This window comes from Leptodactylus fuscus, chromosome 5 (assembly GCF_031893055.1).
Source record: "Leptodactylus fuscus isolate aLepFus1 chromosome 5, aLepFus1.hap2, whole genome shotgun sequence".
In the NCBI taxonomy this organism is placed as follows: domain Eukaryota; kingdom Metazoa; phylum Chordata; class Amphibia; order Anura; family Leptodactylidae; genus Leptodactylus; species Leptodactylus fuscus.
This window is the reverse complement of record NC_134269.1, coordinates 1,599,470-1,671,558: the sequence shown is the minus strand read 5'-3', so window position 1 is coordinate 1,671,558 and position 72,089 is coordinate 1,599,470. Positions and strand designations below refer to the sequence as shown.

Here is a 72,089-nt window from a genome sequence, read left to right as displayed (position 1 = left end):
GACAGCTGCTTCACCGAAGCCAGGCCACAGTCAGTAGGGCCCAAAATGTTACTTCTTGTACCCAGCCTAGAAAAACTACCCCATCAAGGCCACGGTCTTTGTTGGTGTGGAATTTTTTTAATGTCTGTGCTGCAGACAAATATAGTGCTGTTTGCACAATCTGCAACTCAAAACTGAGTAAGGGCTCTGAAAAGAGCAACCTCACAACCACTGCCATGCGCCGTCATTTGGAAGGCAAGCACTGGGCTCAGTGGCAGAGTGAAAATGCTGTACTATCGTCCTCCGGCGTTGCCGCCACTGCCCCTACCACTCTTGCCAGTGTTGGCACTGCAGTCCACACCAGCAGCCAGGAAACCTCCACATCTTCTTCCACCACTTTGGGGACTTCTCCCTCATCCTCCCCTTTTCCTGCCTCAGCTCCTTCTCCTGCCTTACCTCCTTCTCCTGCCTTACCTCCTTCTCCTGTACCATCCTGCGCATCAAAACAACCCACAATCTCCAAGACTTTGGAGCGCAGGCAAAAATACAGCGCTACCCGCCCCCATGCACAAGCCTTAAATGCGCACATCTCCAAACTGCTGGCCCAGGAGATGTTGCCGTTCCGGCTTGTTGAAAGTCAGGCCTTCCCTGACCTGATGGCAAGTGCGGCACCTCGCTATGCCGTCCCTAGTCATTGCTACTTCTCCCGGTGTGCCATCCCCGCCTTGCACCAGTACATGTCACGCAACATCCGGCGGGCACTAAGTTCCGCAATTTTCACAAAGGTCCACTTGACCACCGATGCGTGGACAAGTGCATGCGGACAGGGATGCTACATTTCACTGACGGCACACTGGGTGAATGTAGTTGAGGCTGGGACCGGGTCACAGTCTGGGGCGGTCTACCTCATTTCCCCACCCAACATTCCTGGCAGGGGCTCTGAACCACCACCCTCCTCCTCCTCCTCCACCTCCTCCGCCATCACATTGACCCCAGCTACCAGCTGGAAATGCTGCTGCACTAGCATGGGGAGATGTCAGCAGGCCGTGCTGAAGCTCATAAACTTGGGGGACAGACAGCACACTGCCTCAGAGGTGAGGGATGCCCTCCTTGATGAGACGGCAACATGGCTTTCGCCATTGCTGCACCTGGGCCCAGGCGTGGTAGTTTGTGATAACGGCAGCAACCTGGAGCAGCTCTGGAGCTTGCCAACCTCCGTCATGTTCCATGTCTGGCCCATGTGTTCAATTTATTGGTGCAACGGTTTTTGAAAACATACCCCAATGTAGCCGAGCTACTGGTGAAAGTGTGATGCTTGTGCGCCCACTTTCGCAAGTCCACAGTAGCCGCTGCTAGCCTCTGAAGCCTTCAGCAACGCCTCCATCTGCCAGAACACCGGCTGATGTGCGATGTCCCCACACGCTGGAATCCGACGTACCACATGTTGAGTAGAGTGTGTGAGCAGCAGAGACCCTTGACGGAGTACCATCTCCAAAACCCAAGGGTTCCTCAGAGTCAGCTTCCGCAGTTTCTGCAGCATGAGTGGCCATGGATGGCAGACTTATGTGAGATCTTGCGTGTCTTTGAGGAGTCAACCATGAGGGTCAGTTGTGATGACACAATTGTGAGTGTCACAATCCAACTCCTGTGTGTGATGCGAGAATCCCTCATCGCCATCAGGGATAACACATTGGATGCTGAGGAGGCATAGGTGCTGAAACATCCCAGCAGGATAATCATGGCACACTCCTGTCCACTTCACAGCGTACATTGCGGGAGGAGGAGGAGGAGGACGAAGTGCGTACCATTGCTGCAGCGCAATTGGGGCAAAATGGAGGAGGAGGAGGAGGAAATGGAGAGTGAGCATTCCGGTGGGGGCAGCCAAGTGACGCCAAGTAACACTCTGGCCCACATGGCTGAATACATGTTGGAGTGCTTTGCAACTGACAAACGCATTGCCAAAATCCTGGAGAGCAACGACTACTGGATTTTTGCAATCCTCGACCCCCGGTATAAAAATTATGTTTGTAATTTTATTCTGGTAGAGGGGAGGACCAGTCGCATGAGTGATTGCCACAAGCAACTGGTGCAGAATATGATGGAGATGTTTCCATCAACTGTAGTTGGCGGCACACAGGAGAGTTCCTCCAACAGGCAACAAACTGTCAAGCACCCCGACATGAAGTTGCATGTGTGTGCTCTTCCTCTCCAATTCCTCCTCATATTCATACTCCTCCTCCATCAGCGCTGCACAATTCTGATCCTACGAGGATCAATCCATCCTGACACCCCCAACTCTCTTGGTTAGTGTCTGAATCCACCCTGATTCCCCCCAACTCTGCTGGTTAGAGTCTGAATCCACCCTGATTCCCCCCAACTCTGCTAGGTAGAGTCTGAATCCACCCTGATTCCCCTCAACTCTGCTGGTTAGAGTGTCTACTCACTCTAAGGGCCAAAAACACTGCTGGTGCAAAGCTCTACTCACACTAAGGGCCAAAAACACTGCTGGTTCAAGGCTCTACTCACTCCAAGGGCTAAAAAACACTTTTGCTGCAAGGCTCTACTCACTCCAAGGGCCAAAAACACTCCTGGTGCAAGGCTGTACTCACTCTATAGGCCAAAAACACTGCTGGTGCAAGGCTGTACTCACTCCAAGGGCCAAAAACACTGCTGGTGCAAGGCTGCACTCACTCTAAGGGCCAAAAACACTGCTGGTACAAGGCTGTGCTCACTCCAAGGGCCAAAAACACTTCTAGTGCAAGGCTCTACTCACTCTAAGGGCCAAAAACACTGCTGGTACAAGGCTGTGCTCACTCCAAGGGCCAAAAACACTGCTGGTGCAAGGCTGTACTCATTCTAAGGGCCAAAAACACTGCTGGTGCAAAGCTCTACTCACTCTAAGGGCCACAAGCACTGCTGGTGCAAGACTGTACTCCCTCTAAGGGCCAAAAACACTGCTGGTACAAGGCTCTAATCACTCTAAGGGCCAAAAACACTTTTGCTGCAAGGCTCTACTCACTCCAAGTGCCAAAAACACTGCCTTTTAAAGGATCAACTCACTCAAAGGGCCAAGAAATCTCTGCTGGTGCAAAGGCTGAACTAAGTTAAAGGGCCTAAAACTCTGCAGGTAGAGGCTGAAGTCACCTGAAGGGCCCCAATCTCTGCTGGGAGCTCAGCTTAAGGGCCTGGAACTTAATTTGGAAGGGCTAGAAAAGTGAATTTTGGAAGGTCTCCCCACATCACACACACACAATGACAGTTCAGGGGGGGACTGAAGAATTTCCCATTGCCTATTCCATCTGTGGTTGTCATGGGGAACGTGATTTAAAGGGGGGCTTGGTAATGTTTGTTGAGTTTAAATTTGGGTTTCTGTCCATCCATTTGGGGAGTAAAGAAGGTTTCCAGGTATATTCCCACTTTTAGGGGCCATTCACACGGCGTTACGGCAGGGCTGCCGAACACTTCCCATTCACTTCAATGGGAGCGCTCGTAATGCTGCCGTAACGGCTGTTAGGCTATGATGTTGGGGTAATAGAGGGACTTTGGTGTGTTAGATGCCCCAAGACATGCGCCCCCTGCTGTCCCAGTTACATTGCAGAGGTGTTGGCATCATTTCCTGGGGTGTCATAGTGGACTTGGTGACTCTCCTGAGGTGAATGGTGGGATCCCCTGAAACAAAGCATTGTCTCCCATAGACTATAATGGGGTTCCATATTCCTTCGAATAGTCGAATATTGAGATGATATTCGTAACAAATAACGAACATCAAATATTTTACTGTTCGCTCATCTCTATTGTCCACTAAATATGTTTTCTGTCCTTTCATTTCTAATGTAATTACTTTTTGGGTGTTTTCTGTAAACAATTATGATTATATATTTTGTGTAAATTTCTTATCTAACTTTGCAATTTTGAAATAAATTTGAAAAAGTTCTTTATTTGAGTTCCTCCATGTGATTTGCACACGGGCCTACAATGCCGGGTTATGTGAGAGTGTAGATTTCTAACATCCTGCATTATAGGGTTAATATGTATTTAGCTTTAAACTGCAGATACATAAACCCTGTAGATATTTATCGGATTTATTATTATCTTCTACTCAGTAATTCCAGACATCACCGGAGACTAATTATTATTATTGTTTTTCCTCTCTAATTGTCGATGTCTTCAGAGATAATATTTCCCCATGGATTATTACCTCTAATTGTCCGTCCTGCAGGGAGTTCAGGCTTACATATATACAGGGCAGAATATTCTAAGTGATTTTTATTTCCAAGGGAAACCAGTTCATGTCTCTGCAGAAAATATTCTCTTCAGAAGCATTAACCCTCGATACAAGTCTGTCTCCGAAGTGCTCTGGAATTAGAAGTAAGACTGACATTACCTGGAGACAAAAGCAAAAGATCTTTTAAAAACTAATAAAATTCGGGGGCCCCGTGTTGTATAACCACCATGGTTTGCCAGCCGCGGAAATGCCATGGAAAAAAAAAGGGCATTTTACTGTCTCTGCAATCCAAATCACAAAATGCGGAAAATTATGCAAAGTAGACAGGCACCATCGCGGTTTTGGAAATTGCATCATGCCAATTATATCTATGAAACGTTGCTGCTGCAGTTTTTCCCACAGCACTTTTCTGATTTGACGTCCAACATAGGGCCTAAGCCAAAGTCTAAATTATCATAAGCCAAGTTTATCAATGTCTCCTCTTGGTAACGCTTTACAAGATTCCTTCATATAACGTCTAGAGATGAAGGTGGACGATGTGAACTCTACCGCATTTACCGAGTTCTTTATATTGGGATTCCCTGAGCTGAATGACTACAAGTTGACTTTCTTCTCCATTATTCTGATCTTGTATTCCATGACTATATGTGAGAACCTCTTGATCATTTCACTGGTGTCCACAAGCCAACGTCTCCAGTCTCCAATGTATTTCTTCCTTGGACATTTGGCATTTACTGACATAGTCCTTATAACAATTGTTCTTCCCAAATTTTTGGAGGTTATCATAAGGGAAGGGAGCACTATACCTTATGTTGAGTGTTTAGCTCAGTTTGAACTGTATGGGGGAACAGTCTGCACAGAAAGTTATTTGCTCACGGCCATGTCCTATGACCGGTACTTGGCCATCTGTAAACCTCTCCATTATATCTCAATGATGAATGCCAAGCTTAGATACGGCCTAACTTTCTCATCTTGGATCCTTAGCTTTACATTAGTATCCGTAATTCTCTCACTGTTAGCTGAATTAGATTTCTGTGGCTCAAATATTATTAACCATTTATTTTGTGAATTTTCCCCTATATTAGAACTCTCTTGCTCAGACACAAGCAGTGTGAATGTTAACATGACTGTACTCTCGGTTCCCGTCATTCTGATAAATTTCACATGTGTAATGATATCGTATATCTATATTTTCCGCACCATTTTTGGAATTTCCACCACGTCAGGCCGCCAAAAAACTTTTTTCACCTGTAGCTCTCACTTGGTGGCGGTTTCTATCTATTATGTCTCCATGTTTGTAATCTATACTCTCCCTAACAGAGGAAACTTATTGACTGTTAATAAGTTTATTTCCCTTGTCTTTATTGTACTCTACCCCCTTCTAAACCCCATTATATACAGTCTAAGGAACAAAGAGATTCAGGCTTCTGTAATGAAGTATTTGAGAGTCTCTGGTTAAAAAAAATTCTGAAGATCCGCAAAACTTTTTTTTAAGGCCAATAAAATCAAATATAAAATACCGCCATGTATTACAATGATTCATGATATGAACATATTGGAATAAATTGTTTGATTTAATTTAATGTTGTTTCTCAATATCTATCTAAGAAAAAAGTTTTCCTTTTGATCGTTTGACAGACTGGACGTGTATGGGCCATATCATCACTTCCAAGACGTTCCCTTGTTCTTGTTAAGCTGAGGGTGGGGTTGAGCCGATCTTGAAATTTTAAAATCTGATTTCTGATCATTTTCCAGCCAATCCCAAACATGAAATTTGCTTGATTGCAGATCGGGATCCGATTTCTCCCAATCCCGATCGCTCAACTATAACTGCGGGTAGTTCTTAATTTGATTCTCTGTATGTTTGGGGTCCTTGTCCTGCTATATATTATATTTCGAGCAATGAAAAGATCTGTGATTAACATTTCAATTTTTTTTACTGTAATTCACTAATTCACTGAACATATGAGGAACTTTTTATTTAAAAAAAAAAAAAGGTTGTTGAAGTGTTTGTAACGCTAAATAAAGAAAATTCTAGAATAGATCTGTCAATGGTCATGTGTTCATTTTGAAAATATCATATTAGAAGTCGGGGACTGGTGAGATCAAATCTTTATTATCATTGTTTGTTTGGTCTCCATGTTGGTCCTTGTATCTATACATGAGGTGCGGGATGTCTGTGTAACTTGTTATGCCTGGACTGTGGATATATCTGTCTGGGCTTGTATCCATTATCATATCACATTAACACCTCTTAGTGTTTTGAACTTGCTACATTTTTCCTGAGTTCATGAATGATTTCCTCAGCTGTTTGCCTGTGATGCGTAACCAAATAGTTGTTTTTGATAGTGTTTTTATTAATTATTTTGTTCACATGGTGTTATTCTCAGTAATATAATTAAAAGTTAAGTTTTATCCACTCTGCTGTGAGGCATTATAGAATTGTGGATTTGCTACTGTGGATATTGAGTTTCCTTGTCATCAGTAGCTTTTGCTGTAGCTGCTGTTTTACCAGGTTCTACAGAGCCTGGGCCCATACTGTGCATAGTCGTCAATAAATCTGTTCAGTGGTAGGGTTTATAGATCCAGTGCCACAAAAAGAAGAGTATCTAGGGTTAAAACCATAGTTACAGCAAAATGCAGATATCTTAATGGTGGAAGTCCTTCTGTTATTAATCGCAAACTCCGCCAATGGAACAGACTTCCTCCACTGTCCTAGGGCATTAGACACAAAACACCTCAGGTATTGTTTAAGAGACTGGTTGAGACTCTGACCGTCTAAGCATTGGTCTCCAGATAGAATACAGAAGAAAAAGACAAAGAGATCCCCAAATGACCACAAAATTCCCTCCAAAACCTGGAAGCAAATTGTACTCTCTGATCAGACACAATATTTTATGGTACCCCTTGCAAACCAACTATATGCTTAATAAATAGGGAGGGTAAGTGACGAGCACTAGGAAGCTTAAAGAACCTATCCACCACCACCCATACCACCATTTTTCCTTGAGAAACAGGCATATCTGTAATGAAGTCCATCAAAACATGAGACCTCAATTTATTAGGTATAGGAAGAGGATGAAGAAAGCCCTCTGGTACCCTTTTAGGCACCTTCTTCCTAGCACATACCTCACATGAACATCTCGGGGCCAACTCAGCCACCAATGTGAGCGAGAGAGCAAATATTTGGTACCAGCGACACCAGGATGTCCTTCTAAAGTGGAGCAGTTAATTTCCTCTAATACACGGAGATGAAGGTTGGGGTAAAAATAATTTCCCAGTGGCGGTATTTCTCAGAGTAAGCTCTTGTGAATTAACCACAGACGTGTCAAAATTATAGTGGCAACTACCACCCCAGAAGACAGGATGTTTCCTGGAGCATCACTGCTATGATCGGAAATTACTGTGATTTTATGCTTAGCCACCTTGTGGAAGTGTCTCCGTTCTTCGATTGCGTATTTAATAGCTAAGAGTTTGCGATTACCCACATCATAACTGTGCTCTGAGGGGGAGAACCTCCTCAAGACAAATGCCACAGGTTGCAAATGTGTGAGGGTCTCTGGGCCCTGAGTTGAAACTGATCCAACCCCAACTTCTGAAGCATCAACCTCCACAACAAATGGTTGATCCAAGTCTGGTGGCACAAAGACAGGAGCATCAACAAAACATGTCTTAAGTTGCTCAATTGCCTCAAGTGTCCAGTTGGTCAAATCGGCACCCTTCTTAGTGAGATCTGTCAATGGCTTAGCTACGATAGAGAAGTTTTGGATAGATTTTCAATAACAATGGGAAAAGCCCAGGAAGCGTTGCAATGCCTTAAGACTAGAAGGGCCTTCCCATTATTTTTATAGCCATGACTTTGAGTAGATTCGGGGGTAATTACATAACCCAGGAAAGTGACTCTTGACAGTTTGGCAAAAAGATTACTTTGGCATAACAGCAGCAAAACATTCCTAACATGTTCAACATGTGTAGCACATTCAGGAGAGAAAACCAGGATATAGATATATAGATATCCAGAGAACGACCCAGCAAGTCTCTAAATACATCATTGTTAAAATGCTGGAAAACTGCTGGTGCATTACACAACCCAAAGGGCATAACCAGATCCTCAAAGTGACCCTCCAGGGTGTAAAGTGCAGTGTTTCACTCATCTCCCTCCGTGATCTGGATCCGGATTGTAGGCTCTCTGGAGATCAATCTTGGAAAACCAGCGGGCACCCACTATCTGATTGAAGAGACCAGGAATGAGTGCAAAAGGGTACTGGTATGTGACAGTAATCTTATTTTGTTCACGGTAATCGATGCACGGCCACAAACCCCCATCTTTTCTATTAACAAAAAGAAACCAGCTCCCATGGGAGAATTAGTTGGCCAGATAAGCATTTTCAAAAGACTGTCATGGATATACTCCAACATAGCCTCATGTTCAGGAGCTTAGAGATTGAAGAACCTTCCACTGGGGTATTTGGAATCAGGAAGGAGTTCAATACCACATTCATAAGGTCTATGTGGGGGTAAACACTATAAAAAGGCAAGTCCCCCTCACCGCACATGCTCAGTATGGGCAAAATGGGACTTAACCTCCGAGCGGTTTCAAAATGTCCGAGCATGCTCAGTAGGGTAAGAATGGGACTTAGCCTCTGAGCGCCTCCAAAAAGTCTGAGCATGCTCAGCGGGGGAAGAATGGGACTTAGCCTCTGAGCGCCTCCAGGAGGTCTGGGCATGCTCAGTAGGGAGAAAGTTGGACTTAGACTCCACACACCTCAACGTACGATGCCGAGGGCAAGACTTGGACTGACCCGCAGGTAGCGTTGTGTGCCAGAAGGAAAACCTGCGGGACCCCATCCTAACACCAAGCCTATGGATTGCTCTGCAAAAGAGAAATAAGCATCCCTACCATCTGGGACTGAGATCCATGAGGGTTAACTCAAAAATATAAATGACATGACTCCTGGAATATCTCAACATTTTCTAACCCTGGTAGTAGAAAGCGCAGCATTGGGTGATGTAGCAGCCTCCCCTTGGTTCCGGGTAAGGGTATGAACCTGGTTAACCAAGTCAGCTACCAGGCCTGCCAAAGCTTCTGTCTAGATTGCAAGTTCCTGAACATAACCCATGCTAATGGCAGAAGGTATTTTTGGGCTGGCTATTGTGTTATGGAATTACAATTTCCCAGTGGCTGATTCTGAAAGCAGAAAATGGCAGAGACACTGAGGTCTAAATTTGACCCAGCCCCTGTCCCTGCCTACTTGCCTCAACTACCCTAGGCGGTAGAGGGCAACTAGATGAAAATACCTTTTCTGGATAAGTGTTAGACAGAACAGGACAAGACAAAACAACAGAGCATTAGCAAGCCGAGGTCAAAACCAGAGAGACAAACAATACCAAACCAAAATCCAAAAGAGTAGTAACAAGGGAAGCCAAAGGTCAGAAGTCAGTAATAAAATACAATTGGTGGAGGTGGAGAAAAGTCTTCTTCAAGTATTATATTTGCTGCTAAACTACAGATACAGTGGGGGGAAAAAGTATTTAGTCAGTCAACAATTGTGCAAGTTCTCCCACTTACAAAGATGAGGTCGGTCTGTAAGTGACATCATAGGTAGACCTCAACTGTGAGAGAAAGAATGAAAAACAAATCCAGAAAATCACATTGTCTTATCTGGAAAGATTTATTTGTAAATTATGGTGGAATATAAGTATTTTGGCAATAACAAAATTTCATCTCAATCCCCTGTTCTATCTCCTTTGTTGGCAATGACAGAGGTCAGACGTTTTCTGTAAGTCTTCACAAGGTTGGCACACACTGTTGTTGGTATGTTGGCCCATTCCTCCATGCAGATCTCCTCTAGAGCAGTGATCTTTTGAGACTGTCACTGGGCAACACAGACTTTCAACTCCCTCCAAAGGTTTTCTATAGGGTTGAGATCTGGAGACTGGCTAAGCCACTCCAGGACCTTGAAATGCTTCTTACAAAGCCACTCCTTTGTTGCCCTGGCGGTGTGCTTTGGATCATTGTCATGCTCAAGGACCCAGCCACGTTTCATCTTCAATGCCCTTGCTGATGGAAGGAGGTTTGCACTCAAAATCTCACGATACATGGCCCCATTCATTCTTTCATGTACATGGATCAGTCGTCCTAGTCCCTTTGCAGAGAAACAGCCCCAAAGCATGATGTTTCCACCCCCATGCTTTACAGTAGGTATGGTGTTCTTTGGATGCAACTCAGTATTCTTTCTCCTCCAAACATGGCGAGTTGTGTTTCTACCAAACAGTTCTACTTTGGTTTCATCAGACCATGTGACATTCTCCCAATACTCTTCTAGATAATCCAAATGTTCTTTAGCAAAGTTCAGACAGATCTGAACATGTACTGGCTTAAGCAGGGAGACACGTCTGGCACTGCAGGATCTGAGTCCCTGGCGGCGTAGTGTGTTACTGATGGTAGGCTTTGTTACGTTGGTCCAGCTCTCTGCAGTTCATTCACTAGGTCCCCCCGCGTGGTTCTGGGATTTTTTCTCACTGTTCTCATGATCATTTTGACCTCACGGGGTAAGATCTTACGTGGAGCCTCAGATCGAGGGAGATTATCAGTGGTCTTGTAGGTCTTCCATTTTCTAGTTAATGCTCCCACAGTTGATTTATTCACACCAAGCTGCTGCCTATTGCAGATTCCGTCTTCCCAGCCTAATGCATGGCTACCATTTTGTTTCTAGTACCTTCAACAGCTCTTTGGTCTTCAATAGAGATGAGCGAAAGGCGTTCGATCGAATTGATATTCAATCGAATATCAGGCCATTCAAGGCGCTGGCCGTGCCCTGAGCTCTGCTACACCAAAGATGCATCTTAGATGGACCCATCTTAGACTCAGCCTCCTCCAGCAGAACCAGCATTGATTCAACGCTGGTCAATGCATTCCTATGGGAAAAAGTCAGCTCACGCTTATCGCAAGCTGACAGGGATCCTGACGTAATACAGTGACTTGGGCTTGTTAGATGCCCCCAGACATGCTCCCCCTGTTGTCCCAGTGGCATTCCAGGGTGTTGGCATCATTTCCTGGGGTGTGAAAGTGGACTTGGTGACTATCCTGAGTCGAACTGTGGCTTCCTCTGAAAAAAGGCATTTTTTCCCCATAGACTATAATGGGGTTCAATATTTGTTTGAATTGTCAAATATTGAGGGGCTATTCGAAACGAATATCGAATCTCAAATATTTTACTGTTTGCTCATCTCTAGTCTTCACCATTGTGGAGTTTGGAGTGTGACTGAGGTTGCGGACAGGTGTCTTATATACAAAGGATCTATTACTACAGGTAATGTGTAGGACAGAGGAGCCTCTTAAAGATGAAGTTACAGGTCTGTGAGAGCCAGAAATCTTCTTGTTTGTAGATGACCAAATACTTATTTCCCATCATAATTTGCAAATAAATTCTTCCCAAATCTGACAAGGTGATTTTCTGGATTTGTTTTCACATTTGGTCTCTCATAGTTGAGGTCACCTATGGTGTCACTTACAGCCCGACCTCATCTTTATAAGTGGCAGAACTTGTACAATTGGTGACTGACTAAATACTTTATCCCCCACTGTATATAAGCCTTATTTTATGTCATTTTGAATGAATTACATGATTTATATCTGTAAAGATTTTCAATTTCTTCTCTCATTTCTCAAGATTTTCTATGTGATTTAAGGAGTCTCTTAATTTTTAAGCTCTGTATCTTAATTTAGCATTAACATGATTGAGTAAAGGGAATGTGACATCGCCTGGCTCCCGGTGAGCACTGTAATAAACAAAACCTGTAAATTAAGCTCTAAGGTCTGATGTCCAAATTTCATCCCATTAATTTGTATTTAGCTTCAAACTACCGATACATAATCCTTGTAGATATTAATTGGATTTTATCTTATGTTCTACTCAATAACTCCAGACATCCCCGGAGACTTGTTAGTTTTCTTCTCTAATTGTCGATGTCTTCTGCAACAAAGTTTCTCCAGTTTAATGATCTCTTATCTCTAATTCTGCAGGGAGTTCAGGCTTACATATATACAGGGCGGGAAATTCTAAATGATTTTTATTTTCAGGAGAAACCAGTTCATGTCTTTGTGCAGAAAATATTCTCAGAAACATTAACCCTCGATACAAATCTGTCTCTGAAGTGCTCTGGGATTAGAAGTAAGACTGACATTACCTGAAGACAAAAGCAAAAAAATCTTTTAAAAACTAATAAAATTCTCAATCCATCTAAGACTGATTTATCATAAAAAACAAAAAAACTTTGCAAGTCTTCAGTAGGTGATACATTTTTTAATGGCCAACTCATAATGATAACAGACTATGACGTTTCGAAGCTTCCTCTGAGCTTCTTGAAGAAGCTCAGAGGAAGCTTCGAAACGTCATATTCTGTCATCATTATGAGTTGGCCATTAAAAAATGTATCACCTACTGAAGACTTGCAAAGTTTTTTTGGTTTTTTATATTTTATAACCACTGGCTAACACGGTACCAAAACAAACATTTTGATTTATCATAAGTCACGTTCATCCATGTGTCCTCTTGGTAACGCTTTACAAGACTCCTTCATATAACATCTAGGGATGAAGGTGGGTGATGTGAACTCTACCACACTCACTGAGTTCTTTATATTGGGATTCCCCGAGCTGAACGATTACAAGTTGACTTTCTTCTCTGTTATTCTCATGATTTATTTCATAACTATATGTGAAAACCTCTTGATCATTTCACTGGTGTTCACAAGCCCACGTCTCCAGTCTCCGATGTATTTCTTCCTTGGACATTTGGCTCTGTCAGACATATTCCTTGTAACAAGTGTTGTTCCAAAGTTTTTGGAGGTTATCATAAGGGAAGGGAGCAGGGCCGGCTCCAGGTTTTTATGGGCCCTTGGGCGACAGAGCCTCAGTGGGCCCCCTTGTAAAGGAGGCGGGGGAGTCGAGACACTGTGCATTGCAGATGAAGCAAGTGATGTCACGCAGGAGTGTGGCGTCACCAATGCCATACCTCCCAACTTTTAAAGAATAGTAAGAGGGGGAAAATGTGCGGCGCGCTCTGCGCGCCGTGGTAAATTTGGCTCCACCCACTTTTATGTTGACTCCGCCCACTCATTCATTTATCATGTGCTCCCACACAGTATAATCCTCCTACAGTCACCCGTAAATTATATGCTCCCCCTCCATCTCTCCCCCAGTTTCATATACACCCTTCCTCTGCCCCAAGTTTCATTTCCCCCCCTCCACCTCTGTCCCCAGTTTCATCACGTTCTCCCCCTTCATCTGCCCACAGTTTCATGTCCCCCATCTCTGCCCCAGTGTCATGCTGTTCCACCCCCATCTGCCCCAGTGTAATGCCGTTCCGCCCCTCCCCTTCATTTGCCCCCCAGTTTCATTGGGCCCCCTCCATCTCTGGCCCCAGTTTCATGCTGTTCTCTCCCCACCCCCTTCACCTTCCCCAGTATCATGCCGTTCCACCCCTCCCCTTCATTTGCCCCCCCAGTTTCATTGGGCCCCCTCCATCTTTGTCCCCAGTGTCATGCCGTTCTCTCCCCACCCCCTTCATCTTCCCCAGTGTCATGCCGTTCCCTCCCCTTCATTTGCCCCCCAGTTTCATGGGCCCCCTTCATTATGTTCCACCTTAATATAATACAAAACAAACACTTACACTCACCTTCCATCGTTCCCCCGACGCTCCTCTCTCTGCTCTCACTCCATTCATATAGGCGATTAAAGCAGGAGCTGTGAGCGCAGCTCCTGCTTTAAAGCCGCGGCCCGGTTTGCGTGTGTAGGCGCAATGTGATGACGTCATTGTGCCTACACACGCAAGCCGGGCCGCGGCTTTAAAGCAGGAGCTGCGCTCACAGCTCCTGCTTTAATCGTCTATGTATTCATCGTCGGACGCCGATGAGCTGAAATCGGGACAGGCAAGTGCTGGGGCGGGCAAGTGCCGGGGGCCCGCAGAGGCTCTGTGGGCCCCGGCACTTTCTCGACTATGCCGTGCGCTGACGCTGGCCCTGGAAGGGAGCACTATACCTTATGTTGATTGCTTAGCTCAGTTTCAGATGTATGGGGGGGTTAACTGCACAGAATGTTATTTGCTCTCGGTCATGTCCTATGACCGGTACTTGGCCATCTGTAAACCTCTACGTTATATCTCTATAATGAGTGTGAAGCTTAGATACAGCCTGATCTTGACGTCCTGGGTCCTCAGCTTTATAATTGTATTCATATCATTTTCATTGTTAGCTGAATTACAATACTGTGCTCCAAATCTTAACTATTTCTTATGTGACTTTGCTCCTATAATACAACTCTCTTGCTCGGACACAACCGCTATGAGCATTAACATGACTCTCCTCTCGGTTCCAGCCATTTCCATAAATTTCATATGTATAATGGTATCCTATGCCTTTATTTTTCACACCATTTTTGGAATTTCCACCACATCAGGCCGACAAAAAACTTTTTTCACCTGCAGCTCTCACTTGGTGGTGGTTTGTATCTATTATTTCTCCATGTTTGTAGTCTATACTATCCCTGACCGAGGACATTTATTCAATGTTAATTAGAGATGAGCGAACACTAAAATGTTCGAGGTTCGAAATTCGATTCGAACAGCCGCTCAATGTTCGTGTGTTCGAACGGGTTTCGAACCCCATTATAGTCTATGGGGAACAGATACTCGTTAAGGGGGAAACCCAAATCCGTGTCTGGAGGGTCACCAAGTCCACTATGACACCCCAGGAAATGATGCCAAAACCTCTGGAATGACACTGGGACAGCAGGGGAAGCATGTCTGGGGGCATCTAACACACCAAAGACCCTCTATTACCCCAACATCACTGCCTAACAACTACACACTTTCCACATTCAAAAAAACCTCTATCAAAGTGGGAAAATACCTGGAAACCTTCTTTACTCCCCAAATGGATGGACACAAACCCCAATTTAAGCTCAACAAACAGTAACAACCACCCCTTTAAATCACGTTCCCCATGACAACCACAAATGGAATAGGCAATGGGAATTCCAAAAGCCCTCACCCTTAACTGTCATTTTGAGTGTGAGTGTGTGTGTGTGTGTGTGTGTGTGTGTGATGTGGTAAGACCTTCCAAAATTCACTTTTCTAGCCCTTAACATGAGCCCTTCCAAACAAAGTTACATGACCTTAAGCTGAGCTACCAGCAGAGATTGAGGCCCTTGGCATGAGTAGAGCCTTGCACCAGCAGTGTTTTTGGCACTTAGGGTGAGTTGAGCCTTGTACCAGCGTGTGTCCCTTAACATCAGGCGGGCCCTAAGTTCTGCGCTTTGCACAAAAGTTCCACATTAACTAGGCTGAATGGTACAAAGATTAGTAGGCCCGAGAACCAGGAACAGGTCTTGCAATGGCTGTCGGATAACGCTTAAAGCACATTGTCCACCAGCCAGTCAGCCTCTACCTCCTCTTACCCAACAGTCTTGTCCTCCTTCCACCCAAAATTCCCAATCTTCCCAGAACAATAACCCCAACTGTCCCTGCTCCCCAGAGCTGTTCTCCCTTCCTTTGACTGTACCGCAACCTGCCCCTCCATTTCGCGATTCCACGGACCTAACAGACGAGTATCTGTGTCCAGATGCTCAAACACTAGAGTCTCCTCCATTCCATCTCCGGTCGATTTGGTGGCGGATGACCAGCAACCCACCCTCATCGACGACGATGAGACGCAGTTGCTGTCAGGGCAGCCAGTTGACATGCGCATTGTGCAGGAGGAGGAGGCAAGACAGGAGATGGAAGAGGAGGTGGTGGACGACGAGGACACCGACCCCACCTGGACAAGGCAGATGTCAAGCTGGGAAAGTAGTGTGGATGTTGAGGCAGGTGCAGCACCAAAAAGGGTAGCTAGAGGCAGAGACATGTCCAGAGGCAGAGGTCAGCTGCTTTGCCGAAGCCAGGCCAGACCCGGAATGTCCGAAGATGTTCCCTTTTGTACCCAGCCCAGAAAAACTCCCCCATCGAGGGCACGTTTCTTGAAGGTGTAGAGTTTTTTCAAGGAATGCGCCGAGGACAGATATAGTGTCGTCTACACAATTTGCCTCTCGAAATCGAGTAGGGGCCCTGAGAAGAGCAACCTGTCCACCACTTCAATGCACCGTCATTTGGAATCCAAGCAATGGAATCAGTGGCAGGCAGCAACGGCAGGACAAACGTCGCCCGCCGTTCATGCCACTGCCTCTGCTCACAGTGCTGGCGATGCACTCCAGAGGACGAGCCAGGACATCACTTCATCTGCCTCCGCCACTTTGTTGACTTCTCCCTCATCCTCCCCTGTTTCTGTCTTATCTCCTTCTCCTGCACCATCAAAGGCACCATCAGGCGCTTCTTTACAACAACCCACCATCTCTCAGACATTGGAGCGCCGGCAGAAATACACCGCTAACCACCCACCCACGCAAGCCTAGAACGCCAACATCGCTAAACTGCTGGCCCAGGAGAGGTTGGCGTTCCGGCTTGTTGAAACTCCCGCCTTCCCGGACCTGATGGCAACTGTGGCACCTCACTATGCCGTCCCTAGCCGTCTCAACTTCTCCCGGTGTGGCGTCCCCGCCTTGCACCAGCACGTGTCACTCAACATCAGGTGGGCCCTTAGTTCCGCGCTTTGCTGCAAGGTCCACTTGACCACCGACACTTGGACAAGCGCCTGTGGTCAGGGATGCTGCAGTGCTTATCTTTAATGACAGGCAGGGTGAATGTGGTGGAGTCTGTTCCCCGGGTGCAAACTGGGGTGGCCTATCTCCTCTCCCAGGCCAAAATTCATGGCAGGAGTAGACTGAAACCCTACGACGCTGCAACCTCCACCACAGCTACTAGCGGCAAACGCTAAAACACTGGTGTGGGGAGACGTCAGCAGGCGGTGCTGAAGCTCATCAGCTTGGGGGACAGACAGCACAGTGCCTCCGAGGTCAGGGATGCCATCCTGGCTGAGATGGCATTTTTTTTCCCCTGCTACACCTGGGGCCTGGCATTTTTACGCCTGTGATAATGGCTGGAACCTGGTAGCGGCTCTGGAGCTTGCCAGCCTCCAACACGTTCCATGTTTGGCCCACGTCTAACCTAGTGGTGCAAAGTTTTTTAAAAACATACCCAAATGTACCGAAGCTACTGTTGAAAATGTGGCGCTTGTGCGCCCACTTTTGCAAGTGCACAGGAGTCGCTGCTAGCCTAAAAACACTCTAGCAAGGCCTACATCTGTCCAAACACAGGCTGTTGTCCGTCATTCACACACGCTGAAACCCTACAATACCATATCTTGAGCAGGGTGTGTGAGCTGCACAGACCTTTGATGGAGTTCCATCTACAAAACCCAAGGGTTCCTCAAAGTCAGCAACCAAAGTTTCTGCACCATGAGTTTCCAGGGGTGGCAGAGTTATGGCTAGGGGAAGAGGCATGGATAGGGATGATGTCTAGGGGCAAAAGCAGTGTGGATGTGGAGGCAAGCTAAGCAGGAAAAACTGGGGGTACAAGCTAAGGCATGGACTGGGGTGATGTCTAGGGGCAAAAGCAGTGTGGATGTGGAGGCAAGCTAAGCAGGAAAAACTGGGGGTACAAGCTAAGGCATGGACTGGGGTGATGTCTAGGGGCAAAAGCAGTGTGGATGTGGAGGCAAGCAAAGCAGGGAAAATGGTGGCTAGAGGCAAAGGGATGTCCATAGGCAGCAAGGGCAAAGATGCAAAACTCTCCCGTTTCAAGAATTTTCCTGACTTGTTTCCCCACAAAACATTCCTGGGAGGAGGGCTGAAACACCACCCTCCTCCTCCTCCGCTGTTAGATTGACCCCAGCTACGAGCTGAAAACGCTGCAACACTGGTGTGGGGAGACGTCAGCAGGCTGGGCTGAAGCTCATCAGCTTGGGAGACGGACAGCACATTGCCTCTGAGGTCAGGGATGCCATCCTGGATGAGATGGCAATTTGTTTATCCCCGCTGCCCCTGGGCTCAGTGGGTGAGAGCAAGCGCAGGATAATCGTCGTTTGGCCTGGCGGCCACTGCCTCTTCCACTGTTGACAGGGCTGGCGCTGCAGTCCAGACCAGGAGCCAGGACACCTCCACATCTGCCTCTGACACTTTGGGGAGTTCACCCTTATCCTCACCTTTTCCTGCCATTTCTCCTTTTGCCCGCGCCATCATGCGCCTCTTCCCAGCAACTCCCCATCTCCCAAGCCTTTCATTTCATGCTAAAGTACAGCGCAACCCACCCACATGCCCAAGGCTTCAACGGCCTCATCTCAAGAAATCTGGCCCAGGAGATGTTGGAATCCCGGCTGGGGGACACTCTGCCCTTTTTGGGCAGAGTGTCTACTGCGCCACCGCACTGTGCCGTCCACACCAGCACTTTCCCCCAAACATGAGGCGGTCCCTAAATTCAGCGCTTAGCCCTAAAGTTCCATGTGACCAGTTACGAATGGACAAGTGCATGCGGACAGGGACGCTAACTTTCAATTTGGGCACAGTGGTTGAATGTAGTTGAGGCGTGGACCGGGTCGCAAAATGTGGTGGCCTGACTTGTCTCCCCACACAACATTCCTGGGAGGAGGGCTGAAACACCACCCTCCTCCGCTGTTAAATTGACCCCAGCTACGAGCTGGAAACGCTGCAACACTGGTGTGGGGAGACGTCAGCGGGCCGTGCTGAAGCTCATCAGCTTGGGGGCCAGACAGCACACTGCCTACAAAGTGAGTCATGCCATCCTCGATGAGACGGCAATGTGGTTTTTGCCACTGCACCTGGGCCCAGGCATGTTGTCATGTGTGATAATGGCCGTAACCTGGGATTGGCTCTGTAGCTTGGCAGCCTGCAACATATTCCATGCCTGGGCCACGTTTTTAACTCATTGCTGCTAATCTTTTGAAAAAGGTACCCCAATGTTCCTGAGCTACTGGTGAAAGTGTGGTGCTTGTGCGGATAGTTTTTAAAGTGTATAGTTGCCGCTGCTAGCCTCTATGCACTCCTACAACGCCTGTACCTGCTGGAACAACGGCTGTTGTGCGACGTCTCCACACTGCTGGCACTAAACATATCATGTGTTGAGCAGAGTGTGTGAGCAGCACAGACCTTTGATGTAGTTCCAACTCCAAAACCCTCGGGTTCATCAAAGTCAACTCCCTCAGTTGCTCAACCATGAGTGGCCATGGGTGGCAGACTTATGTGAAATCCCATCCCATCCATTGCACTGGACACGAAACATTAGCATGCGCTCAGCACAACTTCGGATATGGCAGATGCGTTAAGCAGGGTGCAGGGTACAACACAGACCAGGCCCGAGCACCAGGAACAGGTGTTAGAAATACTGCAGCATCTGCCATTTCCTTCCAATTTTGGGGTTTTGGACCCGCCACCGACTTGTCTGGACCTAAGTGGGGATCATGAGACACAGTTGCCATCAAGGCAAGCTGTGGTCATGTGCGGTTTGCAGTAAGGGGGCAGTGCGCAATTGGAAGAGGAGTTGGTGGATGACGAGGCCACCGACCCCACATGGACAGGGGTGATGTCTAGGGGCTAAAGCAGTGTAGATGTAGAGGGAAGCTAAATCAACAAAAAACCTGGGTAGAAGCAAAGGCATAAACTGGGGTGATGTTTAGGGGTGAAAGCAGAGTAGATGTGGAGGGAAGCTAAGCAGCAAAAACAGTGGGTAGAAGCAAAGGCATGCAAAACTCTACCCTGTTGGAAGACTTATTCCTAGGTCTGGAACACGTTAATGGCCCCCCTGGACAAATTACTGCCACTCAGGGGCCTAGTGTCACCAGGAGGGACAAGTATAGGCGCATGTTGTGGGAATACCTGGCCGACACCAGCTCTGTCCTCTCCGATCCCTCTGTGCTCTACAGCCTAAACTTATTTTCTCATCTTTTTTTCTGAACTGCACATCTCTTGCCTGCTTCCTTTGGGATCTTAGAAATGGTGGTCCACTTCCACAGATGGTAATTTCACTAGACAGTGTAACGGGAGTAGCTGAGGGATCGCTGTCTTAACCACTTTTTGGCACAAAATTAACTTCCAAAGCCAAATATGGTGCAAGTATATGATGCAAGGACACCTACACACCTATCTCTGACACATTGGGGAGTTCACCCTCATGCGCCCTTTTGGCCTGCACCATCATGCGCCTCTTCCCAGCCACTCCACATTTCCCAAGCTTTTCATTGCAGGCAGAAGTACAATACAACCCACCCCCATGGCCAAGCCTGTAACAGCCTCATCGATAAACTGCTGGCCCTGGAGATGTTGGTGTTTGTTTATGCTTCTGGAGACCCAGGCCTTCCGTCAGCAGATGGCAGCTGGGGCACCTCCCTATGCTGGGCCTAGCCGTTACTACTTCTCTTGGTGTGCTGTCTCTGCCTTGCGCCTGCATGTGTCCCATAACATCAGTCGGGCCCAGAGCTCTGCGCTTTGCTGCAAGGTCCACTTGACCACCGACACATGGACAAGCGCCTGTGGTCAGGGATGCTGCAGTGCTTATCTTTAATGACAGGCAGGGTGAATGTGGTGGAGTCTGTTCCCCGGGTGCAAACTGGGGTGGCCTATCTCCTCTCCCAGGCCAAAATTCATGGCAGGAGTAGACTGAAACCCTACGAAGCTGCAACCTCCACCCCAGCTACTAGCGGAAAACACTGTAACACTGGCATGGGGAGATGTCAGCAGGCCGTGCTGAAACTGATCAGCTTGGGGGACAGACAGCACAGTGCCTCCGAGGTCAGGGATGCCATCCTGGCTGAGATGGCATTTTTTTTTCCCTGCTACACCTGGGGCCTGGCATTTTTGCGCCTGTGATAATGGCTGGAACCTGGTAGCAGATCTGGAGCTTGCCAGACTCAAACACGGTCCACGCATGGCCCACGTTTTCCAACTTGTTGGTGCCATGTTTCTTTGAAACCTACACCATTGTGCCTGATATACAGGTCAAAGTGGGGCCATTTTCGTAAGTGAGAACTAGCCTCTGCTAGGCAGAAAACATTCAGAGCACACTCCTCTCATCTTCGCACCGTTGGCTGGCGGAGGAAGACGAGGGGGTTGGAGTGGCATCTGATGTCCCTATCCCACACGAGGCTAGAGGGTGCACTTCAGTGCATCCAATTGCTTCACCACAAATGGTGTGAAGGGGAGTGGAAAATGGAGGAAATGGAGAGTGACCCTTACAGTTGGGGCCAGCAAAGGCATGCCAAGTAACACACTGGCACACATGGCTGACTTCATCTTGGGTTGCTTTTCAACACATATTTCACATCATGAAGAACAAATAATACTGGATTTTTTCAAGCCTCGAACCCCGGTCTAGGTCTAATGTCTGTTCCTTTCTTATATTAGGGGAGAGGGAAAAAAAATTACTTCAGTGATACGTTTAGCGTACATAGACTGACTATTAATGTGTATCCCACTTAGTGTTGTTAGGGTTACACACCGTCACAACCTGGCTAAAGCTTCTATAGCTGTTAATAAAGTCAACATAACTTTACGGTATCCAAAAAGACAGCTGGTACCGACAGAGAGCAAGACAAATGTCACCCAAAGCTGTGAGCTCTGAACACCCACAGTGACTTTGGCGTCATCATCATTATAATGGAGTGGGTGGTAATAAATAACTTGGCAGTGCCTAAAACCCAAAAAGCTTATACAACTATATTTACATTAAGATACACAAATGAAACTTTTCAGTAGCATGTCATGAGACAAGCTGATAAGCTCTTCCTTTGTGCAGTGCTATTTGAAAGTTAAACGCTGCCTTTATTTTAATTCTGGAGAAGGTGCAGACATTAGATTTAGAACATGTTGTCTTCATTGTCCAAATCCTCTATATAGGTAACGTGTTTTTCGGGCCGAGCTGTCTGGGAACGAGCTGGTGCAGCACTGACAACCTGGGTGAATATGGCAAGAGCCTGAGATGTAGGGTGAATGAATCCCCAAATTATTTGTGGAATTCCCAGTGAGACAATGGCACTGTATACCAGTAGCAAAAATTGTGGGTGCACGTAACCCCATATATTCTTTGAATTCCCAGTCAGACAATGGCACTGTATACCAGTAGTAAAAATTGTGGGTGCACATAACCCCCATATATTCTTTGAATTCCCAGTCAGACAATGGCACTGTATACCAGTATTAAAAATTGTGGGTGCACATAACCCCCATATATTCTTTGAATTCCCAGTCAGACAATGGAACTGTATAGCAGTAGCAAAAATTGTGGGTGCACGTAACCCCCATATATTCTTTGAATTCCCAGTCAGACAATGGCACTGTATACCAGTATTAAAAATTGTGGGTGCACATAACCCCCATATATTCTTTGAATTCCCAGTCAGACAATGGCACTGTATACCAGTATTAAAAATTGTGGGTGCACATAACCCCCATATATTCTTTGAATTCCCAGTCAGACAATGGCACTATATACCAGTAGTAAAAATTGTGGGTGCACATAACCCCCATATATTCTTTGAATTCCCAGTCAGACAATGGCACTGTATACCAGTATTAAAAATTGTGGGTGCACATAACCCCCATATATTCTTTGAATTCCCAGTCAGACAATGGAACTGTATAGCAGTAGCAAAAATTGTGGGTGCACGTAACCCCCATATATTCTTTGAATTCCCAGTCAGACAATGGCACTGTATACCAGTAGTAAAAATTGTGGGTGCACATAACCCCCATATATTCTTTGAATTCCCAGTCAGACAATGGCACTATATACCAGTAGTAAAAATTGTGGGTGCACATAACCCCCATATATTCTTTGAATTCCCAGTCAGACAATGGCACTGTATACCAGTAGTAAAAATTGTGGGTGCACATAACCCCCATATATTCTTTGAATTCCCAGTCAGACAATGGCACTGTATACCAGTAGTAAAAATTGTGGGTGCACATAACCCCCATATATTCTTTGAATTCCCAGTCAGACAATGGCACTGTATACCAGTAGTAAAAATTGTGGGTGCACATAACCCCCATATATTCTTTGAATTCCCAGTCAGACAATGGCACTATATACCAGTAGTAAAAATTGTGGGTGCACATAACCCCCATATATTCTTTGAATTCCCAGTCAGACAATGGCACTGTATACCAGTATTAAAAATTTTGGGTGCACATAACCCCCATATATTCTTTGAATTCCCAGTCAGACAATGGAACTGTATAGCAGTAGCAAAAATTGTGGGTGCACGTAACCCCCATATATTCTTTGAATTCCCAGTCAGACAATGGCACTGTATACCAGTATTAAAAATTGTGGGAGCACATAACCCCCATATATTCTTTGAATTCCCAGTCAGACAATGGCACTATATACCAGTATTAAAAATTGTGGGTGCACATAACCCCCATATATTCTTTGAATTCCCAGTCAGACAATGGCACTATATACCAGTAGTAAAAATTGTGGGTGCACATAACCCCCATATATTCTTTGAATTCCCAGTCAGACAATGGCACTGTATACCAGTATTAAAAATTGTGGGTGCACATAACCCCCATATATTCTTTGAATTCCCAGTGAGACAATGGAACTGTATAGCAGTAGCAAAAATTGTGGGTGCACGTAACCCCCATATATTCTTTGAATTCCCAGTCAGACAATGGCACTGTATACCAGTATTAAAAATTGTGGGTGCACATAACCCCCATATATTCTTTGAATTCCCAGTCAGACAATGGCACTATATACCAGTAGTAAAAATTGTGGGTGCACATAACCCCCATATATTCTTTGAATTCCCAGTCAGACAATGGCACTGTATACCAGTATTAAAAATTTTGGGTGCACATAACCCCCATATATTCTTTGAATTCCCAGTCAGACAATGGAACTGTATAGCAGTAGCAAAAATTGTGGGTGCACGTAACCCCCATATATTCTTTGAATTCCCAGTCAGACAATGGCACTGTATACCAGTATTAAAAATTGTGGGAGCACATAACCCCCATATATTCTTTGAATTCCCAGTCAGACAATGGCACTATATACCAGTATTAAAAATTGTGGGTGCACATAACCCCCATATATTCTTTGAATTCCCAGTCAGACAATGGCACTGTATACCAGTATTAAAAATTGTGGGTGCACATAACCCCAATATATTCTTTGAATTCCCAGTCAGACAATGGCACTGTATACCAGTATTAAAAATTGTGGGTGCACATAACCCCCATATATTCTTTGAATTCCCAGTCAGACAATGGCACTATATACCAGTATTAAAAATTGTGGGTGCACATAACCCCCATATATTCTTTGAATTCCCAGTGAGACAATGGCACTGTATACCAGTATTAAAAATTGTGGGTGCACATAACCCCAATATATTCTTTGAATTCCCAGTCAGACAATGGCACTGTATACCAGTATTAAAAATTGTGGGAGCACATAACCCCCATATATTCTTTGAATTCCCAGTCAGACAATGGCACTGTATACCAGTATTAAAAATTGTGGGTGCACATAACCCCCATATATTCTTTGAATTCCCAGTCAGACAATGGCACTATATACCAGTATTAAAAATTGTGGGTGCACATAACCCCAATATATTCTTTGAATTCCCAGTCAGACAATGGCACTGTATACCAGTATTAAAAATTGTGGGTGCACATAACCCCCATATATTCTTTGAATTCCCAGTCAGACAATGGCACTATATACCAGTATTAAAAATTGTGGGTGCACATAACCCCCATATATTCTTTGAATTCCCAGTCAGACAATGGCACTGTATACCAGTAGTAAAAATTGTGGGTGCACATAACCCCCATATATTCTTTGAATTCCCAGTCAGACAATGGCACTGTATACCAGTATTAAAAATTGTGGGTGCACATAACCCCAATATATTCTTTGAATTCCCAGTCAGACAATGGCACTGTATACCAGTAGTAAAAATTGTGGGTGCACATAACCCCCATATATTCTTTGAATTCCCAGTCAGACAATGGCACTATATACCAGTAGCAAAAATTGTGGGTGTATATAGCCCCAATTCTATTGCTAGGGGACTTGCAGGGTATTTCTGAGGTGAAGGTGGGGGGGCACACCGTTGGAACGGGGATTTGGGGTGTATATATGGGGTATACGGGAATACACTGTCAGTGTGTTCCATTCAGGATCCTGGGAAAGCTGGGTTGCGGCGATTGAGCCCGTCAGTGCCACGTTACACTGACAAGCTTCTCCCTGGAATTTAGCTCTTACAAGAGCTGTTGGTTGTCTTCTCCTTCCTATCCTAGCCTGTCCCTGCCTACCCAGAATCTAACCCCTAGCTAACTGGACAGAAACCTCCGTCCCCGGTGAATTGCAAGCTCAGAATGACGCGAACCTGGGCGGCGCTGTTCTTTTAAATTAGAGGTCACATGTTTTCGGCAGCCAATGGGTTTTGCCTACTTTTTTCAACGTCACCGGTGTCGTAGTTCCTGTCCCACCTACCCTGCGCTGTTATTGGAGCAAAAAAGGCGCCAGGGAAGGTGGGAGGGGAATCGAGTAATGGCGCACTTTACCACGCGGTGTTCGATTCGATTCGAACATGCCGAACAGCCTAATATCCGATCGAACATGAGTTCCATAGAACACTGTTCGCTCATCTCTAATGTTAATACGTTTATTTCCCTTGTCTATATTGTACTAGCTCCCCTTCTAAACCCCATTATATACAGTCTAAGGAACAAAGAGATTCAGGCTTCTATGATGAAATATGTGAGTCTCTGATTAAAAAATATAAGAGGAGGGGGCCACACGGTGGCTCAGTGGTTAGCACTGCAGCCTTGCAACGCTGGAGTCCTGGTGTTCAAATCCCGCTAAGGGCAAAAAAAACCATCTGCAAGGAGTTTGTATGTTCTCCCCGTGTTTGCATGGATTTCCATCCCATTTTCCAAAAAAAAGACATACTGATAGGGAAAAAATGTACATTGTGAGCTCTATGTGGGGCTCACAATCTACATTTTAAAAAAAAAAATATATATATATATATATATATATATATATATATATATATATATATATATATGAAGAGGAAAAAAAAAAAAAAACCCTGTAATGTCTCTGTCTGTTCCGGTGTCTGCGCCACCCTCCGCTCACATGCTGCAGCCCAGGAGGCGTCTTCAGTTTGATTACTTACTTAGAGTTTTTTGTTGCTCTATTACCTCTCCTCTGTAATTGAATTTCCACCACACCCATCTCCTGCACCTTGTTACCCTCTGTTCACCAAATAGTTAATCTTAGCCTTCCTATGTGATTGACAGCCTGTCTACCAATCTAGTTTGGGGCAGGTCCTGGACTCCCTATATACAAGTATCAGCCCATACAGGCTCCCTAGCTATTTTGACTCTGTCCTGTGACTTTGTCCTTACTAGCTTTGGTTCTCCTTGTGACTACTCTTTTGGATTATGATTTTGTGCTGCTTGGTCTCTCTGGCTTTGACCCTTGGCTTGCTGACTCTGTGTACACTTATTCAGAGGAGGGACTGTCGCCAAGTTGCTCCTGTCATTAGGACAGTGTGGCAAGTAGGTAGGGACAGGGGCTTGGTCAAGTTTAGGGTGCATTGTCTTTGTCTTTTCTTCTTCCTGGTTTCAGTAGCAGCACCGGGGAATTGCAAAACTATCAATTCCCTTACAAAAGGATTACTTAAGGAAAAAAATATTTCTTATTATTAAATATTTAAAATTAATAATAAATTTAATTTTACCATAATCTACATAGAAAATCCTGGGAATTTGCATTTGTAAATAATTGTAATGTTATTTGTAATTCTTACCCACACAGAACATAGAAGGAATTCTGCATCCTTGCATAGCCTTTAGAAAGGCTATTCCACACCTAGCTTTTGTATGTAAATCGCCTCAGTAGTTTTTGAATAATCCCATTTATATTCATATGCTAATGATCCTTCTCCGTGCACTCCGGAAGTGTCTGTGATCACCACCTGCTATTCTCTACGTGTGTGAGAGCAGGAAATGAGTCGCCATCATCAGAGAGCCGTACTGCTCTCACACACATAGAGAATAGCAGACGGTGCTCACAGACACTTCCGGGGTGCACGGTGGAGGCTAATTAGCATATTAATAAAAGCGGGCTCATTCAAAAACCACTAAGGCAATTTACATACAAAAGGTAGGTGTGGAATAGACTTTCTAAAGGCTATGCAAGGATCTGCTTAGCTAAAAATGACTTTCCCCAATGACTGAGCCCCTTTCAGAAGGCACTTGGCTTTCTGGTGACTTTTGAATAGGTTTTTATTTGGTTTATATATGTTTATTGTATTATTATAGTTAGTACAAGTTACGTTTTATCCACTTTGCTGTCGCATTGTTTTGTATCTATAGGTGGGTTTGCTATTGAATTGGTGATCATATCACAGTTTTATAGACTCTGTTAATTTCTAGTATTATGTATAAATAGCAGTTACCCGCGACTTCGTCTACGGGTTGGCGGTGGCGGTGAACTGCTTATATTTCTTGTTCCCCCATCTCAGTTTGTTGTCCCCTCCTACCCACGACTTCCTTCGCAGCCCCCCTGACCCTGGAGCGAACCACCTGCAGCGCGGCCCGTGGCCCCCCACGTCCCTTTCCTTGCTGCTGCACCTCGGCCCCCCTCTTTCCCGCTACCTGCGTCCCCGGCCCTGCCCTTACCCACCACCCACTCCCCCGGCCTCCTGCCCCCATATAGAGATTACAGTGACCTCCTACATCTCCCGCTTCCCACCAGCACCAGACACCCGTGACTCCAGTGACCGTAACCACCTCCCCTCCCTTCTACATGTGCAATCTGGCCCCCCTTCTACTCACCCTCGGCCCTGTGGTACCATTTCCCCCCCCAGCAGAACCCCTCCCTAAACACTACCACTTCCCCCAATCCCCCCCATTACATACCACATGTTGTAACCCCCCGCCTCCGCTAAGAAACCTGCCGATCAGTGTCCCCACAGCACTTACCATGATGATGCCGGGGAGCTTTGTGTGTCGCGGCTGCAGCTTCAGCAATCATGCGTGGCGTTACCCGAGGCGTCTGTGTTCCCAGCCGCAGTGTACGGGGGTTACGTGTGGCTGGCCGTGTTCGGCCAGGTTCTGCTGCTGTATGTTATGCCGGCCTGAGGCAATGTGTGGCGGCCGGCATATGAGCGGCGTATGGAACCATGCAGCCAGCCGCCATTTTCGTGATAGTGTGAGAAGAGAGTGGAGTAGTCTGTGGGGCGGAGCAGCGGATCCTCCCAGTGGTGGGGGTCGATAAAGATGGCTGGGCCGGAGACTGAAACAGGTCGGCTCCTGCAGGATGGTGAAGGTGAGTGTGAAAGTGCTGAAGTATATGTGAATGTGATTGTGTGTGGTTAGGGGCTAGGTTGTAGAGGGGAATGTGAAGTTTTGGGGCTTGCTATGGGCCAAAGTGTGTGATTTTGTAGAGATGGTGATGTGAGTTGAATGTTTGTGTGGGTCGTGGGAAAAACATATGTGCGTTATTGTGACGAAAAGTAGCCTACTGCGCAATCCTGTGTATTAGCTATGTTTGTGGAAAATTTGAGCCAAATCGGTGGAGCGGTTTTTCCGTGATTGAGGAACAAACATACAAACATCGAAATACACAAACTCACAAACTTTCACATTTATAATATACTAGCTGGTACCCGCGACTTCGTCTGCGGTGATTGTAGCAGTGGGTATATACAGGCGCGGGTAAGGTTTTCGTACTGTGTATAAGGTATGGGATATGAAATGTAACTTTGTATCTTGTTGTTGCTGTAATTCAGAGAATACGTGAGATTTTTGTGTAGGATGTAATTTGTATTTGCGCTGCTATATATACGGTGTTGTGAGAAACGTTACATAGTGACTTTGGGACAGAAGTATTTGAAGTTAACCCTTTCCCGCCGATGGCAGTTTTTGATTTTGGTTTTTCGTTTTTGACTCCCCTCCTTCTAAACCCCATAACTTTTTTATTTCTCCGCTCCCAGAGCCATATGAGGTCTTAATTTTCTGGGACAAATTTTTCTTCATGATGCCGCCATTATTTATTCTATATAATGTACTGGGAAGCAGGGAAAAAATTCAGAATGGGGTGGATTTGAAGAAAAAATGCAGTTCTGCGACTTTCTTACGGGCTTTGGTTTTACGGCGTTCACTGTGCAACCAAATTGACCTGTCCCCTGTATTCTGTGTTTCGTTACGATTCCGGGGATACCAAATTTATATGGTTTTATTTACATTTTGACCCCTTTAAAAAATCCAAAACTATGTTAAAAAATTTTTTTTTGAAAAGTCGCCATATTCTGACGGCCGTAACTTTTTTATACATGCGTGTACAGGGATGTATAGGGTGTCTTTTTTTGCGGGGCCGGGTGTACTTTGTAGTTCTACCATTTTCGGGAAATGTTATTGCTTTGATCACTTTTTATTCAAATTTTTATCAGAATCAAAACAGTGAAAAAACGGCGGTTTGGCACTTTTGACCATTTTTCCCGCTACGGCGTTTACCGAACAGGAAAAATATTTGTATAGCTTTGTAGAGCGGACGATTTCGGACGTGGGGATACCTAACATGTATGTGTTTCACAGTTTTTAACTACTTTTATATGTGTTCTAGGGAAAGGGGGGTGATTTGAATTTTTAATCCTTTTTATTTGTTTTTATTTTTTTTTTTACTTTTTTGTAAACTTTTTTTTTTGCATTTATTAGACCGCCTAGGGGTATTGACATGGGTGGGCGGTGTCGCGGATTGTCAGAGCGGTGGGGGTCGGCAAACATGGCTGCTCCGGAGCGTTATAGAGCGCCTCCTGGAGTATCGTTAAGGTGAGGGGCAAAGTGGTAAAGTATATGTATATGAGATTGTGTGGGGTTGCTGACCTCTGCTGTAGAGGGCAATATGAATTTTGTGGCTTGCTATGGTCCAAAGTGTGTGAGATTGCAGAGATGGTGGTGTGAGTTTGGGTTTTGTGGGGTTCCTGGCACAAACGTATGTGCGCTATTGTGACGAAAAGTAGCCTATTGCGCAATCGGGTGTATTAACTATGTTTGTGGAAAATTTCAGCCAAATCGGTGGAGCGGTTTTTGCGTGATTGAGGAACAAACATCCGAACATCCAAACACACACAAACTCACAAACCCACAAACTTTCACATTTATAATATTAATAGGATATATATACATACAGTCCTATGAAAAAGTTTGTGTCCCCCTATTAATCTTAATCATTTCTAGTAGTAAATATTTTGGTGTTTGCCATGTCAGTCTGATATATCTAATAACTGATGGACACAGTAATATTTCAGGACTGAAATGAGGTTTATTGTACTAACAGAAAATGTGCAATATGCATTACACCAAAATGTGACCGGTGCAAAAATTTTGGTCCCCTTATCATTTTATTGATGTGAATCCTCCTAACTACTTTTTACTGACTTACTGAAGCACAACATTGGTTTTATAACCTCACTGAGCTTTGTACTTCATAGCCAGGTGTATCCAATCATAAGAAAAGGTATTTAAGGTGGCCAATTGCAAGTTGTTCTCCTATTTGAATCTCCTCTGAAGAGTGGCATCATGGGCTACTCAAAACAACTCTCAAATGATCTGAAAACAAAGATTGTTCCACATAGTTGTTCAGGGGAAGGAGACAAAAAGTTGTCTCGGAGATTTAACCTGTCAGTTTCCACTGTGAGGAACATAGTAAGGAAATGGAAGAGCACAGGGACAGTTCTTGTTAAGCCCAGAAGTGGCAGGCCAAGAAAAATATCAGAAAGGCAGAGAAGAAGAATGGTGAGAACAGTCAAGGACAATCCACAGACACCTCCAAAGAGCTGCAGCATCATCTTGCTGCAGATGGTGTCACTGTGCATCGGTCAACTATACAGCGCACTTTGCACAAGGAGAAGCTGTATGGGAGAGTGATGAGAAAGAAGCCGTTTCTGCAAGCACATCACAAACAGAGTCGCCTGAGGTATGCAAAAGCACATTTGGACAAGCCAGCTTCATTGTGGAAGAAGGTCCTGTGGACTGATGAAACAAAGATTGAGTTGTTTGGTCATACAAAAAGGCGTTATGCATGGCGTCCAAAAAAAACAGCATTCCAAGAAAAACACATGCTACCCACTGTAAGATTTGGTGGAGGTTCCATCATGCTTTGGGGCTGTGTGGCCAATGCCGGCACTGGGAATCTGGGTAAAGTTGAGGGTCGCATGGATTCCACTCAGTATCAGCAGATTCTTGAGAATAATGTTCAAGAATCAGTGACGAAGTTGAAGTTACGCCGGGGATGGAGATTTCAGCAAGACAATGATCCAAAACACCGCTCCAAATCAACTCAGGCATTCATGCAGAGGAACAATTACAATGTTCTGGAATGGCCATCCCAGTCCCCAGACCTGAATATCATTGAACATCTGTGGGATGATTAGAAGCGGGCTGTCCATGGTCGGTGACCATCTAACTGAACTGAACGCCAATTGTTTTGTAAAGAGGAATGGTCCAAAATCCCTTCATCCAGGATCCAGGAACTGATTAAGAGCTACAGGAAGCGACTAGAGGTAAAAGGAGGAGGAGCTACTAAATATTACTGGCACTGTTCTGTTGAGGTGCCCAGACTTTTGCACCGGTCACATTTTGGTGTAATGCATATTGCACATTTTCTGTTAGTACAATAAACCTCATTCCAATCCTGAAATATTACGGTGTCCATCAGTTATTAGATAGATCAGACTAACATGGCAAACACCAAAATATTTACAGCTAGCAATGATTAAGATTAATAGGGGGGGCTCAGTGCACTTGAGAAAGGTCCCAGTGTGGACCGATACGTGGTGCACTGCTTTTTCCAATAAAAGGACATGTTCCATCCATACAAGTTGCTGACAGACCGGATTGTTTTTTCTATTGCAAATCCTTTTGCCTGGAGAGGGGTTTCTGCAGTGCAATTTGTGGGATAATCCCCAGATTTGCTGGTGCTGCTGCAATTATTTTTCTTTGATACAGTATATATATAGTGTTGTGTATGGTATATATGTGTAGTATTGAGTATAGTATATAGGTAGTATTGTTTATGGTATATACTGTATGTGCAGTGTTGTGTATGGTATACGTGTGGTATTGTGTATGGTGTAGTGAGAAGGTGACAGGCAGCGTGTTGGAGTTCAGGTATATCAGTCTCAGGTTTCTGACGTATGTGTGGTCCTGAGCGGATCTGGAGTAGGTCTCAGCCCAGGTGTAGATCCTTGGCTCTTTACCAGGCCATAAAAAGGCTGCAGCTCTTGCCTTCTACCATTGCAGTGCAGTTTCAGGAGGTGAAAGGAGGTGTATGGTTCTGTCCTGTAACCCTGAGTCCGGTGAGACTATACTGCTCCTGTTTTGTTCGTGTGGCTGGCAGTAAGCCACATGTATAGTTAGGTTATCAGTAGAGATGAGCGAACACCATTCGATTGAATAGGTATTCAATCGAACATCAAGCCGTTTGAGGTATTCGTTCCCAATCGAATACCACGTGGCATACGCAGTAAAGATTCGTATCCCCTCCCACCTTAGCTGGCGCGTTTTTTGCACCAATAACTGTGCAGGGGAGGTGGGACAGGAACTACGACAACGGAGGCATCTAAAAAAAAATGAAAAAACCCATTGGCTGCCGAAAACATGTGACCTCCCATTTATAAGAACGGCTGCCGCCCTATTCGCCATTTTTGCGGTCAGAGATAGGGAGAGAAACATATCTGCTGAGGGCTAGATAGCGATTAGCTTCAGATAGGCAGGGAACAACTAAAGAAGAAAACCAACAGCTCTTCTCAGAGTTATATACTGCAGGGACAGGGGTCCAGCTTTCCCCGGACGGTGGAAAACAGGGATACACAACAGTTGCTTGTTGCTATATATGTGCACACCAGCTTTTGTTAGGGGTGTCCCCCCACAAAATAGCAGGAATCCACAGCAGTTACTACTTGCTATAAACGTGCAAACCAGCTTTTATTAAGGGCATATAGACCATAAAAAGGGCATTGCTATACATCAAAAAATGTGTAAGGCTAGCATAAGGGGAAGGGGATGGGGGATGAGGACGGGGGCATGGAAATGCAGATGTGGAGTAAGGTTGCACTCAACCAACAGCATCTACTGTGCCTACTTCTCTGCAGCAGCAAGCATTACGCTTCTCCACAGTCCCCGGCTTGATGGCCACATTAAGTAAGGTGTAGGGTACAACCCTAACCAGGCCCGAGCACCAGGAAGAGGTGTTACAATGGATGGAAGACAATGCTTCCAGCACATTCTCCACCAGCCAGTCAGCCTCTACCTCAACTCCTCCTCCTACCCAACAGTCTGGTCCTCCTTCCTCACAACATGCCCAATCTTCCAAGCAACTTAATCCCACGTTTCCCACCTCCCAGGAGCTGTTTTCGGGTCCATTCACTGTCCCTCTCTCTGTCCCACTACGTCCTGAATCACCGGAGGTAACAGATGAGTTGCTGTGTCCTGATGCACAAACACTGGAGCATACGTTATCTCCTGTTGTTGTTGTTGACCCGCAATCGGCCCTCAGTGACGATGATGACAAGACACAGTTCCCGTCAGGGCAGCCTGTTGCCATCATCGTTGCACAAGAGGAGGAGGAGGAGGAGCCATCAGAGGAATTGGAAGAGGAGGTGGTGGATGACGAGGACACTGACCCGACCTGGACAGGGGGGATGTCAAGCGGGGAGAGCAGTGTAGATGTGGAGGGAAGTGCAGCACCAAAGAGGGTGGCTAGAGGCAGAGGCATGTCCAGAGGCAGAGGACAGTTGCTTCACTGAAGCCAGTCAACAGCCAGCAGGGCCGAAAATGTTCCCTCTTGTAGCCAGCCTAGAAAAACCCCCACATCAAGGCCACGGTCTTCGGTGGTGTGGAATTTTGTTAATGTATGTGCTGCGGACAAATATAGTGCCGTTTGCACACTCTGCAACTCTAAACTGAGTAGGGGCTCTGAAAAGAGCAACCTTACAATCACTAGCATGCACTGTAATTTGGAAGGCAAGCACTGGGCTCAGTGGCAAAGAGCAAACGCAGGACAATTGTCATCCGGCGTTGCCGCCACTGCCTCTCCCTCTCCCACTGTTGCCAGTGCTGGCGCTGCAGTCCAGACCAGCAGCCAGGAAACCTCCACATCTGCCTCCACCACTTTGGTGACTTGTCCCTCATCTTCCCCTTTTCCTGCCTCAGCTCCTTCTCCTGTACCATCATGCGCCTCTTCACAGCAACCCACCATCTCCCAGACTTTTCAGCACAGGCAAGAATACAGCATTACCCACCCTCATGCACAAGCCTTAAACGCGCACATTTCCAAACTCTTGGCCCAGGAGATGTTGCCGTTCCGTGACCTGATGGCAAGTGCAGCACCTCGCTTTGCCATCCCTAGCTGTCACTACTTCTCCCGCTGTGCCATCCCTGTCTTGCACCAGCACGTGTCACGTAACATCAGGCGGGCCCTAAGTTCCGCGATTTGCACAAAGGTCCACTTGATCATCAACGCGTTGACAAGTGCATGTGGACAGGGAAGCTACATTTCACTGACTGCACACTGTGAAATGTAGTTGAGGCTGGGACCGGGTCACAATCTGAGGCGGTCTACCTCATTTCCCCTCCCAACATCCATGGCAGGGGCTCTGAACCACCACCCTCCTCCTCCTCTTCCTCCTTCACCATCACATCGACCCCAGCTACCTGCTGGAAACGCTGCAGCACTGACAAACGCATTGTCAAAATCCTGGAGAGCAATGACTACTGGATTTTTGCAACCCTTGACCCCCGGTATAAAAATAATGTTTCTAATTTTATTCTGGTAGAGGGGAGGGCCATTCGCATGAGTCATTGCCACAAGGAACTGGTGCAGAATATGATGGAGATGTTTCCATCAACTCGCGTTGGCGGCACACAGGAGAGTTCCTTCAACAGGTGAACAACTGTCATCTGGTCCACACCTGGCAGGGACACACTCTCCAAGGTCTGGGACACATTAATGGCACCCACTCGCCAAACTACCGCCACTGAGGGGCCTAGTGTCACCAGGGGGGGCAAGCATAGGCGCATATTGCGGGAGTACATGGCCGACCCCAGCCCTGTCCTCTCCGATCCCTCTGCGACCTATACTTATTGGGTCTCCAAGTTAGATTTGTGGCTGGAACTTACGCTGTACGCATTGGAGGTCCTTTCCTGCCCTGCCGCCAGCGTGCTTTCCGAAAGGGTCTTTAGCGCAGCCGGTGGCATAATTACGGGTAAGCGTAGCTGTCTGTCAGCTGACAGTGCTGACTGGCTGATGCTGATCAAAAATGAACAGCCACTGGATAGACCCATCATTTTTCATGTCCACCTATGTCAAGCACCCTGACATGAAGTTTCATGTGTGCTCACCCTCTACAATTCCTCCTCCTCATCATCCTCCTCCTCCTCCTGCACAATCAGCGTTGCACAATTATGGTCCTACTAGGCTCAATCCACCTTGATTCCCCCCAACTCTGCTGCTTAGAGTCTCAATCCACCCTGATTTCCCCCATGGTTTATTCCTGTAGAAGGACATAAGTCCATGTGACAGATTCAAACCCCCCTGAAGTGTGTCAAACAAAGTCATCAGTTTATACTCACACTTTCCTCTCTTTTTTGAATACAGCAATACAGTCAGAGTATACAGATGAAGGCGGGGCATTAGTCTAGGACATACAGTTAGTGGTTGGGTCCCCCCATATGGACACTAGAACACCATGTACTTACAGAGATGAGGAAGAGTCACATAAATGATTTCCTAAACCTTTCCCTACCACAGCGCAGCGGAATGAGCTGAATTGGGAGGGATCTATTAAAGGGGTCACAGTGGGTACTTATGATGGAACTGAGGCTCCATAAGGTCCTCGGCCACAGTATAGTCTCCCAGTCCCTGACCTCTAATATGACATTTTCAAAATGGACACATGATCATTGACAGATCTATTCTAGAATGTTCTTTATTAGCTTTACAAACACTTCAACCACCATTTTTTTAAATAAAAAATTCTTCATATGTTCAGTGAATTTTGAACAACAATATAATTTCTTAAAAAATACAAAAGCAAACAAAAATTACAGTAAAAAAAATTAAAATGTTAATCAAAGATCTTTTCATTGCTCCAAATATAATGTATAGCAGGACAAGGACCCCAAACATACAGAGAATTAAATTAAAAACTACTCGCAGTTAGGGTTCAGCGATCGGGATTAGGAGAAATTGGATCCTGATCGGCAATCAAACAAATTTCATGATCGAGATCAGCTGGAAAATGATTGGAAATTGGATTTTAGGATCAATCCTGAAATCTCAAGATTGGCTCAACCACACCTGCAGCTTAACAAGAACAAGGGAACATCTTGGAAGTGATGATATGGCCCATACACGTCCAGTCTGTCAAACGATCAAAAGGAAAACTTTTTTCTTAGGCAGATAGAGAAACAACATTAAATGAAATCAAACAATGTATTCCAATAGGTTTATATCATGAATCATTGTAATGCATGTTGTTATTCTATATTTCATTTTATTAGTTTTTGAAATATTTTTTTAACTAAGAAATATAGGATTTTTTTTAGATAATAGCCTTAAAACAAGTTTATGGGATCTTCAGAAATTCGTTAACCAGAGACTCTCATATATTTCATCACAGAAGCCTGAATCTCTTTGTTCCTTAGACTGTATATAATGGGGTTTAGAAGGGGGTAGAGTACAATAAAGACAAGGGAAATAAACTTATTAACAGTCAATAAACTTCCTCTGTTAGGGAGAGTATAGACTACAAACATCGAGACATAATAGATAGAAACCACCACCAAGTGAGAGCTGCAGGTGAAAAAAGTTTTTTGTCGGCCTGACGTGGTGGAAATTCCAAAAATAGTGCGGAATATATAGACATAGGATATCATTATACATGTCACATTTATCAGAATGACGGGAACCGAGAGGAGAGTCATGTTAATATTCAGACTGCTTGTGTCTGAGCAAGAGAGTTCTAATATAGGGGAAAATTCACAAAAAAAATGGTTAATAATATTTGAGCCACAGAAATCTAGTTCCGGTAAGCGTGAAACTGATAAGGATACAATTATAAAGCTGACGACCCAGGAGGAGATGACCAGGCTGTATCTAAGCTTCACACTCATTATAGAGACATAATGGAGAGGTCTACATATGGCCAAGTACCGGTCATAGGACATGGCCGTGAGCAAATAACTTTCTGTGCAGACTGTTCCCCCATACAGTTCAAACTGAGCTAAACACTCAACATAAGGTATAGTGCTCCCTTCCCTTATGATAACCTCCAAAAATTTGGGAACAATAATTGTTATGAGGACTATGTCAGTAAGTGCCAAATGTCCAAGGAAGAAATACATTGGAGACTGGAGACGTTGGCTTGTGGACACCAGTGAAATGATCAAGAAGTTCTCACATATCGTCAGGGAATACAAGAGAAGAATGGTGCAGAAGAAAGGCAACTTGTAATCATTCAGCTCGGGGAATCCCAATATAAGGAACTCAGTGAGTTTGGTAGAGTTCACACCATCCACCATCATCTCTAGACGTTATATGAAGGAGTCTTATAAAGCATTACCAAGAGGAGACATGGATGAACGGGACTTATGATAATTTAGACTTTGCCTAAGGCCCTACGTTGGGCGCCAAATCAGAAAACTTCTGTGGTAAAAACCGCAGCAGCAACGTTTCATAGATAATGTTGACATGAGGAAATTTCCAAAACCGCGATAGTGCCTGTCCGCTTTGCATAATTTTCCATATTCTGTGATTTGGATTGCAGAGACGGTAAAATGCTGTGTTTTTTTCCATGGCATTTCTGTGGCTAACACACTGCGGTGGTTATACAACACAGGGCCCCCGTCTTAGATGAAGTGAGAATTTTATTTGTTTCTTTAAGATTTTTTGCATTTTTCTTCAGGTAATGTCAGTCTTACGTCTAATTCCAGAGCACTTCAGAGACAGACTTGCATCGAGGGTTAATGCTTCTGAAGAGAATAAAGATGTGAACTTGAAAATAAAAATCACTTAGAAAATTCTGCCCTGTATATATGTAAGCCTGAAATCCCTACTGAATAGACAATTAGAGGTAATAGTCCATGAGATCGGGGAAATATCTCTGAAGACATCGAAGATTAGAGAGGAAAAACAATAATAATAATAAGTCTCCGGTGATGTCTGGAATTACTGAGTAGAACATAATAATAAATCTGATAAATATCTACAAGGTTTATGTATCTGAAGTTTAAAGCTAAATACATATTAACCCTATAATGCATGACGTTCTGAGATGCAGCAGAGCTGTGTGCTGAACTCTATTTCATCTGGGATCGGACCACAATGGAGACTGCTGTGGATTGATTTTTTACTCCGCCTCCTCCAGCAGAACCAGCGTTGATTGGCCGAATGCTGTACTCTGTATGGCATTCGGCCAATTAATGCTGGTCAATGCATTCCTATGGGAAAAAGTCAGCTCCCGCGTTATTAGTGGGTAATTACATAACCCAGGAAAGTGACTCTTGACAGTTTCGCAGTTTGGCAAAAAGATTATTTTGGTGTAACAGCACCAAAACATTCCTAATGTGTTACACATGTGTAGCACATTCAGGAGAGAAAACCAGGATATAGATATTGTAAGCCGATGGCTGGTCAGGTAATGGAGGGGGTGTACATCTCGCTCAGACTACTCAGGTGGGTGAGATGAGAAAACTCCAGGAATGTTTGTTCTCAGCAGACAACTTTCGTCTGCTGAGCATTTTGGTAAATGCTCAGTACTGGGCTGGATTTTTTGGAATGGCAGGTAGGTTGGTAGTGGGACCTGTCATTCCACCCCCCTCCAGTCCACACTTTGGGGATGTTCTGGCAGTGACTCAGCTGCAGAGAGTCTCCTCATCAAGGAGGCTTAAGAAGTTGCCCCAGAAGCAACAGTTTGACAGAGCTTGGCTGGAGAGCTGACAGAGAGGTCATATTTTTGGAGCTGTGTCCTGAATGATTCTACTGGATTTTTGGATTTCTGTTATTCTAGGTGAGGTCACCTATTCTATGTTTAATTAGAGCCTAGCCAGGCAGGGAGTTATTTGTTGTATTGTTTCCTTTTGTTGCTGCACTATAATTTTTAGTGAAAATAAAACTACCTTTGTTTTGGACTAAAAGAAACTGGACTTGTGTGTCTATGCCCCCCCCACCTAGCAATCCCAGACCCTGATAATATATAGATATCCAGATAATGACCCAGCAGGTCTCTAAATACATCATTGATAAAATGATGGTGCATTACACAACCCGAAGGGCATAACCAGATACTCAAAGTGCCCCTCCAGGGTGTAAAGTGCAGTTTTCCACTCATCTCCCTCCCTGATCCAGATCAGACTGTAGTCTCCTCAGTGATAAAGTCTGATATGTTTATGGCTATACAATGGGAAGAACACTAATCTCCCCATTTCACCAACTCACTCCTAGACCAATCAAAAAATGGGGTTATGGAGGACTAACCAGTAAAGGCCCAAAGCCAGACCCTCCATAACCAAAAAACCTATGACCTCTGAATGAATAAAGTCTTCTTGAAGACTGATTTGGGAGTTCCTGAATTGGACTCCACCCATGGCCAATGGGGTAGAATTTGCTCCAGTGACTGACAATGGAGTGTCTAACAATATCAGATCTAAACCCAAGGCAGAAAGAAATGATAAATTAACAAAATTCGCCCCATCTCCCAAATATGTAAGAGCCTGGCCAGAAACAGTCTTGTCCTCATAGGGTAGAGATACTGGTAGTATCACCTTATGATAATTTTCGGAATGTACCTGATTGCATCTTCTGACTATTACTCAGGCATTGAAATTTTTCCGCCAGGGTGCCGGGTTTTAAGGGGCAGTCTCGGATGAAATGACCTGAGTTACCACAATACAGGCAGAGGTTATTCTGAAGACAGTATTTTTGTCTATCCTTGGCTTCCAGGGCTGTCAGCTGCATAGGTTCATCACCGATGGTGGTAGAAGGGAAGACAGACTTCATATGAAAGAAAGAAGATCAAACAGAGAAATGAGAGGAATCAGGCCCTACTCTCTCTCCTTGTGTCTGCCCCAGAGTCTTTGGTCAATGCAATCAGCTAAGGCCGTGGCCTGCTCTAAGGTAGGAAGATCTGGATGACCTATCCAAACATCCTGAACTGAATCATTAAGGCCCTGTTTAGAAGGAGTCCTCAAAGCTGACTCACACAAACCCAAATCTATATTTACGAAACCCAGAGCAATAAGTCTCAGCAGAGCGTTTGTCCTGCCGAATAGCAAGGAGTTGTGATTTGGCAAGTCCAATGTGGATAGGCTCAGCATAAATGTGCCCAGACACTTGAAATTTTTTTCTAGATCTGTCCACTTCTCTGCCCCAGGGGGAAGTTTAAGGACCCAAGTCTGTGAATTCCCCTGCAAAAGAGAAATAAGCACCCCTACCTTCTGGGACAGAGATCCATGAGGGTTAACTCAAAAATATAAATGACATAACTCCTGGAGAATCTCAAAATTTTCTAACCCTGGGAGTAGGAAGTGCAGCATTGAGAGAAATAGTGTCACGGTTCTGTATATATATAAATATTTTTTTAAACTACATAACCTCTTAGCTGTAGAACACTACAGCGAGGTCCACAGGCCCAATGGTGGGAGGCTGTATGTCTGAACTCAAATATGAACTACTGCAAAGACACTGCAGCACGGTACTTAATGCGAACAGCTGCAAAGACACTGAAGCCTGAACTCAAGGTGAGCAGAGTACTGTGCGACACTCCATGTGAACAAGGTGCAATCAAAACCCTGCCAATTTACCTCACTGGCCAGGTGCACCAGTACAAGAGAAACACACATGGCTGCCAAGGGTTAACACTCACCCCAGGCCAGCAAACACACACACTTACCCCTGCGACAGCTAGGGGCCACCACAGAAGTTTAGAACATTCTCCTGCACACAGCTTGGAGTTACCAGGGGAGTTTGCATGGTCCTGCACACAGCTGGGAGCCATACATGAAGTCAGACAGTACACATAGGCTATCTCAGAGACCATACCTGCTGCAGATCTACAAGCTGGAACAGCGTCTACCGCTCCTAGCCCTGGTGTATCTCTAACGGTTCATGGTTTACAGGTCCTACCTAACAGCACCCAGGAGAAGCAGAGGAACCCCACACAGAGGCCTAGTCTGAAACCTGCCTTAGTACTGGAGCCTATCCCTGCAAACTGCTGTCATTCACTCTGTGGACTTAGAGGAGATTTTAGTCAAAGTGTGAGAACCCAGCGGGTGTCGGCTCACACTATTTAAAGGGAAGTCCCCACCCAATCGGGGTGGTGGCCATGACCTCACTACTCATGCTCAGTAGGGGAGAAATGGCACTTAGCTTGTGAGCAGCTCCAATACATCTGAGCATGCTCAGTAAGGTGAAAGCTGGATGGTTAGACTGACCCGCAAGTGGCCCTGTGCGCTATGATAGCAACCTGCGGGACCCAATCCTAACATGTAGCAGCCTCCCCTTGGTTCCAGGTAAGGGTATGAATCTGGTTAACCAAGTCAGCTATCAGGCCTACCAAAGCTTCTATCTAGATTGCAAGTTCCTGAACATAACCCATGCAAATGGCAAAAGGTATTTTTGGGCTGGCTATGGTGTTATGGAATTACAATTTCCCAGTGGCTGATGCTGAAACCAGGAAAGCAGAAAATGGCAGAGACAGTGAGGTCTAAACTTTACCCAGCCCCTGTCCCTGCCTACTTGTCTCAACTACCCTAGGCAGTAGAGGGCAACTAGGTGAAAGTCCCTTTTCTGGATAAGTGTTAGACAGAACAGGACAAGACAAAAAAACAGAGTTAGCAAGCCAAGGTCAAAACCAGAGAGACAAACAATACCAAACCAAAATCCAAAAGAGTAGTAACAAGGGAAGCCAAAGGTCAGAAGTCAGTAATAAAATACAATAGCAAGAGAATCATTTAGCAAGGACAGCGTCAAATACCCTGCAAACATGGGTGAGCTGATGACCTGTTTGTTTATAGGAAGTCCAGAACCCGCCCCAGACTAGATTAGTAGCCAGGCTGTCAATCACACATGTAAGGCTAATAGGCACCGAATCACTGATTCAGGAACATTTGTAATTTTTTTTTTCTCTAGCCCCCTTCCCACCAGTGATAATAAGAGCAGTTCATTTTGGTGCTTGATATGCTATAATTGTGTCTAATGCCAAGTAGGTGGTGTCAGAAAGAGACAGTCAAGGGGGAGTGACTCAGACTCCAGTTAAAGTTGGACTGTCTGAGCACTGAGTCACATCCCTTTGCATTAGTAAGTCTACTTAGCATATCAGTCATCAAAACTAACTGCACTGACTGCTCAGGAATGGTGGGGAGCTAGAGAAAAACATCACAATCAACAGGAAAGAAAAGTATTTACGGATGCAGAGAGTCCAAATTGGTGGAGGTGGAGAAAAGTCTTCTTCAAGTATTATATTTGCTGCTAAACTACAGATACAGTGGGGGAAAAAGTATTTAGTCAGTCACCAATTGTACAAGTTCCACCACTTACAAAGATGAGGTCGGCCTGTCATTGACATCATAGGTGACCTCAACTATGAGAGACAGAATGAGAAAACAAATCCAGGAAATCACATTGTCTGATTTTGTAAGAATTTATTTGTAAATTATGGTGGAAAATAAGTATTTGGTCAATAACAAAATTTCACCTCAATACTTTGTTCTATCTCCTTTGTTGGCAATGACAGAGGTCAGACGTTTTCTGTAAGTCTTCACAAGGTTGGCACACACTGTTGTTGGTATGTTGGCCCATTCCTCCATGCAGATCTCCTCTAGAGCAGTGATGTTTTGGGGCTGTCGCTTGGCAACACGGACTTTCAACTCCCTCCAAAGGTTTTCTATAGGGTTGAGATCTGGAGACTGGCTAAGCCACTCCAGGACCTTGAAATGCTTCTTACAAAGCCACTCCTTCGTTACCCTGTCAGTGTGCTTAGGATCCTTAAAGACTGGGCCATGTTTCATCTTTAATGCCCTTACTGATAGAAGGAGGTTTCAACTCAAAATCTCACGATACATGGCCCCATTCATTCTTTCATGTACCCGGACCAGTTGTCCTGGCCCCTTTGCAGAGAAACAGCCCCAAAGCATGATGTTGCTTTCTGGATTTGTTTTCACATTTGGTCTCTCATAGTTGAGGTCACCTATGGTGTCACTTACAGCCCGACCTCATCTTTATAAGTGGCAGAACTTGTACAATTGGTGACTGACTAAATACTTTATCCCCCACTGTATATAAGCCTTATTTTATGTCATTTTGAATGAATTACATGATTTATATCTGTAAAGATTTTCAATTTCTTCTCTCATTTCTCAAGATTTTCTATGTGATTTAAGGATTCTCTTAATTTTTAAGCTCTGTATCTTAATTTAGCATTAACATGATTGAGTAAAGGGAATGTGACATCGCCTGGCTCCCGGTGAGCACTGTAATAAACAAAACCTGTAAAATAAGCTCTAAGGTCTGATGTCCAATTTCATCCCATTAATATGTATTTAGCTTTAAGCTACTGATACATAATCCTTGTAGATATTAATTGGATTTTATCTTATGTTCTACTCAATAACTCCAGACATCCCCGGAGACTTGTTAGTTTTCCTCTCTAATTGTCGATGTCTTCTGCAACAAAGTTTCTCCAGTTTAATGATCTATTATCTCTAATTCTGCAGGGAGTTCAGGCTTACATATATACAGGGCGGGAAATTCTAAATGATTTTTATTTTCAAGGGAAACCAGTTCATGTCTTTGTGCAGAAAATATTCTCAGAAACATTAACCCTCGATACAAATCTGTCTCTGAAGTGCTCTGGGATTAGAAGTAAGACTGACATTACCTGAAGACAAATGCAAAAAAATCTTTAAAAAATTATTAAAATTCTCAATAAACCTAAGACTAATTTATCCTAAGCCACGTTCCTCCATGTCTCCTCTTGGTAACGCTTTACAAGACTCCTTCATATAACGTCTAGAGATGAAGGTGGATGGTGTGAACTCTACCATATTCACTGAGTTCTTTATATTGGGATTCCCCGAGCTGAATGATTATAAGTTGACTTTCTTCTCTGTTATTCTCATGATTTATATCATAACTATAGCTGAAAACCTCTTGATCATCTCACTGGTGTTCACGAGCCAACGTCTCCAGTCTCCAATGTATTTCTTCCTTGGACATTTGGCCCTGTCAGACATATTCCTTGTAACAAGTGTTGTTCCAAAGTTTTTGGAAGTTATCATAAGGGAAGGGAGCACTATACCTTATTTTCATTGCTTAGTTCAGTTTGAGCTGTATGGGGGAGTTGTCTGTGCAGAATGTTATTTGCTCTCGGTCATGTCCTATGACCGGTACTTGGCCATCTGTAAACCTCTACATTATATCTCTATAATGAGTGTGAAGCTTAGATACAGCCTGATCTTCTCGGCCTGGGTCCTTAGCTTTATAATTGTATCCGTATCATTTTCGTTGTTAGCTGAATTAGATTACTGTGCTCCAAATCTTAACTATTTCTTTTGTGACTTTGCTCCTATAATACAACTCTCTTGCTCAGACACAACCGCTATGAGCATTAACATGACTCTCCTCTCGGTTCCAGTCATTTCCATAAATTTCATATGTATAATGGTATCCTATGCCTTTATTTTTCGCACCATTTTTGGAATTTCCACCACATCAGGCCGACAAAAAACGTTTTTCACCTGTAGCTCTCACTTGGTGGTGGTTTGTATCTATTATTTCTCCATGTTTGTAGTCTATACTATCCCTGACCGAGGACATTTATTGAGTGTTAATAAGTTTATATCCTTGGTCTTTATTGTACTAGCTCCCCTTCTAAACCCCATTATATACAGTCTAAGGAACAAAGAGATTCAGTCCTCTGTGATGAAATATGTGAGAGTATCTGGTTAAAAAATACATGAAGAGGAAAAAAAAACTGTAACGTCTCTGCCTGTTTGGGTCTCTGTGTCACTCTCCACTCGCACGTTGCAGCCCAGGAGGCGTCTTCAGTTTTATTACTTGCTTAGAGTTTTTTTGTTGCTCTGTATAAACACAGCTCTATTACCTCTCCTCTGTAATTGAATTTCCACCACACCCATCTCCTGCACCTTGTTACCCTCTGTTCACCAAATAGTTAATCTTAGCCTTCCTATGTGATTGACAGCTTGTCTACCAATCTAGTTTGGGGCAGGTCCTGGACTCCCTATATACAAGTATCAGCCCATACAGGTTTCCTAGCTATTTTGACTCTGTCCTGTGACTTTGTCCTTACTAGCTTTGGTTCTCATTGTGACTACTCTTTTGGATTACGATTTTGTGCTGCTTTGTCTCTCTGGCTTTGACCTTTGGCTTGCTGACTCCTATTCTGTGTTGTTTGTCTTTTGTGTACACTTATTCAGAGGAGGGACTGTCGCCAAGTTGCTCCTGTCATTAGGACAGTGTGGCAAGTAGGTAGGGACAGGGGCTGGGTCAAGTTTAGGGCTCACTGTCTCTGTCTTTTCTTCTTCCTGGTTTCAGTAGCAGCACTGGGGAATTGCAAAACTATCAATTCCCTTGTAAAAAACGTTATTTAAGGCTTTTACTAAAAAAAAACCAATTTCCTATTATTAAATATTTAAAATGATTAATAAGGTTTATGGAACCAAAATATAAATAGAAAATCCTGGAAATTCAATTTATTATTATTATTATTATTATTATTATTATTATTATTATTATTATTATTATTATTATTGTTGTTGTTGTTGTTGTTGTTGTTACAGTATTAGTTAAGTGAAAGTATCATCAGAAATTATAAAATTATACAATGTATTAAAGTGATTTATGATATAAACATATTGCAATAAATTATTAGATTTTTTTTATTTTGTTTCTCAATATCTACATAAAAAAATATATCTTAATGTTTTCCTTTTGATTGCTATAAGATTAGGAGAGCAGGGCTTCTATGGCAGACAGGTTTTGGCAGAACTGGACAGGGAGGTTATTCCAAGAAGTAAGTAAGCCCAGATATCTGTGGATGTAGATAACCTAAATCCGTCTGTGTCTTCACGTCACTGCAGACAGACTGGATGATGGGAGATCAGGGCTGTGTGTGGCCATATCATCACTTCCTAGACATTCTCTTGTTCTTGCTAAGCCGTGGGTAGTTCTTAATGGAATTCTCTGTATGTTTGGGGTCCTGGTCCTGCTACACATTATATCCGGAAACAATCAGAAGATCTGTCATTAGTATTTCTATTTGTCTTCTTTAATGCTGCGGTTAGTTTTGTTCACTTGTACATTTGTAAATAATTGTGATGTTATTCGTAATTCTTACCCGCACAGAACATTGGAGGAATTTCAGGACTCACAGGTTTTTAATTTAAAAAAAAATGGAAATAGTAAAATATTCGTAAAGCTAGATAGAGGAAAGATCCAGAATAGTTCTGTCAATGATCATGTGTCCATTTTGAAAGGGTCACGTTAGAGGTCAGTGACTGGGAGACTATACAGTATATCTGCCATATACTGGACCTAGTATAGGACTAGTATATGGCTGATATTCCCTATGATGTGATGGATGACTAGTGGTCCCACTGCTGCAGGCCAGAAAGATGACCCTGTGTATTTTGTGATGGTGAGTGCAAACCGATTTTTATTATTCACAGTATGGTCTATAATCAAACAAGCGTGTATTTAAATACAGATGATACATGAATGTGTTTGCTTTATATACAGTGTTGGCCAAAAGTATCGCCCCCTGCAAACTGCTCCAGGTCCCCCCTGAGATGTGAAGGGGGCCTTCTCCAAACTGCCACCAAGAGATCTCTCCCCCTCCCCCACAGGTGTTCTATGGGATTCAGGGCTGGACTCATTGCTGCCACTTTACAAGTCTCCAGGGCTTTCTCTCACCACCATTTTCTAGTGCTGACCTGAAGTGTGTTTTGGGTCCTTGTCCTGCTGGAAGAGCCCTGACCTCTGAGGGAGACCCAGCTTTCTCACACTGGGCCCTACATGATGCTGCACAATGTGTTGGTCGTCTTCAGACTTCATAATGCCATGCACACGGTCAAGCAGTCCAGTGCCAGAGGCAGCAAAGCAACCCCAAACCATCAGGGACCTCCGCCATGTCTGACTGTAGGGGGCGTCTTCTTCTCTGTGAAGGCCTCTTTTTCCCTGTAAACTCTATGTTGAGGCCTTCTCCTACTTTTGTCTCCTCTGACCAGAGAACATTCTTCCAGAACGGTTTTGGCTTTCTCTGGTAAGTTTTGGCAAACTCCAGCCTGGCTTCTGTCTGTGGGTAAGAAGTGGGGTCTTCCGGGGTCTCCTACCATACAGTCCCTTCTCATTCAGACGCTGACGCTGGATAGTACGGGGTGACACTGTTGTACCCTCGGACTGCAGGGCAGCTTGGACTTGTTTGGATGTTAGTCGAGGTTCTTTATCCCCCATCCGCACAATCTTGCGGTGAAATCTCTGGTCAATGTTTCTTTTGCGTCCACATCTAGGGAGGTTAGCCACAGGGCCATGGGCTTTACACTTCTTGATGACACTGCGCACGGTAGACACAGGAACATTCAGGTCTTTGGAGATGGACTTGTAGCCTTGAGATTGCTCATGCTTCCTCACAATTTTGCTTCTCAAGTCCTCAGACAGTTCTTTGGTCTTCTTTCTTTTCTCCATGCTCAATGTGGTCACACAAGGACACAGGACAGAGGTGGAGTCAACTTTAATCCATTTCAACTGGCTGCAAGTGTGATTCAGTTATTGCCACCACCTGTTAGGTGCTTCAGGTAAGTAACAGGTGCTGTTAATTACACATAAGCATCACATGATTTTTCAGACAGTGCCAATACTTTTGTCCACCCCCTTTTTTATGTCTGGTGTTGAATTATATCCAATTTGGCTTTTTGACAATTCTTTTTGTGGTTTTCCATTAAAGACAAATTAAATGAAGATAATAATACCAAAGAATTTGTGATTGCAATCATTATCAGGAAGAACATGAGTATTATCTGACAGAATTTCAGGGGTGCCAATATTTTTGGCCAACACTTTATGTACACAATTTATATATGTGCTTACTGTATGTCATTTTTGACCATAATTGCCTACTGTATATGTTTGGACCTTTATGTGCAATAAAGGGGCTCTATCATTTGGGAAAAGTCATTTTTAGCTAAACACATCTTAGCATAGCCTTTAGAAAGGCTATTCCACATCTACCTTTTGTATGTACATCGCCTCAGTAGTTTTTGAATAAGCCCATTTTTATTCATATGCTAATGATCCTTCTCCGTGCACTCTGGAAGTGTCTGTGATCACCGTCTGCTATTCTCTATGTGTGAGAGCAGAGAGATGTGTCATCATCAGCATCAGAGAGCCGCTCTGCTCTCACATACATAGAGAGTTGCAGACAGTGCTCGCAGAAACGTGTGGAGGGTAATTAGCATATTAATAAAAGCGGGCTCATTCAAAAACTACTGAGGCGATTTACATACAAAAGGTACGTGTAGAATAGCCTTTCTAAATGCTATGCAAGGATGTGCTTAGCTAAAAAAAAAAGACTTTTCGCAATAATTGAGCCCCTTTAAGGCACTTGGCTTTCTGGTGACTTTTGATACGGGTTTTTATGTGGTTTATATAGGTACATTGTATTGTTATATTTAGTAAAGGTTACGTTTTATCCACTTTGCTGTAGCATTGTTTTGTATCTATAGATGGGTTTGCTATTGAATTGGCGATCATATCGCAGTTTTATAGACTCTGCTATATTCTAGTATTATGTATAGTATATATATATATATATATATATATATATATATATATATATATATATATATATATAGTGTTGTGTATGGTATATATGTGTAGTATTGTGTATAGTATATAGGTAGTATTGTTTATGGTATATACTGTATGTGTAGAGTTGTGTATGGTATATATGTGTAGTATTGTTTATGGTATATACTGTATGTGCAGTGTTGTGTATGGTATACGTGTGGTATTGTGTATGGTGTAGTGAGAAGGTGACAGGCAGCGTGTTGGAGTTCAGGTATATCAGTCTCAGGTTTCTGACGTATGTGTGGTCCTGAGCGGATCTGGAGTAGGTCTCAGCCCAGGTGTAGATCCTTGGCTCATTACCAGGCCATAAAAAGGCTGCAGCTCTTGCCTTCTACCATTGCAGTGCAGTTTCAGGAGGTGAAAGGAGGTGTCTGGTTCTGTCCTGTAACCTTGAGTCCGCTGAGACTATACTGCTCCTGTTTTGTTCGTGTGGCTGGAAGTAAGCCACATGTATAGTTAGGTTATCAGTTTTGTTTATTTAGTTGCTCAGACGAGCAGGTTTTTTATTTTGTTTTGCTCATTTTGTACCTGAAGTGGACATTTATTGATTTTCTTGTTTTATTTTTTTTCTTCTTCTAAATAAACCAGTTTGTTGCACATTTTGTGTCCATGTCTTTGACTGTTTGGGTTCGCACCACTACTTCTACCAAGCTAACTTTCCCACATATGGTACTTCAGAAGCCGGTATACGCAAGTTAAACAGTCTTAAAGAGACATACACTTTTTTTTTTTTCTCTCTTATGTCCTGGATGAAAGTACACTTCCTCACCGGGGAGCCTCAAAAAGGCATACTATGACCCATGTGATTAGGAGGATCAGGTCTACTCTAAATTGAGAGGTGAGATCTTGGCACGTCTTGATGTGAACATGCATGTACGTGCACCACTGGAGTTTCTCTGAGATTCTTCCACCCCAATCTCAGATGCATGACCTGGTGTATCTGGTCAAGAAATGACTTCAGCCTGCGGAGGCCATTGCAGCACAGATGGAGAGAGTGGAACTGGACAAATACACAAGATTGCTTCCACCTAAGATCCAGCGCTGGGTTGGACAATCAAGACGGCTGACCAGCTGGTATCTTTGGTGGAACAGTACCGAGCTACCAAGAAGCTATTGCAGACATCGCCCAGACCTGTTATCCCCAAGACTAGTAAGACTTTACCTACTACTGTGGGGGTAAGTAAGCTTGAGGAGGGGAAACAGACAGCTGGGACTGTGAACTTTATACCCAAGCCTCAGAATGGAGACCCTGACGACTGAGTCCATGGACTGCAGCATTTCTAGGCATGTGTTCCTGTTTGCTCAATCCACTTCTTCAGCAGAAACTGCATCTGAACCATAAATGTGTACTTTGACTATAGCAGGGCATGCGGTATTTGCTCTCCTGGTCTCTGGGAGCCTGGTAACTGTGGTGCACCATGATCTAGTTGACCCTGCACTGCACAGTCAACAAACTATTGGGGTCTTGTGCATACATGGTGAAACTAAGGAGTGTCCTATTGCAGAGGTCTCCATAATGAATACCTCTGGCTCTGCTTCTCACAAAGTGGGCATAGTTAAGTCCCTGTTCCATAATGTGATCATAGGGAGGGATTTTCCTCTGTTCTGGGTTATGTGGAAAAAAGCCGCCATGTCCTGAAATTGTGAATGTTAATCTGGGTTATGTCAGAGAAAATGTAAAAGTGGTAAACGGTGAACCCCAGTATCCAGGAGCTGATAAGGAGTTCCCCTATATTGTTCATGAACCAGGACCCAAATACGGGGAGAAATTGTTGAGAAATTGGTGGTGCTCCGGCCCTATCAGAGGGTAGTGTTAGATTTGGCACATAAGCCTGTGTTAGGAGAACACCTGGGGTACAAAAAGACCAAAGACGGCATTCTACAGCGCTTCTATAGGCCAGAAATTGATAAGCATATCCAAGAGTATTGTAACTCCTGCCTCAAGTATCAAAAAACCGCCCCTGTGTCACACTTCAGTGGTACTTTGGTACCCCTCCCCATTATAGAGGTACCAGTTGAAACAATGGCCATGGACTTGCTGATTCCTTTAGTAAAGTCTGCTAAGGGGGATCAGTATATACTAATTGTGTTAGATTATGTGTTACGGTTCTGTGTATATATATAAATAATATTTTTTTAACAACAGAACCTCTGGTCTGCAAGAAACGGCAGCGAGGTCCACAGGCCCAATGGGCGGCTGTATGTCTGAACTCACTGTGAACAGAGTGCAACAAACACTGGCAGTGGTGCGGTGCGGTACTAAATGTTAACAGGGTGCAACTAAACCTGTTCAGTTAAGCTCACTGGCCAGGTGCACCAGAACTGCTGAAACAACAAGGCTGCCAAGGGTTAACTCACCCCAGGCCAGCAAACATGCATGCTCCTGCAACAGCTAGGAGTTACCAATGAAGTTTGACAGTTTAGATAAGGCGATCTCAAAGACCAAACCTGCTGCGGCTCCACAGGCTGGAACAGTGTCTACCGCTCCTAGCCCTGGTGTAGAGCTGACAGTTCAGGGTTTACAGGTCCTACCTAACAGCACCCAGGAGAAGCAGAGGAACCCCACACAGAGGCCTAGTCTGACAACCTGCCTGAATACTGGAGCCTATCCCTGTACTACTGTCATAAACAATCCTCCATGGACTTAGGTCAGTCAAAATTCCATCAAAGTGTGAGCACCGGGAGGGCATCGGCACACACTATTTAAAGGGAAGACCCTGCCCAATAGGGGCGGTGGTCATGACCTCACCGCTCATGCTGAGTAGGGGAGAAATGACACTTAGCTTGAGAGCGGCTCCAAAAGTCTGAGCATGCTCAGTAGGGTGAAATCTGGACTTAGACTGACCCGCAAGTGGCGCAGTGCGCTGGGAGAGCAACCTGCGGGACCCAATCCTAACATTATGCTACACAATAAAAAAAATATGAAAGAAATAGGAACATAGCACAAGTGAAGGGATGATTAACTCCAGTATAGCTCCCAACTATGTAAATTAGGGCCTCAGAAGATGGCGTGTTCCTGATCGCTATAAAATACACAAAACACTAAGGGGGGGGTGAGATGAGTGTAACACTCAGGATCAAACACATACAAATCTGAGTAAGTGCAAAAAAGCTTTTTATTTAATGAGTTATACAAAATATTAAAAATGTAACAAATGTAAAAGGACCTATACAAAAGTGTACAGGGTACAATACCAAATGCAGCAAAATGCACACAAAATGCTTTTAGTATCGTCAAAGCCTCTATATGATATAATAATCAGTGTTAGTAACAAATCATATAATGTACAGCGGTAAATCATAAAGGGACCTTACACAAGCTAAGGTATGGCTGAGAGTAATGCAATATCACGCAAGGGTTAACCATGGGTGGACCTTATGGGAGCGGAGGTATATAGCTCAGGAGAGTGACACAATACATATTGCTGGTGCAGAAAATATAAGTAATGCAAAGTCCTGAGATTAAATCAGTAAAATAACAATATATGTCATGGCTATAATGGAATTAACCATAAAGTGTAAGAATATACTGTATGCCGTGGTTACTATAATAAAGTCAGCCATGAGTGTCAGTGTATATCACAACTATCCTAAGAGGCATACCAAAGAATGAAGTATAGCACTTCATGTAGTGGCCCCATAAGAATTGTCCAGTTTTGCAATGGTGTATTTTGTGTTGTTTCTGTGTATGTCCATAAGCGTCATGTGATTATGTGCGTCACATTTTGGATATCAGTGAAAAACCTGTAATCGGTTGTTATGGGTACCTGGAGTAAAACTGTGTGACTGTGATCTTGTGTAACAGTGTCATCTACAGCGCCCTGCCTCATTACAGCTGACATACAGCAGTGAAGAAAAATGGCTGGGTTGCTATGCAAACCTGGAGTAAAACTCTAATATGTGGTACTCTGTGCAGAGCCGTGTATCTAATCCTCCAGCGTGTGGAACTAACTATGAGCAGATGTAAGTTTCTAATCCTTTGTCGTGTGGAACTGTGTGCAGATGCGGGTATCTAATCATCCAGCGTGTGGTATTGTGTGAAGATGCGTGTATCTAATCCTCCAGCGTGTGGTACTGTGCGAAGATGCGTGTATCTAATCCTACGGCATGATTACAAGTTCAAGCCCCCTGGAGGGGGGGCTAATAAAATAGTAAAAAAAAAATAAGTTCAAAATCACCTCTTTTTCCTAGAATACATATAAAAGTAGAAAATTACTGTGAAACACATACACATTAGGTATCCCTGTGTCCAAAATTTCCTGGTCTACAGACTTATATTTTTACTGTACGGTGAATGTCAAACTCAAAAGTGCCAAACCGCTGTTATTTTTCACTACAACTCCCATATATTAAATATTTTACCTTTTTTTTGCATTTTTTTCCCCTAATTTCAAAACAGTTTACATCAAAATGGTCACTTTACTGTTAATATTCTTTGAGGGGTCTAGTTTCCAAAATGGGGTCACATTTTTGAGGTTTCCACTGTTAAGGCACCTCAGGGGTCCTGCAAATGCTACCTGAATAGGGTTGAGCGATTGGGATCGGAAAAGATCGGATCCCGATTGGCGATCGAGTAAATTTCACGATTGCGATTGGGTTCCGATCCCGCCTAAAATAGATTGGAAACGGAATTCTGATCTCGATCGCTCAACTTACCTGCACAGATCTGATGCCGCTGTCGCTCCTCATTATTTTCGGACCGGTTCTCTCTCATTTTCAGGCCTTCAGAGCGCCGTGCGCGCCCCAGTCTAGTGTTACAGACCGAGAAAGAAGGCAGGGCTTGTGGCTTAGGAGAGTGTGGGCGGGTACTGATAGGGGAGATGTGAGTGATGCACTCACGTCTCCCTGATCTGCACTCAAGTCTCCCTGATCTGTACCCACCCACACTCTCCTAAGCTACAACAAGCCCACCTACTCCCAGCATCAGTAACGCTAGCCTGGGAAGCAGCGGCGTGCACGGCGCTCTGCAGACCTGTAAATGAGAGAGGACTGGACCAAGAAGAATGGGGAGCGACTGCAGCAGCGTATCTGTGCAGGTAAGTGGACACCAGGGGGGACTAAGTAACCGTGGGATTTTTTAATCACTATACAATTTTTGGACTCCATGCTGTGTAATGAATAGGATCGTTTTTAAAATCCGATCTTCAATCATTAAAAAATCCCATTGACTTGCATTAGGATCAGTATTGGGATCAAGATCGGGTTCAGATGGAAAATAATGGGAAATCGGATTTTAAAAAACGATCCTGAAATCTCAAGATCGGCTCAAGCCTAGACCTGAAAATGATTCCATCAAAATCCAACAGACACATATCGTTGTCTCCATTCCAAGCTCTGCCATGTGCCGATACAGCAGTTTACAACCACATATGAGGTACCACCATGTTCAGGAGAAAATGTGTAATGAACTGTGGGGCTTTTTTTTTTCCCCTTAACCACTTCTAAAAATGAGAAATTTGGGGCTAAAGAGCCATTTTACTCAAAAGAGTGTAATTTTTCGTTTTCATATCCTAATGGTAGTAAAAACTGTGAAAAACCTGTAGGGTGAAAGTGCTCTCTGATAATTTCCTTGAGGGGTGTATTTTCTTAAATGGGGTAATTTAAGGATTTTTTTTTATTTTTTTTTTGTTCTGATACCTCATTTGCTCTGCTAATGTAATATGGCACCTGAAAACGATTCAAGTAAAATCTCAATGTCGCTCCTTCCCTTTCTGGGATATTTCTGCGTTGAGAGAAATTGTATCGGATGCATTTTTGCCTTTCACCCCTTGTTTAATGTGCAAATTTTAGGGTTAAATATAGTATTGAAAAAAATTGAAATGTAAATTTTTCACCTTTGTTTTGTTTTAATTCCTGTGAAGCGCTTAAAGGGTTAACAAACTTACCAAATGGCATCTTGAATTGGTTTGGTGGTGCAGTTTTAAAAATGGGATTTATGGAGGTTTCTAATACAAAGACCCTTTGTAGCTGAATTAGTCCCCTAAAATTTCTCTTGTTAATTCTCTTGAAAACTCCTGTTAGACTGTAAAATGTCCAAAAAATTACAGGAACGTTTAAAATCTGATTTCAGTATAAAGCAGAGATCTGGTAAATTATGTTTATTAACTAATTTGAGTGGTATGACTCTACATATGAAAAGACAATTTCAAACTTTGAAAATTGTTTTTTTTTTTTCAAAATGTTCACCAAATTTCCTATTTTTTCATAAATAAACACAAAATATATTGGCCCAAACTTGCAATAAACACAAAGTAAAATGTGTCATGAAAAAACACTTTCAAAATCTTCTAAAACAGTTAGGCTGAGTTCACATCGGGTATTTTGGTTAGGATTTTGAGCCCGTGTCCGCCTCAAAATCCTCACCAAAAAGACGGCTCCCATTGAAATCAAAGGGAGTCGGTCAGTTCTTTTTTCTGGTAGTGGTTTGTTCCGACTCCCGGAAAAAAGAACGGACATGTTCATTCTTCAGGCGGAGTCACCTCGCGATTCCGCCTGAAGACACTCCTTCCTCCCGACTAGGCCCTTTCATTTGGGCCTATTCCAGAATGGAGTGTGCAACTGGATGCCGATGCAGTGCAGTTCCAGTCGCAGTTACCCATATTTTGGACTCCCCCCCCCCAGGTTCCGGAACAAAAAACCCAGTGTGAACCCAGCCTTAAACTGTTCCAAAGTTATCACCACATAAAGTGTCACATGTCATATTTGAAAAATGGGGCTGTGTCATAAAGTCGATAACTGACTGCGATGCCAAAGGGTTAATAGATGTTTGGACCATTGTGGAGCGGAGACTATTAAAGGTTGTAAAGAGTTGGAGTTGGTGGAGGTGGTAAAAGGTTCCCATTAAGTGTTATATTTGCTGCTAAAAAAATAGAAAAAGAAACCTTATTTATTGGATTAAATTTTATGTTCTGCTCAGTAATGCTCGACATCCCCGGAGACTTATTATTATTATTATTATTGTTTTTCCGCCATAATTTTCAATATCTTCAGAGACAATATTTCCCCAATCTGATGGACTATTGTCTCTAATTGTCAGGTTAAGATAATTATATTTTTATTTTCAGAGGAAACCGGTTCATTTTTTTGTGCAGATCTTGACATTCAAAATAATTAAGAAAAATGCAAAAAAAAATTAGGAAACTAAAAAAAAATCTCAATCCAAAAAATTTGCTCATAGATCATCTAAGTCTTCCTTATCAATGTCTCCTCTTGTTAATACTTTTATAAGACTCCTTCATATAACGTCTAGAGATGAAGGTGGATGGTGTGAACTCTACCGCAGTCACTGAGTTCATAATCTACTGGAAGACCTAATAACAATGTACAAATACTTATCTCTCAGACCGCACCTTCAGTGTATCATTTGCGGGCTCTATGTCCTCCCCGCTTTCCCTTGCTGTTAATAATAATAATAATAATAATAATAATAATAATAATAATAATAATAATATTTATTTATATAGCACCATTAATTCCATGGTGCTTTACATTTGGGGGTTACACACAATACACAGAATATACAGGTAGCTATAATACTAACAGTGACTTGCACAGTGGGGTAGAGGGCCCTGCCCGCAAGAGCTTACAATCTATGGGGGAAGGGGGGTAGAGACAGAAGGAGAGGGGGAGACTGTACAGATGGTGGTGCGGTGATAGTGTTATTGGGGGGTGTAGGCCTTCCTGAATAGGGGAGTCTTCAGGGCCTTCTTGAAGCCTGTGATTGTGGGGGTCAGTCTTATGTGTCGTGGTAAGGAGTTCCAGAGTATGGGGGATGCACGGGAGAAGTCTTGGAGATGGTTGTGTGAGGAGCGGATGAGAGCAGAGCAGAGTAGGAGATCGTTGGAGGATCTGAGGTTACGTGTGGGCAGGTAGCGGGAGATTAGGTCAGAGATATATGGAGGGGACAGGTTGTGGATGGCTTTGTATGTTAGCGTTAGTAGCTTGAACTCAATTCGCTGAGCTATAGGTAGCCAGTGGAGGAACTGGCAGAGGGGAGCAGCCGATGAAGATCGGGGGGTGAGGTGGATTAAGCGAGCAGCGCAGTTTAAGGTGGACTGGAGGGGGGTGAGGGTGTTAGCTGGGAGTCCATGGAGAAGGGTGTTGCAGTAGTCTAAGCGGGAGATTATGAGGGCCTGGACAAGCATCTTGGTAGTTTCCTGGGTGAGGAAGGGGCGAATTCGGTGGATGTTCTTGAGCTGGAGGCGGCAGGAGGTGTTGAGGGCTTGAATATGTGGCTTGAAGGATAGGTCAGAGTCCAGGGTTACCCCAAGGCATCGGGCCTGTGGGACAGGGGTAATTGTGGTTCCATTAACTTTGATAGATGGGTCAGGTGGAGGGGCCATACAGGATGGGCTGAAGATGATAAACTCTGTTTTCTCCATGTTGAGTTTGAGAAAGCGGGAGGAGAGGAAGGAGGCTACGGCCGCTAAACAATCTGGAACTCTGGCCAGCAGGGAGGTAATGTCTGGTCCAGAGATGTAGATTTGGGCATAGCAGTGGTACTGAAAGCCATGAGATTCTATGAGTTGGCCCAGGCCAAGGGTGTAGATGGAGAACAGGAGGGGTCCTAGGACAGAGCCCTGGGGGACACCTACAGAGAGAGGGCGTGGTGAGGAGGTGGTGTGCGAGTGGGAGATGCTGAATGTGTGGTCGGTGACGTATGAGGAGATCCAGGAATGGGCCAGGTCTGAGATACCAAGGGATGAGAGAATTTCTAACAGGAGGGAGTGGTCAACTGTGTCAAAGGCAGAGGAGAGGTCGAGGAGGAGGAGGACAGAGTAATGGCGCTTGGCTTTGGCGGTTAGCAGGTCATTAGTGACTTTTGTTAGGGCAGTTTCAGTGGAGTGCCGGGGTCTGAAGCCTGACTGAAGTCTGTCAAAGAGCAAGTTGGATGAGAGATAGGAGGAGAGTTCGGAGTGGACATGCTGCTCAAGAAGTTTTGAGGCGTACAGGAGCAGTGAGATGGGACGATAGTTGGATGGAGAGGACAGGTCAAGGGACGGTTTCTTAAGTATAGGAGTGACAGTGGCGTGTTTGAAGGCAGAGGGGAAGGATCCATTGGTTAGGGATAGATTGAAAAGATGGATTAGGGCTGGAGTAATGACTTCAGTGAGCTTGGGGATGAGGTGTGACTGGAATAGTGCAGGGGTGATGTCCCAGGAAGATGTGTATAATTGGGTGTCATCAGCATAAAGATAGTACCTGAAGCCACATCTGCTGTTGGGGTTCCTCAGGGCTCGGTCCTAGGCCCCCTTCTCTTTTCTCTCTACACAGCCCCCATTGGACAAACCATTGCCAGATTTGGCTTCAGGTACCATCTTTATGCTGATGACACCCAATTATACACATCTTCCCATGACATCACCACTGCACTCATACAGAACACCAGCAACTGTCTCTCTGCTGTCTCAAATATCATGTCCTCACTCTATCTGAAACTAAATCTCTCCAAGACTGAACTACTACTGTTTCCACCATCTAATAGATCTGTCCCTGATATATCCATTGCAGTCTCAGGCCTTACTATAACTCCTAGGCAGCAGGCCCGCTGCCTTGGGGTCATGTTTGATGCAGACCTTTCCTTCACCCCTCATATTGAATCACTCACACGTTCATGTCACCTCCACCTCAAAAACATCTCCAGAATACGCCCTTTCCTTACCAGAGATACACTAAAGACACTTATTGTCTCTCTGATTCATTCTCGCCTTGACTACTGTAACTCCTTACTAATCCGTCTTCCCCTCACTAAACTCTCCCCTCTACAATCTATTCTGAATGCAGCGACCAGGCTCATCTATCAGTCTAGACGCTACAGCGAGGCCTCCGGTCTGTGCCGGTCACTACAGCGATGCCTCTGGTCTGTGCCGGTCACTACATTGGCTGCCTATTCATTATAGAATAAAATATAAAGTTCTCCCCCTCCCCCACAAGGCTCTCCATAATGCCACACCTCCCTACATTTCTTCCCTCATCTCTGTCTACCGCCCAACCCGTGCTCTCCGCTCACTCAATGACCTAACACTTCCATCCTCTATTATCAGAACCTCCCCGCTCGTATACAAGACTTCTCCCGAGCTGCACCACTTCTCTGGAATGCTCTACCCCAGACAATCAGATTAACTCCCAATTTCTACAGTTTCAAACGCAAACTAAAGATGCATCTTTTCAGACCGGCCGATCACAATGTCTAACGTAAACCCTTAACCCTCCTCTGTCCCCGCTCCCACATTACCCCACATGATATGATGTCATCTAAGGATAACTTTATATGTCCAAGCTCCATCCACATGTTACAGGACACGACTGTCGACTGCTCATAAAGTCTTATCTTTATGCAATGACAGTCACCTCTATTACAAAAGTGTCTGACCTCTGTATAAGCAATGCCGCCCCTGCTACCTCTTGTGTCACCCCCTCTACCTTATAGATTGTAAGCTCTTGCGAGCAGGGCCCTCAGTCCCATTGTGTGAAATGATTTTCTTTGTAATGTATATTTCTGTCTGGATTTGAACCCTACAAATTGTACAGCGCTGCGGAATATGTTGGCGCTATAGAAATAAAATTTATTATTTATTATTATTATTATTATTAGGGACAGCACAAAGAACTTTCTAATGAACTTTCTATGCCTAGGCAAATTACAGTGACAAGGGGATGTCCTCTACACCTAGATGAGTGAAAGTGACAAGGAGACGTCCTCTACACCTAGGCCAGTGACAGTGACAAGGGGACGTCCTCTACACCTAGATGAGTGAAAGTGACAAGGAGACGTCCTCTACACCTAGACCGGTGACAGTGACAAGGGGACATCCTCTACACCTAGACCGGTGACAGTGACAAGGGGACATCCTCTACACCTAGACCGGTGACAGTGACAAGGGGACACCCTCTACACCTAGACCAGTGACAGTGACAAAGGGACACCCTCTACACCTAGACCAGTGACAGTGACAAAGGGACATCCTCTACACCTAGACTGGTGAAAAGGGGATGTTCTCTATATCTACACCAGTGACAAGGAGACGTCCTCTACACCTAGACCAGTGAAAGTGACAAGGAGACGTCCTCTACACCTAGACCAGTGACAGTGACAAGGGGACATCCTCTACACCTAGACTGGTGACAGTGACAAGGAGACATCCTCTACACCTAGGCCAGTGACAGTGACAAGGGGACATCCTCTATACCTAGACCAGTGAAAGTGACAAGGAGACGTCCTCTATACCTAGACCAGTGACAGTGACAAGGGGACATCCTCTACACCTAGATGAGTGAAAGTGACAAGGGGACGTCCTCTACATCTAGAATTGTGACAGTGACAAAGGGACATCCTCTACACCTAGACCAGTGACAGTGACAAAGGGACATCCTCTACACCTAGACTGATGAAAAGGGGATGTTCTCTATATCTACACCAGTGACAAGGGGTCATCCTCTACAACGAGGCCAGTGACAGTGATAAGGGGTCATCCTCTACACCTAGACCGGTGACAGTGACAAGGGGACATCCTCTATACCTAGACCAGTGAAAGTGACAAGGAGACGTCCTCTATACCTAGACCAGTGACAGTGACAAGGGGACATCCTCTACACCTAGATGAGTGAAAGTGACAAGGGGACGTCCTCTACACCTAGACCAGTGACAGTGACAAGGGGACGTCCTCTACACCTAGAATTGCGACAGTGACAAAGGGACATCCTCTACACCTAGACTGGTGAAAAGGGGATGTTCTCTATATCTACACCAGTGACAAGGGGTCATCCTCTACACCTAGTCCAGTGACAGTAACAAGGGGACGTCCTCTACACCTAGGCCAGTGATAGTGACAAGAGGATGTCCTCTAAAGCTAGACCAGTGACAGTGGCAAGAGGACACCTTCTACGTTTGGAGGAGATAAAGTTTTGGCAGCAACAAAAAACGGGCATTCTTTACTGTAAGTATGGCGAGACTATGGTACTCTCTGCCACAGGTAGTGGCGATCATGGATTCATTGTGCAAGTTCTAGGAGGTCCTGGATGTCCTTCTGGAACAGAACAATATTACGGGACGCGGGTTCTAGATTTTGTTATGGACAAGTTGATGCAGTGTTTTTATACTGACTGCCAGATTGGAGTTGGGAAGGAATTTATTCCTCTGAAATGGGGCATAAGACTCGTGGGCTTTCTTTTTGCCCTCCTCTGGATCGATATTGTAGGGGACTGTAGGGTTATAGGTTGGACTTGATGGACTGATGTCTTAATCCAATCGTATCTACTATGTAACTATGTAACTATTCATAATAAACTAAATGCAGTTAAAGGATATATAAGATATAATTTCTGTACATCAGTTTTTTGTGATACATTGTATTACCCTATAAATATACTTGAGGATATTACAGATGTGTTTCATTTAAATTTGTATCACAAAATCTACATAAAAATAAATCTTGTGCTTTTCCGTTCTATAATCATTTATGGACATCTATAACATAAGAATTGTTTACAGCACTGCACTACAGGGACTGATCTCTGGACCAGAGCAATAGGTCAGTGTGCACTTCATTTTCAGAACTATATACAGTATATATGACAATAACATTCTTAGCACTTTAACCCCTTCCCATACCATGATGTAATAGTGCGTTATGTAACTGTGTGCCTTAATGATATATTTTTTTTTTTCCGCAGTTCCATGGTCTGTTCAATGGCCCTAGGTCTGATAGTCGTTGGTTACTGTCTTTTTCCTGCCTCTGGCAGCATGTTAGTTAGGTATGTCATCCCATGCATATGAATGGGCTTATGGCTGTTTTACATTCCAATACAGTATAATGGCCATCAGGTTCATGTCCCCTATTGGGACAAAAAAATGTAAAAAAAAAAAAAAAAAAAATACCAGTAATAAATAAATCAATAAAAATGTATAAAATTCCCCTTATCCCTTATACAGTATACAAAATGTAAATACACAAAAAAGTACCAATAAATAGCAGCGCTCATCCCATAAAACTGTACTAGCTCTGACAATAAACATGGGGACCAAACACGTTATCGACTCACATTACAAGTTGTCATTTAAGCAAAGTGGATCCGCTTGTAATTTCACTTGTTTATTTGATTATTGGGGGGGTTTGGAATCTGGTTCTCAATTGGTTGATGATTTTGATTTCTATAGATAGTTTTATGTTTTTTGATGAATTACATAATTTATATCTGTAAAGATGTAAGTATTCTCTTAATTTTTCATCACTTCATCTAACATGATTGTTCTCACTCGCAGAATAAAGGGAAGGTGTCATTGTATAGCACACGGTGAACACCGCAATAAACGAAACTAGTAAAAAAGGCACAAAAGCCTGATGTCCAATTTCACCCCATGAATCTGTATTTTGCTTTCTAATACCTTGTATAGACTATTAAACAATGCCAATAGGAAGTCCAAGTTGTCTGACAAAGAACAGCAAGAAGGCAGAAAGTAATAAAAGTACACATTAAAACAGAAAATGGCGGTGTCAGGAAGGGGTTAAGTAAAACAGAAATGAAAAAGAATACAATCTATAACTATAGAAGTGGAATGTTTCCCCTGATTAGGGTTGAGAGATCTGGATCGGGAAAGATGGGATGCCGATCGGCGATCGAGAAAATTTCACAAATGGGCTGGAAAATGATCGGAAATTGGATTCTGAAATCTCAAGATCGGCTCATCCCTAAAAGTGACTTTTCCCATAGAGAAGCATTGACTAGGGTTGAGCGATCAGGATCGGGATCAGCTCGAAAATGATCGAAAATTTGATTTTAAAATTGATCCTGAAATTTCAAGATCGGCTCAATTCTACCCCTGATAGATGTACTGGGGCATAAGATGAAGCCCCTGGGGCACTTTAGTGTAAGAATATCCCAGGATGGCAAATATTTGTGGTCAGTTAGAAGTATAAGGCAGAGGAGCGCCAGAGTGCACGTCTTCAAACTGTGCCGGAAAGCCACGCCCCTCTGATTTATGGGATTACTAAAACATAAGCCATTCAAAGCCCCTTCACTACTAAAATTAGACTCTTGAAAATTGGATTTTGGAAATGGTCTCATAAATTTAGAAAATTGCTGTTTAACTTTAAAACCTTAGAATTAGAGATGAGCGAACACTAAAATGTTCGAGGTTCGAAATTCGATTCGAACAGCCGCTCAATGTTCGTGTGTTCGAACGGGTTTCGAACCCCATTATAGTCTATGGGGAACAGATACTCGTTAAGGGGGAAACCCAAATCCGTGTCTGGAGGGTCACCAAGTCCACTATGACACCCCAGGAAATGATACCAACACCTCTGGAATGACACTGGGACAGCAGGGGAAGCATGTCTGGGGGCATCTAACACACCAAAGACCCTCTATTACCCCAACATCACTGCCTAACAACTACACACTTTACACATTCAAAAAAACCTCCATCAAAGTGGGAAAATACCTGGAAACCTTCTTTACTCCCCAAATGGATGGACACAAACCCCAATTTAAGCTCAACAAACAGTAACAACCACCCCTTTAAATCACGTTCCCCATGACAACCACAAATGGAATAGGCAATGGGAATTCCAAAAGCCCTCACCCTTAACTGTCATTTTGAGTGTGTGTGTGTGTGTGTGTGTGTGTGTGTGTGTGTGATGTGGTAAGACCTTCCAAAATTCACTTTTCTAGCCCTTAACATGAGCCCTTCCAAACAAAGTTACATGACCTTAAGCTGAGCTCCCAGCAGAGATTGAGGCCCTTGGCATGAGTAGAGCCTTGCACCAGCAGTGTTTTTGGCACTTAGGGTGAGTTGAGCCTTGTACCAGCGTGTGTCCCTTAACATCAGGCGGGCCCTAAGTTCTGCGCTTTGCACAAAAGTTCCACATTAACTAGGCTGAATGGTACAAAGATTAGTAGGCCCGAGAACCAGGAACAGGTCTTGCAATGGCTGTCGGATAACGCTTAAAGCACATTGTCCACCAGCCAGGCAGCCTCTACCTCCTCTTACCCAACAGTCTTGTCCTCCTTCCACCCAAAATTCCCAATCTTCCCAGAACAATAACCCCAACTGTCCCTGCTCCCCAGAGCTGTTCTCCCTTCCTTTGACTGTACCGCAACCTGCCCCTCCATTTCGCGATTCCACGGACCTAACAGACGAGTATCTGTGTCCAGATGCTCAAACACTAGAGTCTCCTCCATTCCATCTCCGGTCGATTTGGTGGCGGATGACCAGCAACCCACCCTCATCGACGACGATGAGACGCAGTTGCTGTCAGGGCAGCCAGTTGACATGCGCATTGTGCAGGAGGAGGAGGCGAGACAGGAGTTGGAAGAGGAGGTGGTGGACGACGAGGACACCGACCCCACCTGGACAAGGCAGATGTCAAGCTGGGAAAGTAGTGTGGATGTTGAGGCAGGTGCAGCACCAAAAAGGGTAGCTAGAGGCAGAGACATGTCCAGAGGCAGAGGTCAGCTGCTTTGCCGAAGCCAGGCCAGATCCGGAATGTCCGAAGATGTTCCCTTTTGTACCCAGCCCAGAAAAACTCCCCCATCGAGGGCACGTTTCTTGAAGGTGTAGAGTTTTTTCAAGGAATGCGCCGAGGACAGATATAGTGTCGTCTACACAATTTGCCTCTCGAAATCGAGTAGGGGCCCTGAGAAGAGCAACCTGTCCACCACTTCAATGCACCGTCATTTGGAATCCAAGCAATGGAATCAGTGGCAGGCAGCAACGGCAGGACAAACGTCGCCCGCCGTTCATGCCACTGCCTCTGCTCACAGTGCTGGCGATGCACTCCAGAGGACGAGCCAGGACATCACTTCATCTGCCTCCGCCACTTTGTTGACTTCTCCCTCATCCTCCCCTGTTTCTGTCTTATCTCCTTCTCCTGCACCATCAAAGGCACCATCAGGCGCTTCTTTACAACAACCCACCATCTCTCAGACATTGGAGCGCCGGCAGAAATACACCACTAACCACCCACCCACGCAAGCCTAGAACGCCAACATCGCTAAACTGCTGGCCCAGGAGAGGTTGGCGTTCCGGCTTGTTGAAACTCCCGCCTTCCCGGACCTGATGGCAACTGTGGCACCTCACTATGCCGTCCCTAGCCATCTCAACTTCTCCCGGTGTGGCGTCCCCGCCTTGCACCAGCACGTGTCACTCAACATCAGGTGGGCCCTTAGTTCCGCGCTTTGCTGCAAGGTCCACTTGACCACCGACACTTGGACAAGCGCCTGTGGTCAGGGATGCTGCAGTGCTTATCTTTAATGACAGGCAGGGTGAATGTGGTGGAGTCTGTTCCCCGGGTGCAAACTGGGGTGGCCTATCTCCTCTCCCAGGCCAAAATTCATGGCAGGAGTAGACTGAAACCCTACGACGCTGCAACCTCCACCCCAGCTACTAGCGGCAAAAGCTAAAACACTGGTGTGGGGAGACGTCAGCAGGCGGTGCTGAAGCTCATCAGCTTGGGGGACAGACAGCACAGTGCCTCCGAGGTCAGGGATGCCATCCTGGCTGAGATGGCATTTTTTTTTCCCTGCTACACCTGGGGCCTGGCATTTTTACACCTGTGATAATGGCTGGAACCTGGTAGCGGCTCTGGAGCTTGCCAGCCTCCAACACGTTCCATGTTTGGCCCACGTCTAACCTAGTGGTGCAAAGTTTTTTAAAAACATACCCAAATGTACCGAAGCTACTGTTGAAAATGCGGCGCTTGTGCGCCCACTTTTGCAAGTGCACAGGAGTCGCTGCTAGCCTAAAAACACTCTAGCAAGGCCTACATCTGTCCAAACACAGGCTGTTGTCCGTCATTCACACACGCTGAAACCCTACAATACCATATCTTGAGCAGGGTGTGTGAGCTGCACAGACCTTTGATGGAGTTCCATCTACAAAACCCAAGGGTTCCTCAAAGTCAGCAACCAAAGTTTCTGCACCATGAGTTTCCAGGGGTGGCAGAGTTATGGCTAGGGGAAGAGGCATGGATAGGGATGATGTCTAGGGGCAAAAGCAGTGTGGATGTGGAGGCAAGCTAAGCAGGAAAAACTGGGGGTACAAGCTAAGGCATGGACTGGGGTGATGTCTAGGGGCAAAAGCAGTGTGGATGTGGAGGCAAGCTAAGCAGGAAAAACTGGGGGTACAAGCTAAGGCATGGACTGGGGTGATGTCTAGGGGCAAAAGCAGTGTGGATGTGGAGGCAAGCAAAGCAGGGAAAATGGTGGCTAGAGACAAAGGGATGTCCATAGGCAGCAAGGGCAAAGATGCAAAACTCTCCCGTTTCAAGAATTTTCCTGACTTGTTTCCCCACAAAACATTCCTGGGAGGAGGGCTGAAACACCACCCTCCTCCTCCTCCGCTGTTAGATTGACCCCAGCTACGAGCTGAAAACGCTGCAACACTGGTGTGGGGAGACGTCAGCAGGCTGGGCTGAAGCTCATCAGCTTGGGAGACGGACAGCACACTGCCTCTGAGGTCAGGGATGCCATCCTGGATGAGATGGCAATTTGTTTATCCCCGCTGCCCCTGGGGCCAGGTTTTTTAGCTTGTTGGAGGGCTCTGGAGCTTGCCAGCCTCCAACACGTTCCATGCCTGGCCCACATGTTCAATGTAGTGGTGCAATGATTTTTAAAAACATACCCCAAATTAGCTGAGCTAAGGGTGAAAGTGCGGCACTTGGACACCCACTTTCCCAAGTCTACAGTACCTGGAGCTAGCCGCAATACACTCCAGCAAGGCCTACATCTGCCTGAAGCACCTACTGTTGTGCGAGGTCACCACACGCTCTAACCCTAGATACCGTATGTTCAGCAGGGTGTGTGAGCAGCAGAGACCTTTGATGGAGTACCAGCTACAAAACCCAAGGGTTCCTCAGAGTCAGCTCCCTCACTTTCTGCACCATGAGTTTCCATGGGTGTCAGACTTATGGCTAGAGGCACAGGCATGGATAGGGGTGATGTGTAGGGGCAAAAGCAGTGTGGATGTGGAGGCAAGCTAAGCAGCAAAAACTGGGGGTACAAGCAGCCGGTGACATCATCACTGACAAGCACAGCTGTCTGTCAGCTGACAGGCTGACTTTCACCAAAATGAACAGACAATGGATAGACTCATCATATACATGTCAGTTACATGACAAATTTAGTGCAATTTGCAAGTCCAAGATGGTTTGGAGATCTGCGGAGAGGAATCTCACCACCTCTTGCGGGTGCCATCATTTGGAAGGCAAGCCCTGGGCTCAGTGGGTGAGAGCAAGCGCAGGATAATCGTCGTTTGGCCTGGCGGCCACTGCCTCTTCCACTGTTGACAGGGCTGGCGCTGCAGTCCAGACCAGGAGCCAGGACACCTCCACATCTGCCTCTGACACTTTGGGGAGTTCACCCTTATCCTCACCTTTTCCTGCCATTTCTCCTTTTGCCCGCGCCATCATGCGCCTCTTCCCAGCAACTCCCCATCTCCCAAGCCTTTCATTTCATGCTAAAGTACAGCGCAACCCACCCACATGCCCAAGGCTTCAACGGCCTCATCTCAAGAAATCTGGCCCAGGAAATGTTGGAATCCCGGCTGGGGGACACTCTGCCCTTTTTGGGCAGAGTGTCTACTGCGCCACCGCACTGTGCCGTCCACACCAGCACTTTCCCCCAAACATGAGGCGGTCCCTAAATTCAGCGCTTAGCCCTAAAGTTCCATGTGACCAGTTACGAATGGACAAGTGCATGCGGACAGGGACGCTACCTTTCAATTTGGGCACAGTGGTTGAATGTAGTTGAGGCGTGGACCGGGTCGCAAAATGTGGTGGCCTGACTTGTCTCCCCACACAACATTCCTGGGAGGAGGGCTGAGACACCACCCTCCTCCGCTGTTAAATTGACCCCAGCTACGAGCTGGAAACGCTGCAACACTGGTGTGGGGAGACGTCAGCGGGCCGTGCTGAAGCTCATCAGCTTGGGGGCCAGACAGCACACTGCCTACAAAGTGAGTCATGCCATCCTCGATGAGACGGCAATGTGGTTTTTGCCACTGCACCTGGGCCCAGGCATGTTGTCATGTGTGATAATGGCCGTAACCTGGGATTGGCTCTGTAGCTTGGCAGCCTGCAACATATTCCATGCCTGGGCCACGTTTTTAACTCATTGCTGCTAATCTTTTGAAAAAGGTACCCCAATGTTCCTGAGCTACTGGTGAAAGTGTGGCGCTTGTGCGGATAGTTTTTAAAGTGTATAGTTGCCGCTGCTAGCCTCTATGCACTCCTACAACGACTGTACCTGCTGGAACAACGGCTGTTGTGCGACGTCTCCACACTGCTGGCACTAAACATATCAAGTGTTGAGCAGAGTGTGTGAGCAGCACAGACCTTTGATGTAGTTCCAACTCCAAAACCCTCGGGTTCGTCAAAGTCAACTCCCTCAGTTGCTCAACCATGAGTGGCCATGGGTGGCAGACTTATGTGAAATCCCATCCCATCCATTGCACTGGACACGAAACATTAGCATGCGCTCAGCACAACTTCGGATATGGCAGATGCGTTAAGCAGGGTGCAGGGTACAACACAGACCAGGCCCGAGCACCAGGAACAGGTGTTAGAAATACTGCAGCATCTGCCATTTCCTTCCAATTTTGGGGTTTTGGACCCGCCACCGACTTGTCTGGACCTAAGTGGGGATCATGAGACACAGTTGCTATCAAGGCAAGCTGTGGTCATGTGCGGTTTGCAGTAAGGGGGCAGTGCGCAATTGGAAGAGGAGTTGGTGGATGACGAGGCCACCGACCCCACATGGACAGGGGTGATGTCTAGGGGCTAAAGCAGTGTAGATGTAGAGGGAAGCTAAATCAACAAAAAACCTGGGTAGAAGCAAAGGCATAAACTGGGGTGATGTTTAGGGGCTAAAGCAGTGTAGATGTGGAGGGAAGCTAAGCAGCAAAAACAGTGGGTAGAAGCAAAGGCATGCAAAACTCTACCCTGTTGGAAGACTTATTCCTAGGTCTGGAACACGTTAATGGCCCCCCTGGACAAATTACTGCCACTCAGGGGCCTAGTGTCACCAGGAGGGACAAGTATAGGCGCATGTTGTGGGAATACCTGGCCGACACCAGCTCTGTCCTCTCCGATCCCTCTGTGCTCTACAGCCTAAACTTATTTTCTCATCTTTTTTTCTGAACTGCACATCTCTTGCCTGCTTCCTTTGGGATCTTAGAAATGGTGGTCCACTTCCACAGATGGTAATTTCACTAGACAGTGTAACGGGAGTAGCTGAGGGATCGCTGTCTTAACCACTTTTTGGCACAAAATTAACTTCCAAAGCCAAATATGGTGCAAGTATATGATGCAAGGACACCTACACACCTATCTCTGACACATTGGGGAGTTCACCCTCATGCGCCCTTTTGGCCTGCACCATCATGCGCCTCTTCCCAGCCACTCCACATTTCCCAAGCTTTTCATTGCAGGCAGAAGTACAATACAACCCACCCCCATGGCCAAGCCTGTAACAGCCTCATCGATAAACTGCTGGCCCTGGAGATGTTGGTGTTTGTTTATGCTTCTGGAGACCCAGGCCTTCCGTCAGCAGATGGCAGCTGGGGCACCTCCCTATGCTGGGCCTAGCCGTTACTACTTCTCTTGGTGTGCTGTCTCTGCCTTGCGCCTGCATGTGTCCCATAACATCAGTCGGGCCCAGAGCTCTGCGCTTTGCTGCAAGGTCCACTTGACCACCGACACATGGACAAGCGCCTGTGGTCAGGGATGCTGCAGTGCTTATCTTTAATGACAGGCAGGGTGAATGTGGTGGAGTCTGTTCCCCGGGTGCAAACTGGGGTGGCCTATCTCCTCTCCCAGGCCAAAATTCATGGCAGGAGTAGACTGAAACCCTACGAAGCTGCAACCTCCACCCCAGCTACTAGCGGAAAACACTGTAACACTGGCATGGGGAGATGTCAGCAGGCCGTGCTGAAACTGATCAGCTTGGGGGACAGACAGCACAGTGCCTCCGAGGTCAGGGATGCCATCCTGGCTGAGATGGCATTTTTTTTTCCCTGCTACACCTGGGGCCTGGCATTTTTGCGCCTGTGATAATGGCTGGAACCTGGTAGCAGATCTGGAGCTTGCCAGACTCAAACACGGTCCACGCATGGCCCACGTTTTCCAACTTGTTGGTGCCATGTTTCTTTGAAACCTACACCATTGTGCCTGATATACAGGTCAAAGTGGGGCCATTTTCGTAAGTGAGAACTAGCCTCTGCTAGGCAGAAAACATTCAGAGCACACTCCTCTCATCTTCGCACCGTTGGCTGGCGGAGGAAGACGAGGGGGTTGGAGTGGCATCTGATGTCCCTGTCCCACACGAGGCTAGAGGGTGCACTTCAGTGCATCCCATTGCTTCACCACAAATGGTGTGAAGGGGAGTGGAAAATGGAGGAAATGGAGAGTGACCCTTACAGTTGGGGCCAGCAAAGGCATGCCAAGTAACACACTGGCACACATGGCTGACTTCATCTTGGGTTGCTTTTCAACACATATTTCACATCATGAAGAACAAATACTGGATTTTTTCAAGCCTCGAACCCCGGTCTAGGTCTAATGTCTGTTCCTTTCTTATATTAGGGGAGAGGGGAAAAAAATTACTTCAGTGATACGTTTAGCGTACATAGACTGACTATTAATGTGTATCCCACTTAGTGTTGTTAGGGTTACACACCGTCACAACCTGGCTAAAGCTTCTATAGCTGTTAATAAAGTCAACATAACTTTACGGTATCCAAAAAGACAGCTGGTACCGACAGAGAGCAAGACAAATGTCACCCAAAGCTGTGAGCTCTGAACACCCACAGTGACTTTGGCGTCATCATCATTATAAGGGAGCGGGTGGTAATAAATAACTTGGCAGTGCCTAAAACCCAAAAAGCTTATACAACTATATTTACATTAAGATACACAAATGAAACTTTTCAGTAGCATGTCATGAGACAAGCTGATAAGCTCTTCCTTTGTGCAGTGCTATTTGAAAGTTAAACGCTGCCTTTATTTTAATTCTGGAGAAGGTGCAGACATTAGATTTAGAACATGTTGTCTTCATTGTCCAAATCCTCTATATAGGTAACGTGTTTTTCGGGCCGAGCTGTCTGGGAACGAGCTGGTGCAGCACTGACAACCTGGGTGAATATGGCAAGAGCCTGAGATGTAGGGTGAATGAATCCCCAAATTATTTGTGGAATTCCCAGTGAGACAATGGCACTGTATACCAGTAGTAAAAATTGTGGGTGCACATAACCCCAATATATTCTTTGAATTCCCAGTCAGACAATGGCACTGTATACCAGTAGTAAAAATTGTGGGTGCACATAACCCCCATATATTCTTTGAATTCCCAGTCAGACAATGGCACTGTATACCAGTAGTAAAAATTGTGGGTGCACATAAACCCCATATATTCTTTGAATTCCCAGTCAGACAATGGCACTGTATACCAGTAGTAAAAATTGTGGGTGCACATAACCCCCATATATTCTTTGAATTCCCAGTCAGACAATGGCACTGTATACCAGTAGTAAAAATTGTGGGTGCACATAAACCCCATATATTCTTTGAATTCCCAGTCAGACAATGGCACTGTATACCAGTAGTAAAAATTGTGGGTGCACATAACCCCCATATATTCTTTGAATTCCCAGTCAGACAATGGCACTGTATACCAGTATTAAAAATTGTGGGTGCACGTAACCCCAATATATTCTTTGAATTCCCAGTCAGACAATGGCACTGTATACCAGTAGTAAAAATTGTGGGTGCACATAACCAATATATTCTTTGAATTCCCAGTCAGACAATGGCACTGTATACCAGTAGTAAAAATTGTGGGTACACATAACCCCCATATATTCTTTGAATTCCCAGTCAGACAATGGCACTGTATACCAGTAGTAAAAATTGTGGGTGCACATAACCCCAATATATTCTTTGAATTCCCAGTCAGACAATGGCACTGTATACCAGTAGTAAAAATTGTGGGTGCAC

At 45.0% G+C, this 72,089-nt stretch overlaps 3 protein-coding genes and 1 pseudogene across 3 annotated transcripts; 3 read left to right on the top strand and 1 right to left on the bottom strand.

The window, feature by feature from the left end:
- The first annotated feature begins 4,727 nt into the window (after positions 1-4,727).
- LOC142202253 (olfactory receptor 6F1-like) lies at positions 4,728-5,663 on the top strand. The gene has a single exon (XM_075272314.1). The coding sequence runs from the start codon at positions 4,728-4,730 to the stop codon at positions 5,661-5,663; it is 936 nt and encodes a 311-aa protein (XP_075128415.1).
- Positions 5,664-12,800: 7,137 nt separating this feature from the next.
- On the top strand, positions 12,801-26,603 carry LOC142202252 (olfactory receptor 11A1-like; annotated as a pseudogene).
- A 10,227-nt stretch (positions 26,604-36,830) lies between these two features.
- On the bottom strand, positions 36,831-37,766 carry LOC142202250 (olfactory receptor 6X1-like). The gene has a single exon (XM_075272313.1). It carries the CDS (start codon positions 37,764-37,766, stop codon positions 36,831-36,833), a length of 936 nt encoding a protein of 311 aa, XP_075128414.1.
- Positions 37,767-44,253: 6,487 nt separating this feature from the next.
- Positions 44,254-45,186, top strand: LOC142204652 (olfactory receptor 6F1-like). Its single transcript, XM_075275960.1, has one exon. It carries the CDS (start codon positions 44,254-44,256, stop codon positions 45,184-45,186), a length of 933 nt encoding a protein of 310 aa, XP_075132061.1.
- Positions 45,187-72,089: the final 26,903 nt, after the last annotated feature.

Excerpts from the sequence above, each read along its gene's own strand:
- LOC142202253 (XM_075272314.1), top strand. The coding sequence starts at position 4,728 with ATGAAGGTGGACGATGTGAACTCTACCGCATTTACCGAGTTCTTTATA.
- LOC142202250 (XM_075272313.1), bottom strand. The coding sequence starts at position 37,766 with ATGATGGTGGATGGTGTGAACTCTACCAAACTCACTGAGTTCCTTATA.
- LOC142204652 (XM_075275960.1), top strand. The coding sequence starts at position 44,254 with ATGAAGGTGGATGGTGTGAACTCTACCATATTCACTGAGTTCTTTATA.